Raw genomic sequence first — 72089 nt, 5'->3', positions numbered from 1 at the left:
TGGAAGTTCTCCCATTCATATCCGGGTGTATATATGTGTTTTACTGTTAATATACGCAAAATATTACATACTCGTACATGAACTTATTTTGTAAATCAAACATTATTTCAGGTATGTTTCAGAGACTGATTTTCATTGAAATTTGGTACTTTCGAGTATGGTTTTTTTCAACTCCACATGAACTTAGTTAAATTTTTGTGGTCTATTACAAAAGTCTTGAGCCTAAAAACGTCATTGAAAAGGAGGTACATGCAGTCGGTTCCTCCGTCCCGTTTTTGTCGATTCTATATCTTTCTCATTCATGTCCTGATGTTTTGGCAGAAAAGACCGCCATAGCATGAGGATGTGTTGCGCTCAAGATCCGTGTCCCTAACTTTAAGATCAAGGTCACAGCAACCTTCTAAACTTATAATGTATGTGTCCGTCAGTCTGTCTCGTTTTTGTCAAGTCTATATTTTGATGGTCAGATTTGAAAAACAAAATGTTTGGCAGAAGTGACCAGCATAGTATGAGGAAGTGTCGCCATTAAAACCCTACCTATCTTTTCCAAGGTCACAGCAACCGTCTGAACTTAGTATGCTTTGCTATAAAAGCCTTACTGATATGGTGTATCAGGCAATGAAAATGCTTAATGACAGCTGCATACGAGCTTGTTTGGGTTTAAATGGGCATTGTGGTTGCCAAAATGTGGTCAATGTAGCACTGATAAGGCTTAACAAGAGCAAAGCTACACATGCGTTTGTTTGGCTCTGAATGTGCTTTATTGTAGGCATAATGAAAATAATAGAGCACTGGACTAGCTTACGTTTAGACCTTCTGAAGTTTGTTTATCTATGAACATGCTTGACTGTATCCACAAAAGGAATCGTCAGACCCTGGACGGATTCGTGTAGAAGCCTGTAGTTAAGAATACCAATTGTTGTGCTGCATTGTTGTTTGCTTGACACATGATGGACTTAAATGTAGCTGCATTTGTGATTATTATGCCCCCCTTCGAAGAAGAGGGGTATATTGCTTTGCACAGGCATGTCGGTCGGTCGGTCGGTCGGTCCGTCGGTAGACCAAAGCTTGTCCGAGTGATAACTCAACAATTCCTGGACGTATGGTCATCAAACTTTACATGAAGGTTGGGCCTGATCAGTAGATGACCCCTATTGATTTTGGGGGTCATCGGGTCAAAGGTCAAGGTCACAGTGACCTTTAATGGTAAAATAATTTTAAAGCTTGTCCGAGTGATAACTCAACAATGCCTGCACCCATGGCCCTCAAACTTGACATGGAGGTTGGGCCTGACCAGTAGATGACCCCTATTGTTTTGGGGGGTCATCAGGCCAAAGGTCAAGGTCACAGTGACCTTGAATGGTAAAAGGTCATCCAAGTGATAACTTGACAATGCCTGCACCCATGGCTCTCAAACTTGTTTTGGAGGTTGGGCCTGACCAGTAGCTGACCCCTATTGTTTTTGGGGCTCATCGGGTCAAAGGTCAAGTTCACAGTGACCTTGAATGGTAAAAGGTTGTCCAGGTGATAACTCAACAATGCCGGCACCCATGACCCTCATAATTGAATTGGAGGTTGGGCCTGACCAGTAGATGACCCCTATTGTTTTTGGGGCTCATCGGGCCAAAGGTCAAGGTCACAGTCACCTTGAATGGTAAAAGGTTGTCCGAGTGATAATTCGACAATGCCTGCACCCATGGCCCTCATAATTGAATTGGAGGTTGGGCCAGACCAGTAGAAGACCCCTATTGTTTTTGGGGGTCATCGGGCCAAAGGTCAAGGTCACAGTCACCTTGAATGGTTAAAGGTTTTCCTTGTGATAACTTGACAATGCCTGCACCCATGGCCCTCAAACTTGACTTGGAATTGGGGCTGACCAGTACATGACCCCTTTTGTTTTTGGGGGTCATCTGGCCAAAGGTCAAGGTCACAGTCACCTTGAATGGTAAAAGGTTGTCCGAGTGATAACTCAACAATGCCTGCACCCATGGCCTTCAAACTTGACTTGGAGAATTGGCCTGACCAGTAGATGACCCCTATGGTTTTTGGGGGTCATCTGGCCAAAGGTCAAGGTCACAGTGACCTGGAATGGTAAAAGGTTGTCCGAGTGATAACTCGACAATGCCTGCACCCATGGCCCTCAAACTTGACTTGGAGGTTGGGCCTGGCCAGAAGATGGTCCCTATTGATTTTAGGGGTCATTGGGCTAAAGGTCAAGGTCACAGTGACCTGAAATGGTAAAAGGTTATCCGAGTGATAACTCGACAATGCCTGCACCCATGGCCCTAAAACTTGACTTGGAGGTTGGGCCTGGCCAGAAGATGGTCCCTATTGATTTTAGGAGTCATTGGGCCAAAGGTCAAGGTCACAGTGACCTTGAATGATAAAAGGTTGTCCGAGTGATAACTCAACAATGCCTGCACCCATGGCCCTCAAACTTGACATGGAGGTTTGGCCCGACCAGTAGATGACCCCTATTGATTTTAGGGGTCAAAGGTAAAGGTCACAGTGACCTTAAAAGCGACCTCGACAATTCCTGGACCTATGGTTATCAAACTTGACATGAAGGTTGGGCCTGCCCAGTAGATGACCCCTATCGTCTTTGGGGGTCATCAGGCCAAGGTCAATGTCACAGTAACTTTTAACGCAAAAAAGTTAACAAATCTTCTCCCACTGATATCTCAACAATGCCTGAACCTATGATCATTAAACTTGACATGGATGTTAAGCTTGATCAGTAGATCACCGTTATTGGTTTTAGGATTCATAGAGCCAAAGGTCAAGGTCACAGTGATCTTGAATGGTAAAAGGTTGTCCGAGTGATAACTCAACAATGCCAGAACCCATAGGCTTCAAACTTGACTTGGAGTTGCATCTGACTTGTAGATGACCCCTTATGATTTAAGGGGTCATTGGGTCAAAGGTCAAGGTCATAGTGACCTTGAACGAAAAAAACTTGTCTGTGTGATAACTTGACAATGCCTGCACCCATGGCCCTCGAACTTGACATTTAGGTTTCTGGTGACCTGCTGATGACTCTGGATTTTGAGTTCATAGAGTCAAAGGTCATGGTCATAACACACTCTATCCTCACACTTTAATAGTCATAACGAATCTTAAAACTGCCTTAACGGCAACAAATCAGCTGTCATTTCGGTCCATGCATATTTCATTCAATTGTCCATATAATCCTGATAACATGGCGCTCAGGGGGGGCATAATGTTTGACAAACATCTCTTGTTTTGAACTGAGTTGGATGTAAAAGAGCCTTACTGTGGTATGTTTGACACTAGATAAACTTCATTGCAGCAAAATTTAGATTTACAGGGTACTTCAGTGACTTGATTTCTTTACACTAAATTGTCTCAAGTACTAGTATAACAAAACTGTTGTCAATTGTGCACTTCATATATAGAGCTTTATAGAGCCCCTTTATTATTTGTTTGGCACAAATTGTTTATTGGACACACAGTGGACTTAAGAACAGTCTGTCTGTGGTGACTGTATGGCAGATAGGGTTGATGGTAGCCATAATGAGATTGAATGAGCTTTGGCTTGACTTTTTTAGAGCCCGTCTGGGGCTTGTTTGATCATAAGTCTGCTTGTCTGTGACCACAATAAGGATGCCGAGGGCCGCTGGAGACCTTTTTTGTCTACAATACACAATTTGAAATTCCTAATGGGGTTTGAGGAATTTAGTGGACTTATAGAAACACATTTTTGCTTTCTAAATACTGCTTCGACCTGGGGAATGATGTTTATTGGGTTGTTTGGTACTAGAATATTAACACATTAGGTTGGAAAAACACAAAATGGACCTAAAAGGTCATACTTCCGGCTGAATGGGCTTACATGAGACTCATAAAAACATTTCATATGTAGGTTGTTAGGCACTGGATGCGCTTAAGTAGGGACACTGTATGGTTGACTTGACTTTTAATATGGGAAAAGAGATGAAATATATTTATTAGCTGTTTTGTGATTGTATTTATGTTATGACTTCAAACAAAACGAATATTTCATCAAAACAGCGCTGTCGATATTGATATCATATTTGCATTTTCACATTCAAATGATTTTGACCTTCATTTTGAAATGCGTAGTATTGTATGTCCGTATGAAGTACATTATGAAACAGTTATGTCATCTAATCATTACGATATGTTGCGTTTTTATGTCAAGTATGCAAATTTGCACCTGTGGTAATTTTTGGACGCGTTTATATGGTAATAGATAACATTGACTTTTTAAAAAAATGCAATTAGTTGGTGTTGAAAAGAACATTAGACATAATGATGAAGCTAATTTTATTCACGTAAGATATCAATATCAATATTTACTACAACTCTTATTCACTAAGCGATATTATGTTGCAGTAAATTAAGTGAAATTTTAGTAATCCATGTTTATAGCATATGAGTCTCAAATAAAGTACAAATAGATAAATGAACTTATAAAAAAAAGAATATTGAAAACATTTAAACTGCACATATTCACGATTTGTTTTCATTCTTAAAATAATAAGAATCAAGAATGTGTTAGTATCAGCTGAAATAACAGTGTGAGAGCTTTTCATTTTAATTTAATGTATTTGAAATTTTAGTCAGCCATGTTTATAGCATATGAGTCTCAAAGAAAGTACAAATAGATAAATGAACTTATAAAAAAAAGAATAAATTTTGAAAAAAACCCAACTCTGGCCTTGAAATGATCATTCCATGTGCCTTGAAGTGTTCAATGTTGTATGTAAATTTTAATTGTCTTATTATTTTAATGAAATGCAATAAAATTATTTCTTCCACTTAAATATTTAAAGTATACTAAATCTGTTCTGAAATGTTCTGAACGACAAAAACAAGTGAAAATACAATGTACAGCTCGCTTCTCAGAAACATGTGTTAGAAATGTAATACCAGCTGGGCAGTCAGTATTTATAACTCTGTGCGTTGCTTTAGATCATTATCACATAGGTGTTAATAAACACTGACCCCGAGTAACCTTTATCAAAATGATAAGTTTGGAGGGCAAAAACTCTGGACTGAGACTTCGTTGATCAATATATTTCATGGTCCAAAATATCCACGCTACATTTACTGTTGCTTTTTTATTTTAAATTTATGATTTTATTGTTTTTAATACTTATAGACTTAATGAAATCTGTAGCGTGCTTGTCGAATGGGTATTAAATTACCCGATGGCGAGGGTAAATATACAAAGTGAACAATGTCAAATTATTGGACACCTTTGTTATCAAAAAGCTGCCAGCATTAGACGAGTCTTTCCATACCCCCTAAATAAAATAAGCCATCAACAAGTTCTTGTAGTCGAGTCACTCAAGATTGATACTTTTTAATATTCATAATATGTCTTGGGTGTTAATTCCTACTTTAATTATACAATATTATAAAGGAATAAAGCAAATGATAAAATTGCAAGTTGATTTGTGATTTTGCGAGTTGCCTCAAAATGCACTCGCAAAATTTTCCGAGTGCTCCTCAAAGTTAAATTCGAACCCTGTGATAGCCCGACTGGCAATAAAAATCATCAGGCTGGTGGTAAAAAAAAATGTTGGGTCAATGTTTACTTTGAATTCACTGAATTCCGTATAAGCATTCGGAACATCTCGGCCATTTTCCATAGAAAACAACAGTGTTTTCGGTGGAAAATGGCCAAGGAGTTCCGAATGCTGGATAATTTGTCATAGTTAGATGGATGTTTGCTGATGCAGTGATCTCCCTTGTTAACAATCTTTAACTGCTTGAAAATATTTATTTCGGTGGAAATCATATTTCAATTTCAAACAGTCTTGAACTGATTCTTCAATTAAACCATGTAGTGACCGAAAAAAATGAAAAACATGTTAGTAAAATCCTGTTACTAAAACAACAAGCAGCATATGTTGACAGGACCTCAGACCCAATTCTCCCAACCACCCCCACCACTACATTAACATCCCAACCCCTTGCAATAAAGGTTGATAGAACCCCCCCCCCCACACACACACACATGTACTATATATTCCATATCCAGCCTTCCCCACCCACTAGCGACACAGATTGACATGCAGGGTTCGACACTAACAGTAGTCTGGTAGTCCGAGACTACCAGATTTATGGTCGGACTACAAGACATTTTAAGTCAATAGTTCGTCGGACTACTAGAAGAAAGTAAATATCACATCAGTTAATTGAGCATAAAATCTTTATTACGCTTAAACTTGCGTAAAACGTGATGTCAAGAAGCCGATTATCACCGGTAAACACTCATTGTAAAGCTTGCCGAAGATGGCCGAGCAGTTCCGGACAACATGGACTGTGAACCGAATTTCGCGCGCATTTCGTATAGCCTTTCGATTAATGTTTAAACCAGTCAGTAGAATGTCTTTATTTAGAAAGGGAAAACCATTTTCACACTCTATGGTGTGTTTTAATCGTCAGACATGTCAGGGGCGGATCCAGGATTTTGGGTTAGGGGGGGCGTAACTTTTAATCTCTCTAAAGGTTGCACTAGCAGATCCAGGGGCATACCTATAGTTCTAATATCATAACGAGGTTTCTATTAGGACGACTAAGTGGCTTATATAATTTGTATATTTTCGTTAAGCGGGAAAAACGAGGGAAGATACATGTATAATTGTGAACCCATGTTCAGATACTTTTACTATTCAACATATTCTAAGTGCATAGCTATCTATGTGTATCTATTCGCACAATGGATCTATCAGTAGCATGCGCCTAGGATATTTCCTGGCGTAGATGTTCACAATTTCCTCAATATCCAATTTTATGTCCCTATGAATGAAGAGTAGCATGAGAGCGTTGAACCGGCTCTGGCCCATGGTACTCCTGTGCGGGTTCTTGATGAATTTCAATGACGAGTTGGACCGTTCCACTCCTGCTGATGTCACAGAAGTTAAAAGCAACAGTGTAATTATTACAGTAAGGGAAGGCGGGAACGTTTAAATTGCGTGCACTCTGTGTTGTGTACGAGTACATCTCAAAAGGCAATGTTGTATTTTTCTATGCGAGCGAAGCGAGCGAAGAAAAAATAGGAAAATATAGTATATTTTATTGTTTCCATACCAAAGAACATGTAAGCTCCGGGAATTTTAGGGGGGGTGTGCGCCGGGTGCGCCCCCCCCCCCCTGGATCCGCTAGTGCATGTGCACCTCTGCTTAAATGTCAGCAAGGTAGATTTGGGTCCAAGTGGCAGATTTTCTAAATCCCTTGCATTTTCAGTCAAAAACAATGAAAGATACGATGCAGATAAACACTTGACGGTTGTTACTATTTTTAGATTTTCTGAAAATACGTCATGATTATTATGGTTTAGGGTATTGCCAAATGTCGGTGTTTATTTAAAGCAAACAGAAAGAACATTATGTCTGGCTTATGAAATCTTTTAAACTGGCTTTTAGAAGAACAGCTGATAAATTAATCATACTGCCAAAACAGGTATAATGCAGTGTAAGTGCAGACGATGACAGAGTTGTGTGCTTTAATTTTCGCGCCAAAATGTAACATTTTATACATTGAAGCTAGGCCCAATAACAATTAACACCACGCAGATAGCGATAAGGCTACACCTACAGTGTCCCATGACCTCTTAATTTTTTTAAAGGACCTCCGACAAATACCCAGAAGCAGATGATAATAATACAAAAGTTATAAATGACAATCAGATGGAAAAATGCATGGAACATGGTAAAACATAGCAATAAAACCAAGTATAACATTAAATAAGTTCATTTTTATTAATTGTATGCAATGTATAATTCAGGTAGAAAAATGTCTAGACTTTAAAATAATTTATTTCTAAATAACATCGGAATTTTGTTACAGTACAATAACAGTCTCTATTTTAAAACTCAATTAAAAGGAAACAAAACATGTATTAATTTCCTATCCGAAAATCAACAAAAAAAGATGTTTGTATAGATCCATTGTCAAAACTCAATGGATTTCGCTGTTTTTCTTCCTTTTTCGATTCAGAATCACCTGTTTTATACATGTGTAATGCATTATTATCATTATTTATATAACTACCTTATTGTTTCTCTCAATGAATAACTTTCCATTTTAAATGAAATGCAAAACTGTTCTAACAATCACCATAGAAATTTTGAAACGACCATAGTCATTATACATGCAAATTGACACATAAATTGAGGTGTCTTTTTCACTAATATGTCAAACAAACTTAAATGCAAATGTATATGCCTCGGTTTTAAAACTTTTCGCACAATAAGGAGACAAATTTCAAAATCAAACTAAATCGCAAGATATCATCAATATTGTACACTAATTCTCATAATGATATTTCTTATTTTAAAGCTATTAAAACAGAAATATACGTATATTATGTATGTTTACATTAAGACATTTTGAGAATTGAATTAGTCTACTAAACAGTCCCTTGTTATCAATTATAATTTTAGCAGCATAAAGGGAAAATGTCATTATTTCGGATTTCTTAAACTGTCTTTACTATCTCTCAATTATGAGACATAATTTGTGTTAAATATATATAACAGCGTAATTACCCTACTGTTGATATGTGAGGATTGTCGGAGGTCATGGCGGATAGCAACGGCAACTGATAAGCCCTGCCTAATCTGGACGCTAGTTTGAGTGACAGGCAGCGTCATGTTAATTGTTATCTTACTCCCATACAAAAAATAATTAATAACACTTTCGGAATTTATTTCATCATGTTTTTTTTAAGTATTATATGATATGTTGTTTAGATTAACAAAGAATACTGAATAGTAGGATGCCAATAATCAAATATTGCTTATCAGTAGGATGTCTGTCATTTGTGCCATAACTTAGCAACGATCTCAGTCGAGGTGTTTTTAAGTGTCAAGTGATTTACTGCAACATTTTCCTGAAAGTGACAGATTATGGGGTATTTTAGCATGGTTTTTAGATTTTTAATCTGAGGTATTTTAGCATAGTTTTTAGCATTTTTTTAGTTTTAAAATTAAATTTAAAGGCTTGCATTTTTATGGACTACCAGAGTTTTTGCTGGACTACCCAGATTTGGGATCCAGTAGTCCGAGGGACTACCTTGTGAAAAATGTTAGTGTCTAACCCTGACATGACAACCAAATACTTCTGGCTATAACTGAATAAAATTAGATACTGAACAGTTTTTATTATATAATTATTTCTTGTCTAAAATCATATAAAGTACTCATAAATTTGTCCCACGTTTTTTGTAAACTGTTGGGCTCCAGAAATCTGGATCGGGCTACAGAAATCTCAAAGTCTGTAGCCCAATTGGCTACCAGGATAAAACGGCTAATTTCGCACACTGTATGCTTGATGTATTTATGCGAGAATAATAACACGTTTCTGTTTTTAATTGTACCTGTACAGAAGATAATTGAACTGACAATAAATTGCTATATTTCCAGGCTTTTTGTCTGCCTTTATAGGGTAAAAATATCGGTCCCATTCCCAAGGTATTTCACCAGAAATAAATAAAAATTATTGTTCAGTTATCTTTTCATTTAACCAACCTTAAGCGTGAATACATGTTGAGAGGTATTTTAACAGTTCTAACAGAAACTTAATTATTTTCCTATTTTTTTTACCAAAGTGAAGTTTTTTTGAAATTACAGTTATTTGGCATTGACATTCAATTTTGACAAGAAACGCTGTAATTTTTCCCAATTTTGAGTATTTTTTCCCCCCAAAATAGCTTGAATAGAAAACTGAGCTGTTTACTATCTCCATATAATTGGTGTTATTTCGGCTACTCAAGAATTTTTATTTTCGGGCTTGTTCATTTCTATTCAGGCTTCAGTTGTTCAAGATTTCAATTCCTAAGGGCTTGCTGTTCAAAATGCAAAAATTGATCGCTCTACATACATGTAAATGTTCATTCAACACTGAACTGAAGTGAACATTCAACAACTAATTCAAATTTTCACTACGCACATCTGTGAAAAAAAATTATATTAAGAATTTTTATGAAAATATGTGCGGTAAATCTGACAAAGATATATAAATTTGGTCTGAACTTGGAGAAATTTTACTTTTTTAATTAGACTGAAATCTGTCAGACAATTTTATTTTTTTGTGTACACGTGATGCCGGTTCAGATAAAATATAATGTCTTTAAATTTGAAATTGCTGGTTATCCTCATTATTAGTATTATGTCTGTATGATCTAGATCATCCTACAAAAACATTTTTTTTCTGACTTCAGGAACAGTAGTGTGATTTAGCTGCTTCCAAATTGGTGAATGGTTCCAAATGGCTTCTATAGGAGTAGAAAAGAAGGTTGAAGAATATGAACGCTTTGTGAATGAGAAACTGAGAGAGGATCTCCGAAAGATTATCGAACAGAGAGACCAAGTTTACAGTCAAATAGCAGAATATTTACAGTTGAAAAACACCATTGAACAAATAAAGAAAGCTGGCGTAACAGAAGATTTGAAAACGAAAGTTGACCTTGGGTGTAACTTCTATGTGCAGGCTAATATTGCTGATCCAAGAACTATTTTTGTGTTTGTTGGTTATGGATTCTTTGTAGAAATGAGCTTCGATGAGGCAATCAAGTTCATAGACAAAAGAACAAAGTTTTTGAATGACCATACTGACCATCTTACAAGTGAAGCTAATAAAGTAAAGGCAAATATTAGACTTGTTATTGAAGGTCTGAGGGAGTTACAAAACATACAAAGTGCTGATGAAGAAACTAATAAAAAAGACTTATTTTTGTGAGATTTCATGATAAGTATGTTTACCAAATAAAAGGAAAAGTACAAACAGAAAGACATTGGAATATTGCGATTTACAAAATGAATGAATTATCAAGATTATATAATGTCAATACTGTTCATTTCGAATAAAAAATCTGCTGAAAAATGTGAATATGTGTATGCTGACATTTTCCTAACTCGGATAAACATATATAGAACTTAGAAGGCTCTAATCCTCATGTTTAAAACAAATAACCCTTTCATTGTATTGCGCCATTGATGATCGTGTTAAATGTTGATCCCTGCAGACCCAATTGCATTTTGGTACCGATTGAAAAAGTATAACTATTCTAATATGCAAATAATTCGACGCAAATTCACCATAGATAAAGTTATGACAGGTCATATTTTAGTTCTATAAATACACATGTCAACTGAACTTGGACACGATGAGACCAATTTGCATTTCTTTAAGAAGAAAAATAATTTGTTCGTTATAAAAAATCAGTGCATTTATTACATATTCCTTCTCAACACATAAAGCCCTTTCAACTGTTACCAATATGAATAAGCGACCATGTACACTTGTACATCAGATACCTTAAAGCTGCTCTCTCCGCATGACCTCTGAAACCTTTTTAATTTTTAGCTCGACTATTCGAAGAATAAGGAGAGCTATCCTAGTCACCTGAGCGTCGGCGTCGTCGTAACCACTTATGTTAAAGTTTTTGTAAGAGTTTTTGTACCACCTCAAATATTTTCAAAGTCCATTGACATATGGCTTTGAAACTTTGCACACTTGTTCACCATCATGCCCCCAACCTGTACACTGGTGAAGGTAATTCTATCAAGCATTTTGACAAAATAATGCCCCTTTTTCTACTTTGAACTTACGTTAAAGTTTGCGTACCATCTCAAATATTTTCAAAGTCCATTGACATCTAGCTTTGAAACTTCGCACGCTTCTTCACCATCATGCCCCCAACCTGTACACAGGAGGAGGTAACTCTATCAAGCATTTTAACAGATTTATGCCCCTTTTTCGACTTAGAATTTACGTTAAAGTTTGTGTACCACCTCAAATATTTTCAAAGTCCATTGACATCTGGCTTTGAGACTTCGCACGCTTGTTCACCATCATGCCCCCCAGCCTGTACACAGGAGGAGGTAACTCGATAAACATTTTGACAAAATTATGCCCCTTTTTCGACTTAGAATTTACGTTAAAGTTTGCGTACCACCTCAAATATTTTCAATGTCCATTGACATCTGGCTTTGAAACTTCGCACGCTTGTTCACCATCATGCCCCCCAGCCTGTACACAGGAGGAGGTAACTCGATAAACATTTTGACAAAATTATGCCCCTTTTTCGACTTAGAATTTACGTTAAAGTTTGCGTACCACCTCAAATATTTTCAAAGTCCATTGACATATGGCTTTGAAACTTCGCACGCTTGTTCACCATCATACCCCCAACCTGTACACAGGAGGGGGTAACTCTATCAAGCATTTTGACAAAATTATGCCCCTTTTTCGACTTAGAATTTACGTTAAAGTTTGCGTACCATCTCATATATTATCTCAGCACATCATGTATTGCATTGAAATCTAATCTAACAGTGATGCATGCATGTTTCGCCAAAACTTTTCAATCCATACACCGAAAAGCGGCGGAAAAGTCGAGCACGCTGTCTCTGTGACAGCTCTTGTTTCACTCAGTCTTATTTTTTCCTACTTTTTCTTCAAAATGTCCTACTATTTCCTTCTTATTTATTTCAGAATTCAGGGGGGAAAATGGTTTCATTTGTGAAAGATTTCATAAGTATGATTGCAGAATAAATGTGTAGATGGCTGTGTATATCACAACCGTGACTTCATTCATCTTGAAGAGACTCCTTGGACCCATGCTGTTTGCCTACAGTCACCTTTTTCAATGTGTTAACTGTTGAACGAGTTGCTTGGCTAATTGTACACTGCAAATCTTAATCATCATTTCTGAATGATGCCATACCTGAGGGATCACTTTGTTAATCCCAGTTTAAATTGTGATTTTCAGTTAAAGTGATAGTTTTTTGGTCCTATTATTTTTTGAAGAATACATATTTGATATCTATTTGTATACAATAAATATGATAAAAAATAAATGAAATTGAAACTGATTGCCTGTGTCTTTAAATTCCTGTGCAGTTATTTTGAAATGGTCTAAGCTATTTATCTCTACTGGGATAGACAAAAAATTTGATCAATCAATTGAAGACATCTTAAAAGTTGTCTGTGCTGATTGGCTCAGAATTTCAATCACTTAGTGTTGAGATGCACTGAAAAAAAGTTTTACAGCAATTTTCATTATGTTTGTATAATAACCTCAGAAAAAAGTTTATAATTTAGTTGTAGTATGCTTATATGTTGAATATAATCACCATCTTTATTTATTGTGGCATATTCTAATTGTTTACTCACATTTAGCTAAGCTGCTTCCTATGTTTTCAATTTTTAGCCGGATTTTTCAACGAAAAATTACGGTTATAAAATGGTGAAAACTGGGAAGGTGGGCGGGCGGGTGTTAACAATTCTGTGTTCAAGTTTTTAGCTCGACTATTCGAAGAATAAGGAGAGCTATACTACCCACCCTGGCGTCGGCTTCACACCTTGGTTAAGGTTTTGCATGTAAGCACCTTTAAGTCAATTTCTCAGTAAATACATCATTTATTGCATTGAAACTTTGGATATGTATTCCCAACTATCTAACCTACTAAATTAATGAAATTAGATAACACTTATATGATTATAATGCAAATAATTGGCTTTTATTATTTGACTTAGAAATTCTGGTTAAGGTTTTGCATGTAAGCACACATAGGTTAATATCTCAGCAACTACTTCATGTATTGCATTGAGACTTTATACAATGGTACTCAACCACCCAACCTTCTTAATTAATCATGTTAGATAACTCTATCTTGCATATAATATAAATTTTGCCCCTTTATTATTTGACTTAGAAATTCTGGTCAAGGTTTTGCATGTAAGCACATATAGGTTAAATATAGGTCACCAACTACTTGATTTATTATGCCCCCCTTCGAAGAAGAGGGGTATATTGCTTTGCACAGGCATGTCGGTATGTCGGTCGGTCCGTCGGTAGACCAAAGCTTGTCCGAGTGATAACTGAACAATTCCTGGACGTATGGTCATCAAACTTCACATGAAGGTTGGGCCTGACCAGTAGATGACCCCTATTGATTTTGGGGGTCATCGGGTCAAAGGTCAAGGTCACAGTGACCTTTAATGGTAAAATAATTTTAAAGCTTGTCCGAGTGATAATTCAACAATGCCTGCACCCATGGCCCTCAAACTTGACATGGAGGTTGGGCCTGACTAGTAGATGACCCCTATTGTTTTTGGGGGTCATCAGGCCAAAGGTCAAGGTCACAGTGACCTTGAATGGTAAAAGGTTGTCCTAGTGATAAGGTGACAATGCCTGCACCCATGGCCCTCAAACTTGACTTGGAGGTTGGGCCTGACCAGTAGCTGACCCCTATTGTATTTTGGGCTCAATGGGTCAAAGGTCAAGGTCACAGTGACCTTGAATGGTAAAAGGTTGTTCGAGTGATTACTCAACAATGCCTGCACCCATGGCCCTCAAACTTGACTTGGAGGTTGGGCCTGACCAGTAGATGACCCCTATTGTTTTTGGGGGTCATTGGGCCAAAGGTCAAGGTCACAGTGACCTTGAATGGTAAAAGGTTGTCCGATTGATAACTCAACAATGCCTGCACCCATGGCCCTCAAACCTGACTTGGAGAATTGGCCTGACCAGGAGATGACCCCTATGGTTTTTGGGGGTCATCTGGCCAAAGGTCAAGGTCACAGTGACCTGGAATGATAAAAGGTTGTCCGAGTGATAACTTGACAATGCCTGCACCCATGGCCCTCAAACTTGACTTGGAGGTTGGGCCTGGCCAGAAGAGGGTCCCTATTGATTTAAGGGGTCATTGGGCCAAAGGTCAAGGTCACAGTGACCTGGAATGGTAAAAGGTTATCCGAGTGATAACTTGACAATGGCTGCATCCATGGTCCTCAAACTTGACATGGAGGTTGGGCCTGACCAGTAGATGACCCCTTTTGATTTTAGGGGTCAAAGGTCAAGGTCACAGTGACCTTGAAAGCAAACTTGACAATTCTTGGACCTATGGTCATCAAACTTGATATGAAGGTTGGGCCTGCCCAGTAGATGACCCTTATCGACTTTGGGAGTCATCAGGCCAAGGTCAATGTCACAGTAACCTTTAACGCAAAAAAGTTAACAAATCTTCTCCCACTGATATCTCAACAATGCCTGAACCTATGATCATTAAACTTGACATGGATATGAAGCCTGACCAGTAGGTCACCCTTATTGATTTTAGGATTCATAGAGCCAAAGGTCAAGGTCACAGTGATCTTGAATGGTAAAAGGTTGTCCGAGTGATAACTCAACAATGCCTGAACCCATGGCCTTCAAACTTGACTTGGAGTTGCATCTGACTTGTAGATGACCCCTTATGATTTAAGGGGTCATCGGGTCAAAGGTCAAGGTCACAGTGACCTTGAACGAAAAAAACTTGTCTTGTGATAACTTGACAATGCCTGCACCCATGGCCCTCAAACTTGACATTTAGGTTTCTGGTGACCAGCTGATGACTCTGGATTTTGAGTTCATAGAGTCAAAGGTCATGACGGTCATAACACACTTTATCCTCACACTTTAATGGTCATAATCTTAAAACCAGCTTTAAATTTCAATCCTTACATTGAAAAGCGGCGGAATAGTCGAGCGCCCTGTCTCTGTGACAGCTCTTGTTCGTCTTGGAATGACTAAATTTTAAATGTCTACCAACAAGTGATCTTGGTCCTCTGACAATAGATCGAATCACAGTTTTTATATATTTGTGCTAATAATTTGATGTTTTATGACTAAAAATAATAATAATGCTTTAAAAAAATGTATTTTTTGGCAGTTTGCAACCAATTGAGATCTGTTCTATTGTGGGCTATAATAAGACTGACTTGATGGCATTGATGCCAAATCAGCTGATTTTGAGACGAAATTCTAAAAAAATGTCAATCTGTGTGATTGCAGCTTTAAGTATACCTAACTGCATCTGCATTTCTCACTTAGTCAATTTTAATTTATACCATAGGTAAAGTCAATTTTAATTTATTCCAATCCATAAAGTCAATTTTAATTTATTCCATACCTAAAGCCATTTTTAATTTATTCCATACATAATTAAGATATGTTTTAAATAGCCTAATTGATGAAGGAATACATTTGTTCCTTAATAATATACTTATCAACATAAACTCCATATGTTAATTTTGAACTATCTTACTACATGTAAATGATAACAATTAAAAAAAGCACATTTTTTTTTCCCTTTTGTGACCTCTATGTATAAACGTTTAAGATAAAAGTAGTTATGATTTAGATCTTTTATAGAAACGGGCCCAGGAGGCGTAGCAAAAACTTCATACACGTGTTAACTGGATGGAGCAGTGTTTCAGAGTGGGGTTTCCCCCCTTCCGTAGGCGGAGATTGGGACGGGAAATGCACATGTTGCCCAACGGTAAAAAAAATCAGTAGACCTAACCTTGTCCGATTGAAAACTATAGCGCTTTGGATTAAGTTCCTCAAACTTGGTATGGATGTTGGTAATGGCCAACATATGACTCTGTTTTGAATTTGAGGTCAAAGGTCACTGTCATGACCTTGAACATATAAAGTTTGTCGGATTGGCAACAAGAGTATTATGGTCATACAGTCGTCAAAGTTGTCAGGGAGGTTGGTCATGACCACTCACCAGCAGATGACCTATATTTTATATTGAGGCCAGAAGGTCAAAAGTCATTTCCGCGGTGACCTTGGACGCAAGCGGTTTGTCCGATTGATAACAAGAGTATGCTTGGTCCTACGGTACTCAAATTTGTTAGGCAGGTTGGTCATGACCAGCAGATTACGACCTTCTCATCTCTTCCACATCAAAAATGTCTGACTTGCCAGGGTCAGTTGGTCTGTCTCTTCTAAAAGGACTGTGAAAGGCAGGACTTAAAAACTCAGATGATTCAAGCATGGAAGTCAGCCATGTTTCAGTAAAAGTTATGGTGTCAGAGTTCCGTAGATCAGCATATAACATAGTTTCATTCGTAGAAGCTCTGTACATTGTAGGGCACTATATTTAAGCTTTCATCAACGGCAATAGAAGCAAACTAAAAGTATGGAAGACGGAGATAATTGACATGAATGACACCTCAAAGTTGTAAAAGCATTGCCAACCAGCACAAATGCTTACGCGTACCATTCTCATTCATCAGAGGTTTGATAATGATAAATCTGTGGTACGCATAGAATTATTACTCAGGTGAACGAGAATGACATGTACTGGTTGGTATAAAAATAACATTTGTGTTTGTAAAGCTGCAAAGGTAATGTTGAAATAAAATACGTCGGAGGGAACATAATATCACGGGTGTATATCGCATTTCCAAAACAAGTTTAAGAGCAAGCACTGATTTTTTACTCATAAAGGACCATTTCACCTTGACATTGAGCAGATCACGTTTGTATTTGTTCTTACACTGCAGTTGTTCATCAACAGTGTTGTTTCTGTTAGGTGCAGGACTAAGTGAACCACTTCCGAAGTGAACAACTTTCCAAGTGTACCATTTCAGGACCAAGTAAACCACATATACTGTTACAATATATCATAGTAGTGGCTATTGTGTAATGGCATACTGCATAAAGGTGATAATAACTATAGATAGTATCACATATCGAGGGCTGAACGCAATAGTGTCGTAACTCCATTTTTTTCACAAAATGATGTTTTTGCATTTTTTATATACTTTAACAGTTTTCCATCTGTCATAAAAATATTTTTGAAAAATATTGATTTTTAAGTACTTAAAATGAAAATTTGTCCAAAAGTCGTATCCTAATTTGACTATTTTCATTTATGCAACACTGTCGTAACTTGAGTTACATACAGTGTTGCACTGAAAACTATGCCAAGTTCGATTTAAAAAAATATGCAACACTGTAGTAACTCAATGAATTTCAATAAAACGATGTCATAATAATGATGCCATAGTGCTGTGATTTCACTTTTCTCAGAAAAGAAAACAGCAACAGTAAACATATACATGTACATGTTAAAAATTATGAAATCCAAATAATTTTGAAGATTTATTTGCGCCACATCTGAAGATTACAGTAATTAGGTGTTTTTATTTGTTCTTTTTTTTAAATACTTATGAAATATTCCTTACCCTGAGTTATGTATTGTAACTTGTGCTTGAAGAAGTTAAATGATTACCTTAATATTTGATATTCTGAGGCGATATAAGTTATTGCAGTAGCATCTTAAGTGCATTAATTAAGTCTTATCCTAATAAAACTGACTTTTTCCATAACTTACTTATCAAACTTATAGGATATTTATGGTAGAATTTTGATAAATAAATGAGTCTTACTTACTTCTATACCGTACTAGTTAAAATAGCTTGCATTTTTAATGTGATATTGAAAATCTAATATTTGAGAAAAATAAAGACTTAAGGTCAAATATTGTGATTTGGATAAGAATTTTTGCTCCCTGAAGTTGATAAGTCAAAATGGTTGGGAATCAAATAATGCTGATTCAAATACAGTTCTTGTCAGTTTTTTGTAATCAATCTTTAGATTTCACATCATGTTCCAAGCAAAAGCTACTAGGCATCAAGGAAGCAAAGTGTTTTGTGAGGGAGACAATGTGTAGCAAATAAGTGCGCATTAGTAACATCCTATACAAATCAACCAACAAACTGGAATGAGGAAACGATGGATGTGATTTTATTTAAGGGTGACAAACTTATAGCGATGTCAATTTGAAAAGGCCATACTGGTCAACAGATGGTATTCCTGATGTTCTGGACTTCGTTAACATTAACGGAGTCATGGCTCAGGGAGTGGTCACATGTATCAGACATCAGTAGTGAAGAATGTGGTTGTTTAGATGATGAGGACACAGACAGCTACATTTTTTTTTCTAAATTAGGCAATGGCAGACTTAAATAACATTTCAGAATTCCTTCAAACATTTCATTTGAATACTTTAAGAGATGCTTCTGAAAATAATGTAAATGTTTGTAAAAGCTTGTACAATGATGATGTTGCAGTTTACATCATGAATAACAGCATTGATGGGCATGATATGATGGTGATGTTACTGTTACATCATGAATAACAGCATTGATGGGCATGATATGATGGTGATGTTGAGAGTTATGATGTTGAAGGGAGTGGTATTGATAGCAATGTCGTTGGGGAATAATGTTGGTGGGGATGCTGTTGATGGGGTTGATGGCAATGATGTTGATGGGGGAGGTGTTAATGGTTAAGATGCTGATGTGGTTGGTGGCAATGATGTTGATGGGGGATATGTTAATGGTTATAATGCTGATGTGGTTCGTTGCAATGCTGTTGATGTGGTTGATGTTAATGATTATGGTGCTGATTGGGGTGATAGCAATGATGCTGATGTTGATGATGGTGGTGGTCTTTTTAAGGAAGATGATGATATACCTTTGATTTATCTTGTTGACAAAGGGGAAATTTCATTAGCTTATGAAAGTCAAAGCCCAATTTAAAAACCAACCATTGTAATAAACATATTTATTAAGCTTGTGCATAAAGCAGATCATTCCAGATGCCCACCACTCCTCTTTCCTCCTACTCTCACATGACACTGCAGTTTCAAAGTCCAGGGTAGCCTTCGCAAATAAGACTAGAGATTGCTTTTTTGAAAAAGCGCTTGTCTCTCCCATTGTGTGGTCATAGGTGTAAAAGATCAATGATGGAATTGAAATTTTTACTTATGGAATGGATAAGAACAAACATAGGGGTCATCTACTGGGCATGACCAACCTGCATACCAAGTATTAATTTCCTGGGTCCAAGTGTTCTTAAGTTACCGAGCAGATAGAAGTGTGACAGACGGACTGGTGACCAACAAATTGTTTTTCATCTGAAGGTGACTGTGACCTTGACCTGACCTCAAAATCAAAATCATACCAAGTATGAAGCTCCTGGGCCCAAGTGTTCATTAGTTATTCTGCGAAAACCGTTATTTTACCTCAAGGTCACCATGACTTTTGACCTACTGGCCTGAAAATCAATAGGGGTCTTCTACTAGTCATTACCAACTGACATACCAAGTATGAATGTCTTATGTGCAAGCATTCTTCAGTAATTAATCAGATTTTTTTCACCTGACAGTCACTGCGGTCTTTACCAGGACCTTTGACCTATTGATCCCAATTCCAATAGGAGCCATCTACTAGTCATGACCAACTAGCATAACAAATATGAAGTTCCTGGGTGCAAATTTTCTTTAGTAATTATTGGAAAATGTTTTTCCCCGCAGGGTCACTGCAACCATGACCTCTGACCAATTGACCTTAAATCTATAGGGGTTATCTACTAGTCATGACCAATTGGCATATCAAGTATGAAGTTCTTTAATTATTGAGCGGAGAATGTTTTTTCACCAAAACCTTGACAATTGACCACCTGATCCCAGAACTAGCATACCAAGTATGAAGTTCCTTGGTGCAAGCGTTCTTCAGTTATTGAGCGGAAACCGTTTCTTCACCTCAAGGTCACGGTGACCTTGACCTTTGACCTACTGATCTCAAAATCAATAGGAGTCATGACCAACAAGCATACCAAGTATGAAGTTCCTCAGGGTCTAAGCGTTCTATAGTTATTGAGCGGAAACAGAGTGTGACACAGACTGACGGACAGGGCAAAAACAATATGTCTCCCCATGAATGGGGGAGACACAAAAACTTGATTGTTTTGTATTGATGCTTGAAACACATGCATTCAACACATTGTAGTCTAAAAATAGTTTTCCAAAGTCATCCGAAAAAAATGTTTCACTTGTTTTACTTGTTTTACTTGGTGTTATGCTGCTTTGACTAAAACATATTATCTGGCAATGACCTTAAGTGTTTTTGTATCAGTTGAGTAGAGCTCATAGGACATGTGAACTTGTGTATATTAATAAGAACTTCCCCTTTATGGAAACAAACCAAATATTTGAAAACAATGGTCAATAGTATCATTAAAAGATTCCTTTGAAGGTCATATTTTTTATATTTTCAAAAACATTTTTGCTGATTTTTTAAAGAAATTTTATCAGGCAGTCAGATGGAATTATCAAGACATTTGCCATTTTTTGTCAGTTATATGGGAATGATTGTTATAAAGTAAAGCATATAAAATGAAAGTATTTTAGAATTGAATGACATTATTGAGTGTGCTTAGCTTTGCGAAAATGATCTGTTTTTGAATTTATGTTTAAATCATGTATCTATTCTTTGTTAAAGTTTTAAATAAACACTGTTGTTAAATTTGAGATACAGGATGAACAAAATCTTGTTGTGAAAATTAAATACTTGAGTGATTAAATGTTCAAAAGTAATACAGTCATGTTTTGTTATGTTCTGATTTATGCTTCATTGTTTTAAGGATCATAGAGCCTGACCCTTTCCCATTATTTAGGTGTAAAGTTAGACCTCTATTCAACTCAAATAACGAGCATTTTCAAACATGATGCACTATGGGTTGTAATAATAATTATCATAATTATATAAAATTTGTCCATTAGAGTTTAGTAATTAACCATATTTCTCATTGATAATGACAAAAATAAAAAGTGCAACAGTGTTGCATAAATATATTTTCTCAAATTGAAATAATATCAGGTGGAAAACTGTCGTAAGTCAAGTTACGACACTGTTGCATAAATATATACTTTGATGAAATCTGACTTTTGAGGTGGAAAACTGTAGTCAGTCAAATTTTCAGCAAATTCATCTTTTGTGTTCAATGTTTGAAGATAATATATTTTTTGGTTTAAAACTATCATACAGTACAAAATTGTTATGTTCAAATACTTTAAATATTTCCAACACATATAAATTAAGAAAGTTTTTTCCTTCTCCTGAACAGTTTTGAAAAATGGAGTTACGACAGTATTGCGTTGAGCCCTCGATATATGGTTCACTACGTCTGATCAAGTGGTTCACTTAGTCCTGGTTCACTTGGTAAGTTTCTATTTATGGACGGTTGAATGCAAATACTGCCGAAAAGCAATATATCTTTTGAAATACTTCTATCCAGTTCATGTTAATGCGTAATGACAAATTTGCAACTTCTTTTTTTGTAAAATGGATTAGTTGAAATATAAAGATATATATCTATATAATTGTGAAACATGAGCAGAAAAAGTGTTTGGTTAAAATCTTCTCATTGTATGTTTTACTATTCTCTATGTATTATGCTCTATACGATCGAAACATTATGGTGTCCACACTTGGTGGACCTACATGTACTTAGCTTGTATCACGTGGTTTTGTTCAACAACGGCTGTTGTTCTCTTTTATTTCTTAACCCGGCATATTCAAACTCATACCCTATGATAATGTTTTTAAAATTGCTTATACATTACCTAAAAGTACTTATCAAATTATGGTAACTCGCGAACTAGTTTACCTGGGGCATAACACTATGCATGAACACACACTAAAATGACTATTTTATGAATGTGTCGACGCCTTATTTGAAATTGATAGTGTATGTAAACAAACGTATTTATAACGGGTTTGTGCAGAAATCCGCTTCGAGCACCATGTAACGCATTTAGTACACTATTATCTGTTTAATTTTTATTATCGCCAAATTACAATGTCAATAGAACCATTACACCATGTTATACAATCTGTACATGTTAGTCTTATAGCAGCTTGCCTCAAATCAGGTGGCTTCAATGTTTTCATTTCTCTGTACATGTTAGTCTTATAGCAGCTTGCCTCAAATCAGGTGGCTTCAATGTTTTCATTTCTTTCCGAATTTCTCTTCTGCAATTGCACTAAGCTTTCGTCTTGATACCTTTCCCGAAGATGTTTCTGGAAAAGCATCCATGAAGATATAAAACTTTGGAAGGACCGTAAAAAGTCCCGGCTTGTCGTTATGGAAATCCGTGCAAAACGTGTGAAGATCTTCTTCGCTGAGCGTACTTCCTGGTTGTTTTATGACGCATGCGCACAGAACCTGGTAGTATACTTCGTCAGACACCGGAACAACTAGTGCAATGTGTATTCCAATGCATGTGTTCAGAACTCGTTCTAGGATTTCTGGTGTAACTTTCATCCCGCCAGAAATTATCATGTTTGATTTTCGACCAAGTACAAACAGTTCGCCGTCTTCTGTTAATTTCCCAAAGTCATCAGTCTTGAACCAACCGTCGGGTGTTTTGGCTGCAATGGTTTTCGCCTCGTCATTGAAATAACACTTTACCAGGAAATGCGATTTCAGGTAAATTTCTCCCATCGTACCAATAGGTACAGTAATGCCCTCGTCGTCGACAATCTTAAGCACAACTCCGGAAACTATTTTCCCACTGGAAAATTCAGTGAAGTTGTTTTTGTCTTCAATGATTCCCATTGCTACAACGCCAAAGTCAGTACCACCGTAGACACATACAAGGTTTTTACAAATTCCACCTACACATTCGGCGACATGCTTCGTAAGAGGCTGCCCTCCTGTCAGCAAATTCTTTAGCAGCCATTCTGCTGGTAACTTTTCCTGAAAGTGAATGCAAATATTATTTAAAGGACTTTTGATACTAATTCGATCGCCCCTAGTTAGTCATTAGTGTTTTATGTTATTTTTTTTGAGATCATTGGATATAATAATGTAATAATGAAATACATTATTGTAAGTTAATAAAGTAAAACCCCGTTGGCTAGACTGCACAACTTTCTTATTTCTATTGAGAAAAAAGTTCGAACATCATTTGAGGATTTGGAGTTAGATAGAAGTTGCGCCTTTATTGATTCAGTGAAATATTTTGACCAGAAGTGAACAAAAATAACTTTTCTATTGATACGTCTGAAAAGGCTACCGAGTAAACGGACCATGCAAGTGATACAGTGGTGGTGTTAGTAGTTTATACTCCGGGACCGGCGTGAGCACATTGAAGGGTCCCTGAGTGACAGTTCAACCACCGCACACCTATTCTGGGCGGTGAACCAGTACTAGGTGCCTTCACTACTGCAAGGAACTGCCAGCTTCTGTACATGCCAGGGGCAGTGGTACAGTGCGAATGGTCGTAGAAAGGATTTCATAACCAATCACAACAGAAGTGACCTGGTCCGCCCGGGAATCGAACCGGGTTGTCCGATTAACAGTCCAACGCTCTACCGACTGAGCTAACCGGGCGGACGCAAAGTGATACACGTGTTGATATACCATTTTATAGAGCTCTCTTCATAACGTAGAGCGCAACAGTTTATGCCAAAATGACAATGATTCTAAATGAGAAAATGAAAATAAGGCGTCGTTTTACCGAAAATGTAATTTTTACAATGAGGTGGGATTTTTTGTTTTTTTTGTTTTTGTTTTATGTTTTGGCCTTGGTTATTCCAAATTATTGTCAGTGCTAGTTTTAGCAAGTGTTCTTATGTTTCTTACAGCGTATAAAAACAATGGAAGATATTCAAACTTAATTTTAAATCTATTTTTGTGCAAAGGATAAGTCACCTTCACTGATAATAATAAATACAATCCAGTGTGTAGAAAAAAAAGAAAGTTAAAACGTAATTTTGCTTGTACCTTTTTCAAAACCATTTCGTGCACAAACGGTGGAAGAGAAAACATCACCGTACATCCTTCTGTTTTAATTGCAGTGGTTATAACAGCAAAACGATCAGATGGCATCTGCGCGAACTCGGGAAGGGTTACACGTTTTTGACCATAAACACAATTAAAAGGAAATCCGCCTCCCCAAGTGAAAGGTCGATCGTTATAAACAGTCTCTTTTTCATCTGTGAATAACGTTGGAAAATGCCTGTACCTGACTACAGCCTTTTGCGTCTGTGCGACAAGTTTTGGCTCACCAGTGCTGCCAGACGTCTGCGAAAGAAATGCTAAAGCATCTTCTGTAACGTCGGTTATTTCAACATCGCAGTTAGTGCTCAGTAAATCTGTCATTTTCTTTACGCCAGTCATGACAGACGTTCCAACTTCATGGCCCAGAAGGTAGCGTAAATATGGCATTTTTGAGCTGATAACGGAACCATCGTCAGAATACGACTCGACAAGCTGTTGAATGACATTCCACTTTTCGTTGTCAACACCTGGGTCAATGCACAAAAGCGCGCATGTTTGCAATCGTTTCATCATGGCGATGACGTCACTTCCGTCTTTATATGTAAAAGCAATGCCGACAGGAACAAGACCGGCAATCATACATCCGTATACGAAATAGAGCCATTCTGGACAGCTGCGAAGATTGATTCCAACCACTTCTCCTTGTTTAAGACCTGGTAAAATTATGTTAATTAACATAATATCGTACAAACGTGTATTTCTTAACGCCATTCTACTTCATTGTGAAAATTAAATATGTCTATGCATATGTAGTCAGGGCCGTAGCTAGCCCTCTTTTTACGTGGATTCATAATTGTGCTAGGGGGGTTCGGGGGCATGACCCCTCAGAAAATTTTGTAAACCCTGGTGTAATCCGGGGCATTCTGAGTTGCTTTGTTTAGTACTGTAAAATAGACAGTTTAAGGATCATGAAGTCAAGAACGCTAAGTGCAACCTTGGCTGTTTTTTTGTCAGAATCATGTGGATTCAGCCGCGTACTCGCGTATAAGCAGCTAGGCACATGAGATTAATTTATAATAAAATATATCAAAATACAATAAAATCATCTAGCATGACGCATGCAAATCGTGACTTACCAAGGTGAATCAATGAACGGGCTACCTTGCAGACATTTTCGTACAGTCTATCAAATGTAACAGTCTTCCTTTCCGTATCTCCAACAGCGGCAAAAACTACGGCTTCTTGTCCTTGCTTAGCGTTGGCATAGAACTCAAGTAAGTCCTTTACGTTTCTTATACCATCATCATCATCATCTTGCAATTCATACGAATTGTCGATGTAGCTTTCACTCAGCTGTCCTGCCATGTTTGATTACATATAGGTTAAGTCTAAAGAACATCCAGTGTCTGGCGAAGGCGGGTCGTAGGCGTGGCTTATTAGGGCGATACTATTTCCCGGTCTCTCCTCGTAAAATCCGGTCTCAACCGGTCTCATAATTCCCGGTTCATAACTTATGGCCCCGGGCAACGGATGGTGTTGCCGATGTTTGTTTTTATATGTAACAAAATGGAATAAAATATATAAACATTATGTCTTAATTTGTTATAGGTCTAAACTGTTTATGCAATTTGTGTTAAAGGTGTAGAGAAAGATAAGATGCGATTGCAATAAAAATGCTCATGTGTTTTTCCATAAAAGGTTGAGGACGGCTAGAGTATGTAGTAACGCAGAATTGCACCTTTTAAATTATGTTATGTCAAAGTTGGTTTATTGTTTACCCCCCCCCCCCCCCGAAACATTATATTTTTGAAGCATTAATGATTACATTGAAAAATACTATGTTTGTATATCCATTTGATACGATATGTTTATTGCGTAAAACATTATACAATGTTCATAGCCGCATAATGTAAACAAGTAAATCAATGAATGGAGAAAAAGTACACAAACACATTTTCTGGAGCTAATAGTTGCAATGTTATAACATCCTATGATAGTAAGTATGCGTGTGCTAAGACATTAAAGCTAATATAGGTGAAGAGTGCTTATTTGAAGTTCGCCATTCTTAAGTAATCAACACATTTCTTCTCCATTTTTCGTTTGTAATGTTTGTGCTATTCGCTAACATTGAATAAATTTGAATACCTTCGCCATTATTACACAACTTTAGCAGAATATATTTTATTTGTCAACTTGAACTTTGCAATAAATCTCTATAGCTGTTTAAGAAATCTGATGCTGATTATTTTATTTATTTTTGAATTTGGTTATATGTTGTTATCGTATTATTTCTAAACTTTATTAGAGCCTTTGCATAACAATCATTTATTCTATAAAATTGCTTTTATAATAAATAACAATATTTTAGGGTATGAACCGAACAGTAGCCGTGCGTGTGTAATAAAACTGGCTAATCCGTTTATAATGTCCTTAACGAGGGACATTCGCTAATCTCTGACACGCGTTGTATAACGCATTTACACCTTTCATGGTATGACATTTTTGTGTATTGTCATAAACCTGTTATGAAGAGTTCCTTGACAAAATAAAATAATAATTAATAAACTTCTGAAATATTCGGAAGGCTATTTTACAAATGAAATATAACTTACACAATACAAGAATCTTTATTTAAAGTCGTCATGATCGGTGGAACTACAATGCTACTAATTTATAAAAAGTAACAAATCTCAGCTTATGATTAAAGTTCCACGAGTTCTATAACAACCAATTGTACAAGCCTGTGGTGTCTTTGCAATTGCTAATGCTGTGGAATTTTGTTTTAAGAATGGCTATGTAAATACAAATGTCAATTTCGTTGTAAGTGAAATGAGGGAATATCTAGTCAGCTGTCTAGAAAATAAAAAAATCCGTTTCATAAAGAAAATGAAAAGTCGCGATCCCTAAGACTGAGTTAACTTACAAATTTGATTTACATGTATTCATGCATTGTTTCTTATTGTATTACTATTATCAATAGTATACTTATAACTGAATTTAATATGAAAAAAACACACAATGTGTATGTTATTCACGACATTAATTTTAGTACATGTGCATATTTTATGTTTTTATCTTTGCCTTGATTTATTATTTGTTTTATTTATATAAAATATGAAATAAATGGTGACATAATTATCATCAAATATCTAATATTTTAATCAACTGTAATCTTTTGTAATCCTATTACCTCCCGCGGACATTAACACCTTCTCTATTTTGGAAAACAGAGACCGGAGGAGACCGGGACCGGATGAGACCGGGTCCGGGAAATAGTATCGCCCGGCTTATTATTTACGTCACTCGGGTTACTAAGAGTGAGTTCCCTTGATAACTCTTCAAATCGCGGAAAGCTCAATTCGTGGGTTTGTAAGCACAGAGACTTGAATGTATGATGCAGATCCCAACTGCTGCCCCTGGCTTACTTTTAATAGTTGCCTGTGGCCTCAGTTGGGTAAAATCAGTCTTGACCCTGAAAATAAAGAAAATACAACCATTAATGGGCTGCTTAACACGTCATGGAACACAATTCAACTATTAAACATGATTTGTCGACGATATTTCAACTTTCTATAAAACCTAAAAATCCACTAGGGTAATATAATTGACAAGAGAAGAAATTCTTCAAAACACAGTTCGTCACGAAACAGGTACATGTCCAGTTCAGACATGAATTTTATTGTAAATATACGAATCCTACCTAAGCGAATCACTGCGTTCTTCGCAAAGATTAATCATTTTTACATCGAAATGACACAACAATCTTACCGAATATTCCAAATTGAAGCAGAAATCCGATTTAAAATATACACACTATCGTCAAACGTTTGCCATACACAGGTCCTTTCGACTAATTCGACTACCGTTATGAGCATTTGAATTGATCCCGACAATACGATGATGCCATCGGGATCACTCAGGCGCTCATAAAAGCAGCAGAATTAGTCGAAAGGACCTGTGTATTGCGAACTTTTGGGGATAGTGTGTATATTGTTTACCTTTCCAATAAAACGAAAGTTGACTGACACAGACAACATTTAATGCCAAGGGGAACAACTCGATTAAATCGTAATAACTCGGCCACCTTCGACAAGCTTTGAGATAAACCTTGTTAATACAATCGTAAGAACTCGGCCATGGCCGAAATGTTCCAATTGTTTTAAAATTGTGCCCGGAAGCCTTGCAGGTGCCCTTCATGTATATATCAATATGTTTTGACAGAATTAAATGAAGAAAACCCGTCAAACTCATAATAAGAAGTTGGATATTTATTTTTTGTGTACGGAACTAATATAAAAAAACATTATCTGGTAATATTTCTTGTTTTTATGATATTTTATAGATGCAATATGCTTTAACCCGGAATCCCGATCGAAATAACTACCCACTTTTGATACTAAACAATTTGTACGTGAAGGATTCTAAAAAAATCAATCAACATACAATTATTTGGACTAGGGGGTGCCGGGACATTTAGCAGTTATTTTACCATCAGTTTGTCTCGGAAGAGTGGGGATTTTACTAGGGCTTGTGTGAAGCGAAAGTCGAAGTCCACACTCTTCCCCCGGCCTGCGAGCATGGGTGTGGTTACAATTGACTGGTGCATTATTTGGTCCTCTTAAACATGATTTTAATCAATTGGGCTTTCCTTATAAAATGTCCATTTTTTATGTAACATAAACTCAAGTTAAAATACAGATTCCTTATGCACTTGGCAATTGTATCCCCTCCCCCCCCTCAGTTCAGGGGAATAGCAGGATCTTTTGGTCCATCTAAATCTAGGTAAAATACCTGCCGTTCAGGTACAAACTGCTGTTAAAATGCCCCTCTACTCCTGGGACATCCTGTAATTTTAAACTGACCTTTCAATTTTGGCGAGAATCAGGATGAGGCGTCATCATTTTTAAATATCTCGTGAGATCTCATCAATCTCTGGAAAAGCTTGGCTGAAACGTGTATAAATTCAGTTAAAGGAAAAGATATTTCCTGGCACAAAGCCATGGTGCATTTCCCACTTTATTTTGGTTCGAAATTAAACCACTGCATTAACTTGGCACTTCTAAAAACATAAAACATTTACCCCGGTTTATCCTGGATCTGTTTGGGACGTGGTCACAATTGACTGTTGCATTTTGCATGCCATGGTGTACTAGATCTGTTACGACATAAATTGTTATAGGTAAATGGCCATATTTGGAAGTAAAAAAAATATTATTCATCCTTAAAGAATGAAATTAGGGTTGTAGGATATGCTTACAGGGGCCAAATTGCTGACAGTCTTTACTTTTGATATTCAGCTGGATCCATCAAGCATTCATTTTTTTGGAGGGAGCATTCTTGTGACTCGAACCCAATTTCCTACGATGGAGTTCCATTTATAACATTTTTATGCCCCCACAAAGTGGCGGCATATAGGGTTGCCCTTGTCCGTACGTACGTCTGTCTGTCTGTCTGTCTGTACGTACGTACGTCCCGAAGATTGTTTCCGATCTAATTCTTGAAAACTGTTTGTCCAATCCTCACCAAACTTTAAACACATGTTTGTGACCATAATATCTTGATCAAGTTCGATAGTCATGGAAATCGCTTTAGTCATTTAGGAGTTACGGCCCTTTTTTGCCAAAAAATACTTCAAAAATATATGTTTCCAATCTAATTCTTGAAAAGTATGTGTCCAATCCTCACCAAACTTTACATACATGATTGTGACCATAATATCTTGATCAAGTTCGATAGCCATGGAAATCGCTTTTGTCATTTAGGAGTTACGGCCCTTTATTTGCAAAAAAAGACTTGAGATTATCCTGAATAATCATTATGGCTTATTTTCTGTGACAAAAAATCGAAGTGGGGGCATCCGTGTCCTATGGACACATTTCTAGTTTATTCACATTTTTCTGTCAGGGCATAGGTTGTTTTTCCATGTGAGACTGACATGCATATGATCAGTGTTTTGGAGGCTGATTAAAAGTTAATAAAGTAACAACTGTTTTCATCTTTAAGGTTGATCACCCTTACGAAGAAAAGGGAAGGAAGCTTATCCAGCCTACCCACAAACGGAATTGCCCTGCGTTCATCATGCTGCGATATATCATCAAGTTTCCTGAATATAAGGTGAACACCTCTCTAGAGTCTGAGTGTATGAAATTGTCGCAAGAAAGAGCATTTACAACTGTGGGTTTTGTAGCTCTCTGAAAAAAATCACTGTCAACTGGTGCTCTTTTTTTTTAATGTTAAGCATTAGTCCAGATCTCTTCCATTGTGATGTCATGTAGCCAATCTTGAATCAGACATTAACGTTTTGATATGCTATAAGACATTAATACATTGCTATATGCATGATTGCGGGTTCAGGTTGCTATAAAGCATCTGCTAAATGCACTACTATGTATCGCAATCTTCTTTTTAAAAGTGAGGGTTTTTTTGTTAAATTATCTGGGAGGCATGTATTTCATTTTTATACGCCCATCTTACGATGGCCATATTATGGGAACACCCATGGCGGGCGGGCGGGCGGCTCCACAATGTTGTCCGCTCTCTAACTTGAACATTTCTCATCCAATTTCCACCAAACTTCATGAAAGTGTTTGTTGGTGAAATATCTAGGTCAAGTTCGATAACCAGCCAAATCGCTTTAGGCACTCCAGAGTTATGGCCCCCTGAATTTGTCAAAATTGGCCATTTTAGCTTTGTCCGCTCTCTAACTTAATCATTTCTCATCCAATTTCCACTTAACGTCATGAAAGTGTTTGTTGGTGAAATATCTCGGTCAAGTTCACTAACCAGCCAAATCGCTTTAGGCACTCCAGAGTTATGGCCCCCTGAATTTATCAAAATTGGCCATTTTAGCTTTGTCTACTCTCAAACTTGAACAGTTTTTATCCGAATTTCACCAAACTTGCTACTATAAATGTTTGTTGGTATATATTCTTGGCAAAGTTCTATAACCAGCCAGGCTCTTCAGGATTATGGCCCTTGAATTGGTCAAAATTTGCCATTTTTGCTTTGTCCACTCTAATTTGAACAATTCTCATCTGACCTTCACCAAACTTGCTGAAAATGTTTGTAGCTATAAAATCTTTACCAAGAATGTTTGCTTAGAATCCAAGAAATTATTGATGGGCGTATTTTGTGAGTGTCACTCTTGTTCATCTTAAAATTGTGTCGCTACACAAAAGCTTGGTCTGCATACATGTATATATAGATGTATATATATATACTTTGTCTTTCAAGAGTTATGGTGATGATTGTTGAAATTTTACTACTCCTGTGTCCAGGCCTTGTCTGGGGAATTCATCACTTTTGTGATAGCTTAAGTTTACGGAATGATTTCAGATACACTCTTGATTCCAACTACCAACGTAGAACACAAATTTATCGGCTGAAAAGTGACCTACAGAACAAAGTCATGCCTGTGTTGGAACATCGGGTGTATTGCTCTACCCCAGAAAGTGCTGAACACAAATACCATGTGAGGGGAGAGGTATGATCATTTTTAAAAAGTTTTTTTCAATTTGTTGACAATTTTAAGTTAACTTGAGATTAAGAAAAAAACACTAGGAACAGAATGAAAATGAAAATACAGTTACTTCTTTTATTAAAAATGACTTCCTTTTTCACATGTACCCTTTTTTTTCCATTTTTTTGATAGGAAATGCAGCTAGTGTTAAGATAATCCACCTTCTCTTATTTTTTAAGCTTGTTTTCTCTGTAGCCATCGTCTGATGTCTTACCTAATAGGGTTTAAAAGTCACTGATAATTATTTACAGTTTGATGATGGTTTCAGCCGTTATAGGAATCACCTTAAAGCAGTGTACATAAATTTAAAAAAAGGTTATTTTGTCATTGATCATTTTTAGATATTTAAATCATTATATGGACCAAATAAGTATTGTTTGGTAATTTTTAACTAGTTTTGTTTAATCTCTGTTGACATGTTATGATGATGGTGACATTCATTGAGTGGAGCCAAGGGAATTACATGATGAACTCTGAATTGACTTTTTCTTTTTGATTCCTTCTTTTTTCAGTTTGGATCGACATTTCAGCCATTGGACAAAGTCATTATCAACAGAATCAAAGCTCTTGTTGCAGAAGGAATTCGAAGCGTGTCAGAGATGAAGAGACATCTTCGAATTTTCGCCAAGCAAAATTTTCCTGGGGTATCAGAGCTGAGCAATCGGTATTTCCTTTCAAACAAGGACATCAGGAACCATATGTCAGCAACTTTGAGACTTGACAAGTGAGTAACAGGTTACCGTATTTTCTCGACTATAAGGCGATTCGCTTATAAGACGGCCCCCTAACTTTGCCCATGAAATCTGGTGCTTTTTGTTTCGACTCGCTTATAAGACGGGGTCAATTTTTAAGCAAATCTAAAATGCTAAAATTCTTCCTAATGTGTAAAAATGTTCAAGCTCAACGGACAATTATCGACTTTCGCGGTAACTGTTTTTGTTTTACTCAAAGAAAATGGCGGTCAACTGTGAGCTCTCTATTTGGAGGTACATGTAGGTTAAAAATGAGTACATAAGTTTGCAGGACAGGTCGTTACTTATCGAAATTGTAATAATTAATCATTAACAACATATGTTTGTTTTAGTTTATTTTTTTATTGAAGACACCAATGAAGTTCTTCGGCAAAATTAATGGCTTCAATAACATAACTGCGAAAAGCCGAGTCATGAATAGGTGTTTGTTTAGCAATAATGCTTTAGGCAATATTGTCCCTTGATTGGCGACGAACATAAAGGATTCATATTCGCATTGTCATTTGTTTGCTTAATCAAATTGACAGTTAGGTACCTACATCATATTAAGATTCCAATTTATTGATTTGATATATCTGTGAAACTAATTACTAGTATACTGACACGCGCCATGAGAAAAAATGCAGATATAACGGTACACTGTGTGACGTCAGAGCACGCGCGGTGAAGAGATTTCGTGTTGTTGTTTACTTAATTGCCCCATACTTATATCAGCAGACGATATACTGGATAGACGAATACCCTATGTAAAATTTTACTGATTTTGACTTGAATCTTTTTTTAATATTTTATCGACTCGCTTATAAGACGGGTCCCCTACTTTGGGGGTAAAAATCGGGACCCAATTTCCCCGTCTTATAGTCGAGAAAATACGGTATACCAATTTATCAGATATTAATATTATAAAAAGCATAGCAACTTGAGTGATGCTCCATTTTAAGCCTTTGAATTTTGCTTTTGAATACTGATTTAGGATTTATATAATTGTATTTCAATTACAGTATGGTAATATTTACAGACAATACTGGGAGTGTGATAAATGTGGTTTGAGGTTACATCCTGGGTGCATTGGCCGTGATCCAGATGAAACACCTGCAGATAGCTCCACCACCTTCTGGTGTGAAGCATGTCTGGTAATGATACACAGTGGAATTATTTGTGTTTCAGCTTTGAATTTAAAATAAGTTCATAAAACACATAGTGTTGCATCTTCACAGAGGTTGATAGTTCTATTTTAAGAAGGAATTACTGTTCTTCTTCAGACTGCAGTCGTCAAGGTCTGGCCTGTGGACAACTTTAAGGAGTTTATCGAATCAGGTGGAGTCAGTGATGATGTAAGTACTATATCTTTGCCTATTACTGAATTGTTGAGCACAACTATAAGTGTATATTATCTGTAAAGTCTTTTGAAAAAGATGTTGCGAATTTGAGAACTGAGAGTTGTCAATGGTAAGGGTGTTTGCCTCTCACTAAAAGGGTTGTGGGTTTGAGCCCTCACCATTGTAACTTTCCTAACTCACAGATCTGCCTGAGAAACATACCTTAGTAGAATTGTATCAGCTTTGAGCGGTCTTTTTAATGCAGCAATAATGAATTAGTAAAAAACAAAAAACAGACTAATGGTTTCTGTTTAATGCTGTCTTAACAATTGAGAAAAATAAGTATAAACCAACACTGCTTCAATGTTGAAGAAATTCAGGCAGATGTATGTTGAATTGCCAGGCTTTTAATAAGTTAATGTTTATGGTGTGTATCTTTAACCTTTCACTGTTAAATTACTCTTTGTACACTTGTTTTTAACAATGTATCCACTGTGTAAAGTGCAACCTGAATCTTTCTACAAAGGAGAAGTTGCCTCAAAGTAGAGCCATATTGGACCATCTTAGCCCTATTGTTATCTTTCAGGAGGGGTACATCATAGATGCAACTGTTATTCTGTCACTGGTAAGGTTTTTTTGGTAAAACAGTGAAAGAAGTGGAAAATAATGTTGGTTTGATTGGGTGTTTTATGATGGGCCTGATTATTGTCTTTATAAACCATGAGTATGTATTATAAGTAAACAACTACCAAAATGACTCACCAATTAACTATTGTTAATATATTATTTTTAAGATTAATATACTTAAGTTAAAAAGTGTGTTTTGTTTCACTAATATTTCACGGAAATGTCATGCAGGGAGACAACATGAGGTTTGCGCTGTATATAACAATAAATATTAATAAGGCATTATACCAGTAGAGTATCTATGTACATGTTTGCATATGTAATGCTCAATCATTTGTTATATTTCAGATGCATGCTGGGTACAGTCGTTGTTGGCTGATAATCCATGCACAGGGGAAAAAAGGTTAATTTAAACAATTGAGTAGCAGTAGCTTTGGTTTGGCAAATAGTTTGTCCAAGGATAGATCAGTAAAATACAAGGATCAATGGTTGTCTGTAATTACATAACAAAAATATGATAAGACTAATAGGCAGCTTAAGAGTCATTATGATAATGGAGAATGCGTCAACAAAATTATTAAGATTAATGGTAGTTAGCCATAATTATCTTACAAAATAAGGCAAGTTTAACTAAATTGGTTTTTATCTTTACAGTTCATAAGTTATATAAGTTTTAACACATTTGGATGAATATAATAATATTGTGGTGCAGAGTTTGCATACAGTCTGATCATCAATGCTACAATGTTTTTTTTTATCACATAGCAGTAGCTGTCAAGTTTTTATATAATCAGTCATGGATATGCAGACATATTTCTTTACCTTTCTTAATACATAGATATTTCATTTATAGTCAAACTCGATGGCTGCAAAGACATGAGGCATTCCTGAGGTGTAGAAATCTTCCTTACAGTCGATATTATGGAGCAAATGTGTTCTCAGGTGATGTAAGTAGTAAACCATGTTTTTTCTTTAAATATCCTTATTGCCTCTATAAAAGGTGCACACAAAACAATTTCATTGTAAGTCGCTTCTTAAAATCTTGCAGTCATGTCTTCAGAAATGATTCACATTTTGAGCACATGGGCAAAAGAAGAATAAATATTTACTAAATATTTGTCCTTTTGATTTTTCTGTGTTTTTGTATTTAACAATTGTATGACATATTATACAAAGTTGATTATAGTAACAGCATTATTTTACCAAGATTTACAGTTGAAGGTCACTGTGACAATGAACAATGAACAAGTCAAAAGTCAGAACAGGATATAATTATGTTTTGCAAAGGTTTTCTTATGAACCAGAGACTATGTTATAAGTTTCAATCTCTGAATTATATATGTCCGATAAATCGATGTCAATTTCTTTACAGGCACAGATAATTTTAAGAAGAAACCTTGACAGAATTTTCCTGAAGAAAAAGTAGTAAGCAAGATTTTTTTTTCAAACAGCTTAGTAGTAAAGTCACTGTTGAGCCATCTTATTTTTAGCTCGACTATTCGAAAAATATGAAGAGCTATACTACTCACCCAAGCGTCGGCATCACACCTTGATTAAGGTTTTGCTCACACACATAGGTTAATATCTCAGCAACTACTTGAGGTATTGCATTGAGACTTGATACAATGTAGCTCAACAATCCAACCTACTGAATTAACCAAGAAAGATAACTCTAGTTTACATTTAATGTAAATAATTGCCCTTTATTATATAGTCGACTAAGATATACTAATCTATATTCTGATTGACTGACAATACATTTGTTAAAGTATGAAAACTTGTCAAAGTTGAATTGAAATTACTTTTATCAAACCTTATCTGGTGACTGATGGTTTTGTCTATTAAACACATCAATTTATGTCACTGTCATTGCAAACAAGGAGTTTGCAAACTTGTTTAATGAGGAGTTTGGGTAAGCTTACTCAAATATGATATACTTTTGTAAATGAGAGGTTAATTAAGCTCATAGAAACTTGGTTTGAGATGTTAGATAAACAAATTGTGAAATCGGCTATAAGATCAAATGATCAAAAATGCAAGTTAGTCCTCCTCTTTCAAATGATTTGTCTGGCTGAAATTAATGTTGATTACACTTCCTGACAGATTGGCAGAGTGTTAGGTGTCAAAGGTGTTGCAGAAGGAAGCAATGATTGCCATTCTGCAAATGGTAAGAGTAATGTTGTTTAGTTATTCAAAAACTGCATAGGAATTACCATAATGATTTGTTGCTTGGAGCGTTTGTGATGTGTTCTGGGATCACAAATGATGGTCCGAATAAAAAGTAGTTTTTACTTGTTTATTGACACCATAATTCTGTTAAGATTAATAACCAGCCAAATTGCAACATGCACCTTTTTACTTCTTTCGCTTTGTCTTCGATCCAACTCAAATACTCATTAATTTTTTAAAAATGTCTTTGGTTATAAAGGATCCAAAGGAATGATCTCTATGAATATTCTAGATCATTTAGGTCTGACGTATGTTAAATGTTTAGTAAGGTTGTGTCTATATAACATCCAATATCATATGTTATAGTATTGGTGTGAAGAAGTCAGACATTTCCATTCATCAATGTTAAGCACTTCTCAATTTCAGCACTCTGCTGTCGGTTATCAGGAGGCGGATTCAAGACTGAAGGAGGCAGAGAGTACCAGTAACAGGGCAATGTTGGCTGGGTTAGTTCCAAGACATTGTAAATGAGGCCATGGAGTGTGATGGCAATACTTAATATTTTATCACAATCTTAAGTGATTATATTGTTGACAACAGACAGCCATTAAGATATAATTCATTGTAATTGTGCACAACTATGTACCAAGTATTTTATATCAGGATAAACGACGGGGAAATACCGGATTAAATTTTAGCATTTGAACACATGTGTCATAGCAAAACTTCTCAGTTATATGGCATTTTCTGATTTGTCATTGTATAGTTGATGAGACCATAAGTAATAAAATACACTGTTAAATTTCCCACTGAAAGTAAGGTATGAATGTGTCTATTAATGTGTCACCAGTAAAACTTGCTTTGTAGACATCCACATCACCTGTGATAGTTTGTTCACTTATGACTCATGTACAGGTATTCAAGTATATATGCTTGGATGAAAAAGATGAATAAATACATGCTTTTAATATTTTGTCTGTGTGTGCTATTTTTTCTATGGCAATGAACTTCTATATAACTTTACTAGTCCAATCTAAAATTTGCTTATTTCATTTTTCGTGGTAACTGCTGAAATAAGGTTTAATTTTACCTAATGATTGGTCAAAAGTACATGCTCAATTAAACAGACATTTACTGAAAAAACAACTTTCATGAAGTATGCTTTTTAAGCTGCTGTGTTCATATTTTGGCAATTATTCAAGTAAGGAACACTTTTAAATTATACTGATTAGTAAGAACATGATAGATTAATTATGTTGTACATGCAAAGTTAAAAGAATATTTGTAAAATTTGCTAGGATAACCTGGCCTTCATGTCATATGTTAGAACTCCATTGTATTTAAAATCTCTATTTTATTCATACTGTTGTGAATACATTATCAGATTGTGTCTTGTGTAAATCATTAGAGAATGACGGCAAAAAAGATATTAAGTTCAACTTAAAATATTTGAGAACCTTTGATAATTAAATGAGTAACTGAGATATCAGTAATGTGCCTGAAAATATTACAGATGTTTATTGACTCTGCGGCCTTCACACTTGTATCCATGATTGTATTGCTTCTATACAAACGTGTATGGTAGGTATAATCAATTCACGTCTGTTTAAAATTTCCACTCAATTTCAATGGAAGCAGTACTATTTTCCCATATCGATTTTTTGTTTACATTGTTATATGGAGCTTGTAATCAAATGCGATACATTGATATGTAAGAAAACGTTTATTTACATGTATTTGTAAGGATAACTCTTGTGAAGATTATATTGAACTCGTTAAGGTTGTGAATTATTTCCTCTTCATAAGAGTGCATATTTTAACATGCATGTCTAAGAATATATTTTATTGCAATATGAATGTATGTAAATGGTCATTCAGTATGTGTACCAAGAAGAAGAACTATTTTATATTCTATACTTGTTTCTAAACGTTATAGAAATGCTTATTGATAAATAAACATGTTCACTCGTTTTTATTTCTTTCTGATGCAAGGAGGAGACTGATTGGGTCACTAATCACCAACGTTCTAGTACTTGTCAGTAAGCAAGCGCAGCTGTGCTCTGGATAGGGGTTGAGGGATCCCTATGTGCTAGGTATACAGTTTGACAGAGACCGTGTTTTACTAGATGCCTAGTATATGGGTTTACAGGGAGACGCGGGAAGTATTCTTAAGGAGCATCCGCTATATTGCCATTCCTATAGGCCTAGTATATGCGTTTACAGAGAGACGCGGGCAGTATTCCTAAGGAACATCCAGTATATTGCGATTCCTAGATGCCTAGTATATGGGTTTACAGGGAGACGCGGGAAGTATTCCTAAGGAACATCCGATATACTGTGATTCCTAGATGCCTAGTATATGGGTTGACAGAGAGACGCGGGGAGTATTCTTAGGGAACAGTCGATATATTGCGATCCTTATATGCCTAGTATATGGGTTGACAGTAAGATGCGGTAAGTATTCCTAAGGAACATCCAGTATATTGCGATTCCTAGATGCCTAGTATATGGGTTTACAGGGAGACGCGGGAAGTATTCCTAAGGAACATCCAGTATATTGCGATCCTTATATGCCTAGTATATGGGTTGACAGAGAGATGCGGGGAGTATTGCGATCCCTATATGCCTAGTATATGGGTTGACAGAGAGACGCGGGAAGTATTCCTAAGGAACATCCAGTATATTGCGATCCTTGTATGCCTAGTATATGGGTTGACAGAGAGATGCGGGAAATATTCTTAGGGAACATCCGGTATATTGCGATCCCTATATACTCAGTGTATTGGTTTGTGGGGAGTATTCTTAAGGAACATCCAGTATATTGCGATCCTTATATGCCTAGTTTATGGGTTGACAGAGAGACGCGGGGAGTATTCTTAGGGAACATCCGATATATTGCGATTCCTATATGCCTAGTATATGGGTTTACAGAGAGATGCGGGGAGTATTCTTAAGGAACATCCGGTATATTGCGATTCCTATATGCCTAGTATATGGGATTACAGAGAGACGCGGGGAGTATTCTTAGGGAACATCCGATATATTGCGATTACTATATGCCTAGTATATGTGTTTACATGGAGACGCGGGGAGTATTCCTAAGGAACATCCGATATATTGCGATTCCTATATGCCTAGTATATGGGTTTACAGAAAGACGCGGGGAGTATTCTTAAGGAACATCCGATATATTGTGATTCCTATATGCCTAGTATATGGGTTTACAGAGATATGCGGGGACTATTCTTAGGGAACATCCGATATATTGTGATTCCGATATGCCTAGTATATGGGTTTACAGGGAGACGCGGGAAGTATTCCTAAGGAACATCCGATATTTTGCCATTACGATATGCCTAGTATATGGGTTTACAGAGAGACGCGGGAAGTATTCTTAAGGAACATCCGATATATTGCCATTACGATATGCCTAGTATATGGGTTTACAGGGAGACGCGGGAAGTATTCTTAAGGAACATCCGATATATTGCCATTACGATATGCCTAGTATATGCGTTTAAAGAGAGACGCGGGAAGTATTCCTAAGGAACATCCGGTATATTGCGATCCTTATATGCCTAGTATATGGGTTTACAGGGAGACGCGGGAAGTATTCCTAAGGAACATCCGGTAAATCGCGATCCCTATATGCCTAGTATATGGGTTGACAGAGAGACGCGGGAAGTATTCTTAAGGAACATCCGATATATTGCGATCCCTATATGCTCAGTGTATTGGTTTACAGGGAGATGCGGGGAGTATTCTTAGGGAACATCCGATATATTGCGATCCCTATATGCTAAGTGTATGGGTTTACAGAGAGATGCGGGGAGTTCTTAAGGAACAACCGGTATATTGCGATCCCTATATGCCTAGTATATGGGTTGACATAGACGCGGGGAGTATTCTTAGAGAACATCCGATATATTGCGATCCTTATATGCCTAGTATATGGGTTTACAGAGAGACGCGCGAAGTATTCTTAGAAAACATCTGATATATTGCGATCCCTATATGCTCAGTGTATTGGTTTACAGGGAGATAGTATTACTCTATCCAATTTAAGTTTGTATTTTCTGATGTCGATTTGCTAACCTAGATATTTGTGACATAAACTCCCGTTTTAAAGTGTACTCTCTATGTATCGGTCAGCACTTATTGCTTTAATTTTCTGTGTGTATAAGTTACGTAAGGGAGATTATGCATGAAAACATGACTTAATAAATTTAACCGACTTAGTGTTATCAGCTTTGAAATTCACCCGAGCGCATATCGAAACGACCTGTCAATCACTACAAGGCGGGACAATGCGATAGCGTTGACACTGAAATTACTGTCTGCATATGCAAACAGTAGGCGTGGCTATTTGCGCATGCGCAGATAGAGCAATTGACTTAATCATGAATAGTCGTCTTGTGCAATAATTAATTATTCCGGAGAAGAAACTAAACATTTTAAAAATCTAGCGCCCCTGATTGGCTGAACACGTAGGGCAAACACTAAATGAACATAGAACAAGCAGTTTAATAAACTTATTTTGCATAATGTTCACACTACGTTATATTCATTAGGTTGATAGGTAACCCCTTTCATGGCAATATTTGCAAACTCCTGAATTTATGGCCAAAATTAGGAGTAGGCTATTACAACAAAAGAATGAGGCATGATGAATGAATGTTAGAGACACTCAATATCGAATGACTTACAAAGGACATCGAAATCCAAAACAAATTTGTTATTAATCAACACCATTGATTCGTTTTAGCTTTTTATATTTAATGCATTACATATTTTTCATATTTTTTGTGTTTGTCTATAATTAATTATCACAAAATGACCCAAAACAGTATTATGCTCACATGTATGCCTCATAATCATATGACTTTACCTAAAAGACGTGCCGTCATTAAATTGTTAATGACGACTTTGGCATAACTTGCTATTCATATTGTTTATAATATGTACTGATGAAGGCATTATGCCGAACCTTTTAAAATGAATAAACTTTAAGTGTTAGTGCGATTTCATTATTAGCAATAGTAAGCAAATTCACATTTAAAACGGACATTAAACTGCACAAACACAACCTACTTGCTATGAATGTTTTTTAAGAACCATTACAGTTCTAGTGATACAAGAACCATCATAACCAATATGCTATAATAAGTAGCGTAAGTGGTTTAATCTACCTCATATTAAGTTGGAAAATGTATTCAAGTTCTATGACTTAGAGTGCATAGCTTGATTTGCTTATTTCATTACGGTAAATTTAATATAATATTTGATTTTACTAAATAAAGAATAGTATATCGTGATTATCATAATACTGTCCTTCTAAAATAAACAACTCATTATAATACATAACTACTACACAAATAATACCATGACAAAAATAATGAGCATATCTAAAAGAGATTAGCTCATATTTTTGCACGTTTGTTTGTATGACGAAAAAGCGTGGCATGTTAAAACGCGCAATTTTACTCATATGCAACACGTTTATTTGGTTTCAATTAAAATAAAGCAATTTAAAATCCTGTCTTCCTACTATTGAAAAAGTCAATACTCTGAGATAACTAGCGCTAAGATGAGCTATACTTGATATCATAAAGATTAGAAGGTTCATTTACGACAATAATTATTTATCCAGTAAACACTTCCAAGTAAACATCGTCCAGTAAACACTGTGTCCCTGTGAACACTTCCAAGTAAACATTGCCCAGTAAACACTGTGTCCCTGTGAACAGTTCCAAGTAAACATTACCCAGTAAATACTGATTTCCAGGATTTATTCTACCTTTATTAGCTCCTTATTTATTAAATGTTTGGTTAAAAATTGAGTTTTGTTATTTGGAAGTCAAAAAAGCCAACCGGCGTTATAAGGCTGACCATCAAGAGAATCAATTAGTTTATTCTATAGACATGATAGGAGGAACTGATAGTATGTAAATCATTGCATATCCTAAGAAATACTCATTTCCGATATATCGAAAAAACATCGTGCGTATAATTTCGAAGTGATTTCGCACTAAGATGATGAAAAGTATTCTGTTTTTAATAGGGTTCGATCCACGCCGGTAATGTCAAGAAAAAAATAGAAATCAGCCAGCTAGTCCACATGGCCACCGAGACTTTAACATAAGTTGTTGATTTATTGACATTTTAAGGATACATTGATGACATCACGTGCTAATGTCAATCAACCAATCACTCAACACCAAGGCCGTAATTAATTTGCAATCGCGTTATAAACGCAAATGAAATTTGTGGTCTTTAAAGACGATATTTGAGCAAATATCAACATTTGCTGAAGGATTCCAGCTTTTTGTATTTTTGGTTTAACACTCCTTATGATTTGTCACACTTTAATTCGTAATTCAAAAAGAGCATTTACAAACCATGAGCGAGTCATTTTAAAAATAAAAGGTCAGGTGAACTATTTTACTTGGGACATAACGCAATGCATGGACATTCACAAAAACGACTACTTGTATATGTGTCGACGCCATTTTTGTCCATGATAACATATTTTTAAAGGGCAGAAATCCTTTCCGAGCACCTTGTAACGCATCTAGAACACAATTATCTGTTTATTCTTTATTATTGCCAAATTACAACAGCTCAGCTTATAACAGCTCAAGACTAATTGTTGATTTTCATAGAAAACTTAGTTTCAATCAAAATGCTTAAATTAAACCATTACACCATGTTATACAATAATTTCAGGTTAGTCTCATAGCAGCTTGCCTCAAATGAGATGGCTTCACTGTTTTCAGTTCTTTCCGAATTTCTCCTCTGCAAATGCACTTAGCTCTCGTCTTGATACCTTTCCCGAAGATGTTTCTGGAAAAGTATCCATGAAGACATAAAATTTTGGAAGGACCGTAAAAAGTCCCGGCTTGTCGTTATGGAAGTCCGTGCAAAACGTTCGAAGATCATCTTCGCTGAGCGTACTTCCTGGTTGTTTTATGACGCATGCGCACAGAACTTGGTAGTAAACTTCGTCAGACACCGGAACAACTATTGCAATGTCTACTCCAATGCATGTGTTAAGAACTCTTTCGAGGATTTCTGGTGTAACATTCATCCCGCCAGAAATTATCATGTTTGATTTTCGACCAAGTACAAACAGTTCGCCGTCTTCTGTTAATTTTCCAAAGTCATCAGTCTTGAACCAACCGTCGGGTGTTTTGGCTGCAATCGTTTTCGCCTCGTCGTTGAAATAACACTTGAACAGGAAATGCGATTTCAAGTAAATTTCTCCCATCGTACCAATAGGCACAGTAACGCCCTCGTCGTCGACAATCTTAAGCGCAACTCCGGAAACTATTTTCCCACTGGAAAATTCAGTGAAGTTGTTTTTGTCTTCAATGATTCCCATTGCTACAAGGCCAAAGTCAGTACCACCGTAGACACATACAAGGTTTTTACAAATTACACCTACACATTCGGCGACATGCTTCGTAAGAGGCTGCCCTCCTGTCAGCAAATTCTTTATCGGCCATTCTGCTGGTAACCTTTCCTGAAAGTGAATGCAAATATTATTTAAAGGACTTTTGATACTCATTCGGTCGCCCCCCGTTCGCCATTAGTGTTTTATGTTAGTTTTTTTTCGAGAGCATTGAATAAAGTAATGTAATAATGAACTACATTCTTGTTAGTTAATAAAGTAGAACCCCGTTGGCTCGTAATCGCTTGGCTCGATTTCTTCATTGGCTTGAAATGGATGTAAAGGATCAATTTCATTAAACTGAAGGTAAGCATTTCCTCTTGACTCGACCTTTCTGAGACTCGATGTATTTTCAACGGTCCCTGTGCATTCGAGCCAAAGGGGTTGAAGTTTTATTTAAAGTTTGCCATTTTTGCATAAACTCAAACATATTGACCAAACTTGAATAATTAATTTAATACGTGAACTATAAATTGCCTAAAATGTTATTCGTATTGCAGTCGAAACCCGTTTGCTCGATTTCCCAGGGACCGGTCAGAATACTACGAACCTTGATACTAGCGAGACAAGCGGGAATGCTTACATAGAGTGAAATAACATCGGTCATTTACATCCGATTCGAGGCAAAGAGGAATTCGAGCCAAGCGATATTTTGATCTGACCCATATTAGGACATGTACTTGACTGCATAAATACAACTTCCCTATTTCTATTGAGGAAAAGTTCGAACATCATTTTGGATTGAGAGTTGGATAAAAGTTGCGCCTTTATTAATTCAGTGAAATATTTTGATAAGTAGTCAACAAAAACAACATTTTTATTGATAAGTCTGAAAATCTACCGAGTAAACGGACAATGCAAAGTAATGCACTGTTTTATAGAACTCTCTATAAAACGTGGAGCGCAACAGTTAATGCCAAAATGACAATGATTCTAAATGAGAAAATTAAAATAAGGCCTCGTTTTCCCGAAAATGTAATTTTTGAAATGAGGTGGGATTTTTTATAATTTTGCCTAGGTTATTCGAAAGTAGTGTCAGTGGTAGTTTAAGACAGTTTTCTTTCGATTTTTACAGCGTATTAAAACAATGGCAGATATTCAAACTGAATTTTAAATCTATATCTGTGCATTTTCAATGATTCTTTTAAGTAAAATCCAGTGTGTAGAAAACCTAAATAATTTAAGCAGGCTGATACGTATAAAAAGTTAAAACGCAATTTTTCTTGTACCTTTTTCAAAACCATTTCGTGCACAAACGGTGGAAGAGAAATCATCACCGTACATCCTTCTGTTTTAATTGCAGTGGTTATAACAGCAAAACGATCAGATGGCATCTGTGCGAACTCGGGAAGGGTTACACGTTTTTGACCAAAAAGACAATTAAAAGGAAATCCGCCTCCCCAAGTGAAAGGTCGATCATTATAAGCAGTCTCTTTATCATCTGTGGCTAACGTTGGAAAATGCCTGTACCTTACTACAGCCTTTTGTGTCTGTGCGACAAGTTTTGGCACACCAGTGCTGCCAGACGTTTGGAAAAGAAATGCTAAAGCATCTTCTGTAACGTCGGTAATTTCAACATCGCAGTCAGTACTCAGTAAATCTGTTATTTTCTTTACGCCAGTCATGACAGACGTTCCAACTTCATGTCCCAGAAGGTAACGTAAATATGGCATATTTGAACAGATAACGGAACCATCGTCAGAATACGACTCGACTAGCTGTTGGATGACATTCCACTTTTCGTTGTCAACACCTGGGTCAATGCACAAAAGCGCGCATGTTTGCAATCGTTTCATCATGGCGATGACGTCACTTCCGTCTTTATATGTGAAAGCAATGCCGACTGGAACAAGGCCGGCAATCATACATCCGTAAACGAAATAAAGCCATTCTGGACAGCTGCGAAGATTGATTCCAACCACTTCTCCTTGTTTTAGACCTGGTAAAACTATGTTAATTAATACAATTTCGTACATTCATGTTTTACTAAACCCCATTATACTTTTTATACTACAGTTTGAAAATAAAATATATCTATGCATTTATAGACTTAGTTTAGAGTAAAATACATCAAAGTTCAACAAAATCATCGAACATGACGCATACATATCTTGACTTACCTAGGTGAATCAATGAACGAGCGACCTTGAAGGCATTTTCGTACAGTCCATCAAATGTAACAGCCTGCCTTTCCGTATCTCCAACAGCGGCAAAAACCACGGCTTCCTGTCCATGCTTAGCTTTGGCATAGAACTCAAGTAAGTCCTTTACATTTCTTATATCATGGTCTTCATCATCTTTTAATTCATTCGAATTGTCAATGTAGCTTTCCCTTAGCTGTCCTGCCATGTTTGACTACAGATGACACAAACCTAATACTCTTATATTTATCTATATATGTGAAGGTATAACGTATCGCAACCCCGAGACGCCGACTACACTTTATGCATAGCCACGGCCTTATCACACCTACTTATTAAACATATCACGCCATCACAGCCATGTTTTCATTGCCAAACCTAACGCAACGACCTTTCTGGCAATAAATGTGGGATGTTTGTAACACATTAGCTATAGCTAATCAGTGTAGGGAGTATAATGTTGTTATTTCATGATTATTTAAGGAGTTTAAAAAGGTTTTGAGATTGTAATAATCCTAAAACTGAATGAAGAACATCATTGGTGTGATGATTATTTACTATTCGGAACTCCTCGGCCATTTTTATCGAAAACAACCTCGGATGTATGCCGGTGCATCATAAAAAGTAGTTCGTAAAATTCTGAATTATATCATTAATTGAATGTAGTGTTTTGGCTTGTATGTGTAGATCTAAGTTTAAAGTGAAGTGTTTTATTGCAAACATAATTAAGATTCCAAAGAGTTAAGTCAAAAAGTTTAACTGCTAAATTGAAATTACTACGTGATCTACTTGCAGCGAAGTTAAAGTGTACCAATTTTTGACATTGTAAACTGTCCATATACATCCGAGGTTGTTTTCGATAAAATTGGCCATTGATATATTTACATTACCTTGTTCGTGAAATGGATTAAGTAGTGAACAGTCACGGCCAGTCCTACGTCATATCTACTTTTTTGTGCATGTTAATATTTAATCTTGGTAAGTAAGAAATTTAGGCACGTCTGAAGGTCCATGGGCAATCGAAACAATATCGACTCATAAAAGCCTAATCATGATTGTCACAAACTGCCAAATGTAGGGCGTCGAACGACAATTAGTTTTGTGGGACGACGTATGTACGTCAGGAAGATACATGTAGGATGATGAACGAAAATTAACTCACCAGGGGAGAAATTAGTATATTGATTAAATAATAATTGCATAAATAATACTGGTACGTGCAATAATTTTTACAAACTAAATTACATTTGGTCTTATTCAAAAACATTCTTAAATCACTAACATTCTAACAAGAAGTGAAATTCATCTTTAAGAACATGACATATCTGCCATCTTTCTTTCATTAATATACATAGAGTCAGGTTAATGCAATCCATTTGCTGTGAATTCTAATATATTTGGTGGGAGTCTAAGCCTCGTTAATGATGCTCTAAATTTTACAATATAATGTTCATACAAGTAGGTATGTAACTTAAAATCTGCAAAAAGTAGATATGTTTAGCTCTGGAATAAATATTTTATTCTGTTACCAAATTATGTACATAAGCAACTTGGGGTCTCTGTTTAAGTTCACATATAGATATACGTACGAACTCACCACTTGACAATTCACAAATGCGATCAGCACAAACTCAGTAATGAGACCACCCCGCTATTTTAGACCATTTTCCCAAAGTTTCATACGTGGTCTGAACTAGAGGTTTTACTGTATAACCAACACATATTGAAAGAAACAAACACCATAAAATCATATTGACTGTAATATATCTCTAACACTTTTGCCCATGATTGATAACACTTTGAAAATCTCTCCAAATCGCTATACATTATTTTTAAAAACTGTATTAACACATTCGTTATCATTGTAAATAAAACAAATACTTCGTTTATCTCATTTACAACTCTCCTATTGATTACTGGTGGTCTACCTAGTTCTCCAGAAACATAGCGTGATTCTTTTTACACTTTTCCCGTCTAAACGCAATATTGTTAATCTTAAACTTCACGGCCATAATATAATACGGGACATATTGATCAAACAAGGACATGTGATGACTGATTGAACTACCAAGAAATTTAAGTAAGCTTGACTTAATCTCTTTTATACAATCTTTATAACTTGTGCAAATTCCCCAATGTATTTGTTTTCACGTGTGATCTACTGTTTTAATTTGAATATTGCCATAAAAGAATGACCGAGTATGAAAACTAATATAAGTTTTATGTAACATGATAAGAGGGTTTTAACAAAAACAAACACATCGCCTTATTTCTATAATCCCGTGAATCCATATTTATCGTGATATTTCCAATGGCGCAATTAGTTTTTTAATTGCAAGGTTAATAAATGGTTAATTTGCAATTCCAAAACACCTTTAATGAGCTATTGTACTGAAATTAAACTATTGATACTTAATATAATGTTATTAGAACATTAAAAAAGCGTCATGGAAATATCGCGACAAAATATGAGACGATTACTGACGGATAACGACCAATCGATCACCGACGCTGACCAAGAGCACTTCATGTTCTGATGCGCTTAATGATAAGCAAGTTATATTTCTGCGGATCAAATGTCCGTTAATATGCATACATTCAGCTAACGACCTTTCACTACAGTCAAACTATGACAAACTATAGATTTTAAACACCTACGCTATACCGATGACATTTCAGTTAAGTTGTCATTTCTCCCCGCATGAAAGAAGTGCGGCTTTCCTGTTATGAATATAAGTATCTATCATGTGTTTCCAGTACGGATAGAAAAATCCGACCCGAGGGCACGTGCGTAAGCCGGTAACGAGGCTTGCCGACCGGAAAAACATATTTTTTCTTGCATATCTAAATTTATCAATTTGTGGAAAAAATGACGTTGAAAACGAACTTTTGTACAATTACACCAAAAAGCGCATGCGACGTTGTTTACTGACGTCATAGAGCGCAGTAATTTTAAATAACTAAAAATAGCGTTTTTTACGATTATTTATTTTCAATTTTAATTGAAAGTCTTGCAAACATATATATTTGATTGCGCTTTATTGAAATGGCATAATGTATTTTTCATAAATCATACAACATATGAAATAAGAAGTGGCGCGTTGTTGCGCGTGACTCATCTTACATAGGGTATGTACGATGTTTTTTTCCAGCACTGGTCACATGACCGGAAACACACGTCCGGTATACAAGAAAAAAAAATCCGCCCTGCCAGCATTTTCTAAATCACTCCGCAGCCACTGGATAAGGCATTTGAGAGGAACGAATACAAACCGTCGAGTAATAAAACATAAATATAACCGGGCAAATTAATACTTTATATTCAATGTGTTTTTTGTAGATTAGTTTTAAGAGTGCCTGTATCACGAGCTACTGATTCCCAGTTTGCCAGTGTTACAATTCAATAATGATACATTTTGGTTGAAATTGCTAAGGGCAAGATGGAAACCATATACTAGTATATATTTTACTTGACACCGCTTGTAGAAAATCCAAGCAAACAGTAACATGTTTAGTCTCCAATTCAGATGTACATTGCTAATGTTGGTTCTTGTAACGGTATTCGTACACAGATTCGGCATTGTATAATAGTTTTAGTAATGTTATGGTGGACATTTGCTGTAGTAAGATGTCAATGAAAACGTTTTTAAATTGACAAGACTGGGGACGAAACAAAAGTTGTAAACTAATGTAGTATTAACCAAAGTTATAACTGATTCCTCGTTTAAGCCTTCTTTATTGAGCCCATTAAGTTGATATTCCCATTAAATAAATGCAGTGATGATATCCCTATTGTGCGAAAATACTAACATGACGATCTACGAAAATTCAGTTGCCAACTAATGTTGCACTTCACCAAAATTGGATTAACTGATTTTTCGGTTGATCTTTATTTACTCTACCACGACAGCATAATGATTTAGACCTGATAAACGCTTGTGGAGGCAGCCCCGCTCAAGAAAATCCCTCTTAGCTACCTAGGTCCCTTTCGCTACTTGCATATTCTGCTTGATTTCTAAAAGGCGCCGAGCGCGTGTCTACCAAGGTTGGGCATTAGAGGTATTCCACTAACAAGAAAACCTAGACAAGCGCTACCAAATCCAAACAATTGTACCGCCGTTATAGTTACTATGATAAAATGTTATTTAACGCATTATTATGTTATAACAAATGGAATAACAACCTTTATCCTTCGTGTTTGTTACATGGTATCAGACCAAAACATGCTTTATTAAATGTCCATAATAGACGTCTACAACTTTGACAACTGTATTTACTTATAGACATATTGCATCATAAAGGGAATCACTAGCACACATATAACCTACAAAAATATGCAATTGTGAAAAAATAAACACTTAAAATTATACAACTTAGCTGATATCAATTTCTGCTTCATCCAATTAATACGCCAAAACTGCTGGAAATTAATAATTCAAAAGTGTGTATTATGTAAACTTTTAAATACCTAAGACTGGCTCATCCGTAATTCATGGTGCAACATCAAGTTATACTATACACCAAAGTAAAAAAACACATACACCACATTATGTTTTACTAGGTTGAAAGAAATAAGTAACTGATTCGCACATTGTTTAAAATCGCTCACAAGAGGAAAGTCATGAACAATGATTTCTAACAGACCCAAGTGGCCGAATTTCATTGTTACTTTCCTTCTAGTTGGAAATTGATGATGAATTTTGCTGAATTTTATTTCTCTTTAAATGACAGAAAATAATTATTGACAGTTAATTGTGTACATCGAAATGAATATGGATGAATTTTCAAATTCTAATAAGTTTAACAGTCTTTGGATAGACTCATGATTAAGTTTGTTTGTAATCATGGGTCCAGATTTGCTTTAATTGAATTACAGAAAATGCAATGAAAAAAATGTCCCTATATTAATGGTACTCGCCCACGCCGGTAAAATGAAAAAAAAAGAGAAAACCGAGGCATAATTCACAAGGCCACCGGGACTTGCCCAAAGGTGATATATATTTTGACATCAAAACAATACATTGATAGCATCACGTGCCAATATCAATCACGCAGCATCAAAGCCGGAATTAATTGATCATTAACGTTGTTTACGCTGAAAAAATTGTGGTCTTCAAAGACGACATTTGAGCAAATATCAACATTTGCAGAAGGGTTCCAGCTTTTGATATCTTAGTTTTTATAATTCCTAATGATTTGCCCCACTATATAACGTCATACAAAAAGTGCATTATACAAAGCACATGAGCAAGTACCTTTTACAATATCTTTAGATATTTACCCTTGTAATTGTAATGTAAATAATAATATCACATGACAGTCTTGTATTGACTGTTGACTTAACTCATTAACGAATTTTATGAATAACCATGTAACTTTTTTTAAACAGTTAAAATTGCAAGAATATTAGTATGTTAGCTCTCTTCACCAACCAGAGGTTCTAAATTTTAGATACCACATCGGATTTGAAACCAGCAGGGGCCATATTAAATATTAAATTATTCCTTTTCCTTAAATTCAACAATTTTCTCAAATGTTTCATTTTACACCAAAGAATGCTACGCTTAGTGTGTATAATGCAATAAAAAATATGGACAATGAAGTTTTTAAAAATGAAAACTCCATTTTAAACATTTGTTTTTGAAAGAAATATGACAATTACAAATTTTACACTTAAATTTAAATATGTTAAAATTTCTTAAGAAGCTTCTGTAATACAGACCCAGATCACCCAACCCATAATACAAGCCGAGTTTAATGCTATATTAAATGTTTACCAGTTCTAAGAAACTTCTTAGATATAAGCTTGTATAATCATTTTTAAAAATGAAAACTCCCTTTTAAACAATTTTTTTTTTGAAAGATATATAACAATTACAAATTTTTCACTTAAATTAAAATATGTTAAAAATTTCTTAAGAAACTTCTGTAATACAGACCCAGATCACCCAACCAATAATACAAGCAGAGTTTAATGCTATATTAAATGTTTAGTTCTATTAAACCTCTTAGATATAAGTTTGTATATTATCAATTCATATTGATAAAAAAACATAATCTGAGCTATCTTCCCTAGTTAAAGGAACATTGTTTTATTAGGTTAAGATTATATTTATAGTACTCTCGAGGTATATTTAATCTTGTCTCATGAATGAATGTTACTGATATACTTTAGGGTGTCAATATACGTCTCAGTTCTACCTTTTGGCATCTTGCTAATCGTTCCCGTAGCCAACACGTATAAAGGTTCCAGATATGTAAAACATGCGAACAATTCAATGAATTAACGTATGTGTACATTCTGAAAGTGAATGGGGTTGTGTCGCTTTTTGAGACGGAAATTTTCAATGGATGCGTTACATTCATGTTTTTGTTTCAACTGTATGATAGATTGTCGTAGAGTTCACTATAGTTGATGTGTCAGCCATATAGTACAATAACTAAAATTTCCCGAAATGCAATGGCCTTAATCTTAAGTTGACTATAAATGCATCGAATCAAGAAAAAACTATTTTTTCAACCGACGGACTATAAAAACGGTATGATGGATGCCTATGTCGTAGGAAGCATGGCTTAACCCGAATCAGAACTTTTGTTTTGTTTCCATCTTATGACAAACGAACAAAAACTGCAATCCGAAATTCAAACCATTTACTACATATTCTTCATCGGCAAGGTATTTTTCACATAATTGAATAAAGCAAACCTATCTCTTTACGCTGGTCAATGTTCAGAACATTAAGAAAATCTTTCATTTATTAATACGTCGATATGAAATTTTTACGGCCTTTAAAACATAATGGCAAAATGTAAAATGATCGTAACGCCAAAAATGAACTCCGATACAATACTGTAACAACAACTGTATATGCTCACATTGACCTTGAGTTGGTAACAATTAAAATTGAATGTATACCTCCAACATGATGTTTATTTTTCTGACCTATGCTTGATTTAACCAACATACACTGCGTGATAAATATTATATACATATGGAGAGAGAGACTAATGTGTTGTAACGAGGTTTGTTTTCAACTACTTTTTTATACTCGCAAAATAATGAAGACAGCTGCAAGGGATGGTATTTATCTATCAAATTCAATTTTATATCAACCTAAGATGGACATATTTTATATAATTTGCTCCACGTTTGTCCGTTAGACTCGCTTATTGCTCTCGTGTGATTGATCAAGAATCACGAAACTGCACTTAAAAGGTCTATTCGGTGAGTTTACTATGAACATTATCATTTCAAAGATTATTATCCGCCTTGTAAATATTTCTCAAACATGATAAGTCCCTTCAAGTACATGTGTATTTTCTTCGACTCATATATCTCACTCATTCCAGTAACAAGATTGTAGTCTTGGCCACACACGATTTGTATGACATGACAATCGAATCCCAATTCATAGCCCAGACGGACAATTTAAACGAGCGTGATTACCATCATAAAAAAAAGGATTTGATAGGACATCACAAAACACATTATTAAATAAACAGGACTGAACGTACGCAAACTATAATCAGCATCTTTGTAGAACTTAACAAATCATTGAGAGATAACTGCTCTTGTAGTATGTTTTTTTCTATATAAACAACCGGCGTCAGCCAAAGATTAACACCGGCGTTTGTGTCTTCACATTTCGCTTATTGCATATTGAGAAATATTATGAACTTTTGAAAGGCTGATTCAGAGGAAATATAAAACGTCATGAAATATATGTTTTGGAGAAAATGGGACTTTTTCCAAATGCAAATTTGATAATCGTAGTTGTAGCAGAAAACTCCTATTTATGTTCAAATCTGGTCTTTGAAACCGTCAGAAACGCCTTAAAGCTGCACTCTCACAGATTGAACGTTTTGACAACTGTTTTAGTTTTAGTCTTGGAACGAGCCAATTTTTGCGAAAATCCATGGAAACCAGTGATAGAAGACTGCTGACAAAAAATAAATCGCAGATTTTCATATTTAAGTTCAAAAAATGATGTTTTATACACTTTTCTTATAAACATTATATTTTCGAACGGAAATATGAAAATCTGCGCTATGATCTTTTGTCAGCAATCTTTTATCATTGATTTGCAGATTTTTACGCACAAATTTGCTCTTTCCAAGACAAAGAATTTTTTTTTTGTAAAGACGGTAAATCTGTGAGGGTGCAGCTTTAAAATTGCTGATTCATTGGCATATAAAGCCTTCTTGAAATATTATCATCAAAATACTGACTTACAGATGTTTTGATTGATTAAGGATATTCAGCATTCAATAGAAAGCCTAAAGTCGTTTGAGACAAAAACTGTGCCAGATATTTATGTTCACAGCTTCTAGGGTTTCAACACTTATCCCATATTAGAAGTTCGGATAATCTTGGACTAAATTAAACAATAGGATTTGTTTATGGGAATCAACTCAACAAACGTGTTTAGCGCAGGTGTATAACAACTTTTGATTTTAGGCTTTCCCAAGAATAACATTAAGACCCTTAATTTCACGCATATTCTCTGTGGGCCTTAGTTAAGAACAATTGCCGGTTAGTAAAGAATAATATAAACCAGAAAAAAACTTAAACTGGATTGGACATTAAGATGCCCAGCGGGCTTTTAGGCGGAATTTCTCCCCGACCTACAAATACTGAGAAACAAAGTTTGCACATATCCGCTTAATGCAATACAGTGAACACAATTATATTCTGATTCTGTGTCTATATTGAAACTTAAGATGAGCTTTCTGGTAAAAATATTACATATTGAAGACAAAACATCATTTTAATTTAACGATTACTGTAAAATGCTCGACAACAAGAAACAAATAGCACAACACACATTCAACAAACATATTTGTTATAAAATTGAAAATCGAGGTACTAGAAGAATGACCGTGAGGCGATTTCTATGGCTAACGAATAGTTGAAGAACGTTAGTAGAGATATCTTGGATAGTTTACAAAATTATCAGCATAATTGAACTGATAATTCAGTTTAGTTTTTATTGTTCATTTATATAAATTGAATTAGCCCGAATGGCAGACAATATACATGCATAAAAAATCCCAAGATATTTGTTGACATATTTTTCTCAGTGCTATCGGTTTATTTTACTATTTTAAGAAAAAAGAAAACATATAATTCTCGCATGCACCCTTTATATAGAGTGTAAACATTAAAAACGATGAGAGTATTCTGTACGTGTTTTATGCATTACTGCCGTGATAAAACACCTAGGAACATTACAATACTCCAGTGGTTTAAAGCCATTTGCTATTTTCTTCTTTATTATTCCTGCATAATATATTCCCTCTTGCTTACAACGTCAGGGTTATGTTTATTGTAATGATAATTGACTTTGAAACTCCTTGAAAATGATAATGAAAGGAGTTTGAATCGAACACAATACCCCCGTTCCAATCAACATTAGATCATATCTACTTGGGATTGCTTTATTCAATTACAGCACATTATTCTTATCTACAAGTATTGTGTCATAAGTTTGTCCCAGTTTTCTGAACAATGACCAAAATCCAATCCCAATTTGCGTTTAAACACTTAGCTTCATCACAAAACATCATAAAACTCAGACAATTGAGCTGAAACTAATTTACTATTTTAGCAACAGCGACATCGATTCCACCAACCTACATCTGATTATGAGATCGTTAAATAAAACATGTTATAATGACACGCCATTCCGATTTATTGATTAAATCTATGTAATTTATGTTCATTTCCTTGTGACGATATATGTAACTATCATTTTTAGCCTCAAAAGATATCATAATTCTTATTTTGGTTAAAAGCACCCTTGGAAAATAATTTTATTCTTCAAACCCTGACCTTGATATCAGTAATTGGAACCATGGGCGCTGAGTTTATTTTGAGAATAATGATTATGGATATGTGCTTTAACGGTTGAACAATGTACACATGAAACATATTTGATTTGAATTAAAACTCCGTCGTTTCAATAAAAAATGAAATTGAATAAAATGGCTAAACAACATTCAATTAAGAAATAAAGTTGAAAGTTTTACTTAATTTTAAAAGAATATACTACAGATCAGTGATATTTTGAGTGTCAATCTGTGATCTAAGGCGTCAATTATATTCTCACTTCGTTAAACTTCAGAGGAACAATTTTTATTAGTTTTAACGATACGCTTAAGCGCCATTTGACTTGAATAAGTGACAAGAACAAATTGATTTTTTTCCACCACTTGTTTTTACAAACTAAGGATGCCGAACATGCTTTTACATGCGTAACAGTCACACTAGACAATGTGAAGCGTAACCTTTTTTCTTTTCCGTCAGAATTTGCCTACCTGAAATGATAAATGCAATCATTGAGCAATTTTGTTTTCATCCACTCTCGTTTATCACTGCCTACTAACATGGATTCGGAAAAACACAAGTTCACCATAAGCTATTCTCAATCAAGGATATTAAAGTTTATTCCTAAATGGAGCGAATTATAGCCAACAATTAAGGTTAAGTTTGTCAGTTCATAAAACGTCTTTTTTATGACGTCATATTGACATTGAGAGAAACAAAGCACTGCAACAGCCTCGTATATATTGTGAGACGTTTTGCAATATCATTGCATATCCACAGAGTTGACAAGTTATCACTATGTCTTGCATTGCCACTTTGGTGTTGGGTGTTTTGGACTGTGGTTCAGCCAAATTCGGCTATCATCAAAATTGTTATGATTAAATTGGGTGGAGCGTTGAAACAATATTTACAAAAAAGGATTATATTGATTTATGTAATAAAATGCTTACGGCAGGAGGGAAACAAAATTATGACGTTATTTCTTTAAAATACCCTGTAAAACTGCCAAGTCTTAATGATTAAGCGTACTTTTTGGAGGCCGATAGGTGATTTCGTTGGCTAGAGATGTAGGTTACAACCAAAAAATATGGTGCTTTCTTGTCGCTACAGAAACCGTTTGTTTGATACATACTCACTCCTATTGATCAAGTTTTTATTCCAAACAGTCTAAATACAAGAGAAAACTGCGTTTGCAATTATACCCTATTTCATGCAACGCGAATACGGATGGGCATCATACGAAATTCTTTGTTATCCCCGTATTAGAAGCATTACTAATCGATGAGCTAAGTAAGTATGTCGCGTGGAGGGAGCGCTAGTGGTGAGTGCCACTTCCGTTGATGCGAACTACTTAATCAGAAACCTTCATTTTATGATCTGGTTGGTATTGGACACGGCATTAGTACAGCCCTAGTGGCCCGATTGATCCGGTTTTCGTTACTCAAATTTTGGAGTCCCTCTTGGCACAGAAAAGCGAGCCTGCTACGTGCTGTACACAAGCGGCACAAGGATAACGAAATACTAAAGACAACGGCGCTTCTACACCTATGAAAAAAAGCTGACATTTAATGACCTAAAGGCAATGACCTTCAACACTAACACTCCCTGTGTATGTTATATTTCATTTCCAATTTTATAACCAACAATATAACAAACATAAGGGCATGTTTATATTTGCATCATTTTTTTTTTTAAATAAATGCGGTTAAAATCATTTTTAACCGATGGAATGGCTGTAGTTTTCAATATATTCCCCTTTTAAATTCCATCTTGATATAATTTTTATTGTCCGAAAATGTTAACTTGACCCTGACCTGTATGCATTATTTATTGCATTAGCGATGATAGCAATTCGGAGAAGTTCGTACATTCTAAATGACTTTTGAAATGATGGTTGCCTCTATCCATTTATTTGATAATCAGTTCATACGCAACTTGTATTGTACAACAGTATATTATACTGCTGTTTAACGGATACGAAAGTTTTATTTTGAGCGCACATATTTAGCCTGAGGTTCGAAACAAGGTTACACCACCCTTTTTAGTTTCAATAACTATTAACTGCAGACCAAATTAATTTAACCTCCATAGTAGCTTCGCCAAATTCTTATATGTCTTGTTCTATTTCTTAATGTAGAAATACAGGGAATATAAAGTGATATTTCATCCAGATAAAACTAAAAAAAATACATGGAAACGGTTAAAATAAACCATGACAAGAACTCATCAGTCAGTCCTCTAAAACTTACAATACACAACACATATAATAGAAGTTCAATTGGACAACTTTATTGGTTCACCTTCCCCTTGATTCGCAGGTTTGTCATTGAACTCTGGATGAAAACCAATGACACGAATTCATTTATAGTGTCAACCCATTGTTGAAAACGACGCAGTTAAAAAAAATGTGGTATTAAACTGACATTCCCATAGAACTTGAAATTATTTAATGGAATCATCTTTAAGCGACCTACAACTTAAATGCTTAATCTGCAGTTGTCAATAAGATTGCCTAATGGAGTGCGATTAATTTCCCCAATACGGCTATTGCATTTTCTTCTACAATCAGACAACATATGGCACGTAACGAAAGGCCCATGACATATTCTGGAAGTTTATTGACATTACAAATAATCAAAGTCCTTATTCCTATGTGCTGACGGTTTCATAAGCCATTACTTGGTGATAATGTGGCAGATGAATGACCTTTTGCTTAAGCGGTCAAAGGCATAATATACCTTAAGAAGATGAAAGCACGACCAAATAACTGATCTTCAAAGTATTAGGTCAGTATGATTTTAATGCACTTAAACCACTTCGGAAAGAGGTTATTTGTAATTTGAAGTGAACAAAGTAATAAGTAGTGATTTTTAAAAGGAATTAAACCATTTTGGAAGCACATTATGTGAAATTTGAAGAGGGCAAAACAATAAGTCATGCAGATTTGTAAAGATATTTGTTCAAAAGCTCAAAAGATCCGGTCACACAGAATGATATTAGAAGCAAGACATTGTTAAACATCATCATATTTCACCAATGTTACTGTATATTTTTATAATAACACAAATAAGTTCAGTGGTACTGAATTGGCCCTGTGGATACTTATATGTCACATTCTTTCGGGAGCAATTAACACTAATGTATCACATTATAATTAGGTGCTTAATAAAGGACTGAAATTCATTTCGGGCCTGTTACGTGATCGTGAATGCCTTGGCATTTTGCATAAAGTGCGTTAATGAATTTCAGTCGACACATTAACATTATTTCAATGCTTCTAGTTAGGAAATAAATTAAGAATTAAAACTCAGAATATCTATGTTTGTTTTGGTAAACTTAATAAAAGCAAATATTTTTTTGTGTTTTAATTTTGGTTCAATATCGTTTGCAATGATGGCACAATTACAGCGAAAAAACCTCATGAATTTAAAATCCATCATTTGATTCACATTGAATTTGGAAATTAGGCAAAATAGAATGTTTTTTAAACGGCACTCTAAGTCCCAAATTATAGTCTATCACATAAATAAATATTTGATATTCGAATGCTTTTCTATGATACCATTGTTGTTCCGCTGTCTACGTGCTTTATATAGAATGGAAAGAAAAATAAAGGGAAGCCTTAAGACATAACAGATCAAAGAGTGTCATCATGTATGGGAATTATATAACAAATACTTATTTGAAAAACTACAGAAACAAGCCAAGTAGCTCAAAGTTTAAACATAAACCATGTCAAATGGCACAGGGTAAACGCCAAAGAAAAAGAATACAAAAAAAAATCACAAACAAGAAACATGAAAGAACAACACGAAACTCCACAAAAAGCACAGTGCATATATACTATATAAAAATAGGTATGTTTATAAAGCATTTTAGGTACCGCCTTGGAATGGTCAGTTATACCTCTTATACCATGAACTGTATAGCTAAAAATACTGCGATTTCTACATTTTACATTTTTTGCCGTATTTTCCAAATAAGCCTTGCTTAAATCATCCAAGTTCATCCTGAAGTGTACCCCCCTTGCCTTACTCCCCAATACATAAACATGATTAACAACAGAAAAAAGTCAGTACTGACCATTTGCCAAATTGTATAACCTCTGTACAATTGGACGATTGGTCAGTAGCGTCAGATTAATTTCAGTCGATTGTGAGGCATCAGTTGACTATTTGTTGATCCAGAGTTAATCTTGCTTCATATTTGCATATTGTCATTGGTAATATGTGTTTAACGTTTCATGTGAATATCTTGAACGGTTTTTCAAACTATAAACTGGTTATATTTTTCGCATTAACAACAACATACAAGCTGTTATGCAAACCGAAATAGTGAGCTACTCACATACTCATATATTTTTGTAATTGTCTGTACGTTTCGTCATTAATCTGTTAATTGCGTTCTGTAATGTAGTGTTGTCGTTTTTGATGTGTTAAATTGTCTGTGATTTTTCAAGTACAAGCCTAGTAGCCCAAAACTTCATATGGCGCTCTTTGTAATTTAAAACTGTATGCAATTTATTCAGATACTCGTTTGCATCAACGGACAATTCTAAATGAAGACGCTGTTGGATCAAGACAACAGTTACCTTCCACTCGCTGAAGAATACATTTTCTAGATAGTTATAGGATTGTCTATTCAATAAAATATTTAAAGTCGTAGTATTTGGACAGTTAACCGCAACATTTTAACTAGTGAAAGGTTTTGTTTATTTAACTTAAAGAAAAAGTCGATATGGACAGTCAATATGGTGGTTTTGGAAGTTTTATTTTTATCTGAAAATGTTCTTTATTTCTTTTATCGGGACTGTATTTATAGTTTTATGAAAGTATATATTTATATGTACCACGTAATGGAAGTTGTGATCTTAGGCATGTTTATCAAATGATAACTTATATTGGTAGATTGTAAACATACACTATATCAATTTAATACAATTCAATATTCTTGCCTTATCCCATTGCTTTTTGTTTCTATTTAACGCATTTGCAATAAGGTGGCCGTCTTGTGAAAGATATCTTCAACACTCTCGTTGAACAAACTAGGAAAGAATGTTTCCCTAGTAGGATCTGCATTTTAAGGGCGGGCTGTCTGCAGTTTTATGTATCAACATCAACATTTATGGTATAAAATTAGTTTGTTATACGCCATAAACAACGTCTATCAGCAGGCGAGACATTTAAAATATCAAACAATAAAGTGGTTTGCGTGACCGCAATCATTTGTTTAGCTTTAAGATCGCAGACAATATATATCCGTCTTGGGATATAGTGTAAAACATGTCATAAAACTTACATAAAAGCTTGTTGGTGAAACAAATAATTAGGGCAATCGTGCTCACAGTTTCCTATATATATTTTCGAGGTGAAGTGTTATGTACTCGACAAGATATTAAGTCAGCTTTTAATGAATGAAATAGTTAAGGATGAATACAGATATGAAATACAAAGAAGACTGTTTCTTTATTCAAAACACTACGAAGAGCACAGGGCCGGTCCACTAAATGGCAATCTGTTGATTTATTATCTGAAATACATACATATTTATCGGAACTTTCAATTGTGTCCCCTAGTTGTCTGCATACTTTTGTGATATCGTTTCTGCATTTTATCTGCAACTGTTTTATTTTTTGAACATTTGTTGGATTCTAAATACTTTGCGAGTGACCAGCTTCCCATTATACATACAATTAATAACACCGTTATACCTTATGCAAGAAGATGTTATATAGTTTACTATTTATGATAATGACATTGTACTCAAGCTATATCAATAAACATGGCGCCAGATACGATCGAAAACAAAAGTGGTCCTATTGATCCAATAGAATAGGGAAATGACTGGCTTACGATGGTGCGTGTCGCTAAAGTAACTGTACTACATGCTAGTATTAAAGGACATTCCTTGGGTGATCTGTAAGCAAATATTTTAAACTGCTTTGATCCAAAAGCTGTTGTCACAGTCGCTATATCACAGTCGCCAGATAGCGACAGGTGCTTTAAACGGATACATTAAATATAATATATCAATCTTAATCGAACTTTATCGCAAACGAGTCTTAGGTGATCTGTAAGCAAATATTATAAACTGCTTTGATCCAAAAACTGTTGACACAGTCGCCAGATAGAGACAGGTGCTTTAAACCGATACAGTAAAAATAATATATCAATCTTAATCAAACTTTATCGCAAACGAGTCTTTTCATTTTTTCAGCTATTGACAACTTATTTTTTTCCCCGTTTATTTTCATATAAATTAATGCTAACGCCATTGATCAGAGACGACAACATCAGACAAGTTTGCCCTTATAAACAAATTGAAAAAGTTAAGATAAATTCTGAAAACATATTAGGAAACACCATGTACTAATGAGAGCTAACAGTTCATACGACCCGCCAAAAAAAAACCTACACAAGACAACAAATACGCTTGGAATATGCATAAGAATGACAAAGTCAGACGAAGTGAAAAGCTGTAAAGTACATTTCGCAATGTGGAAATTGAGTGTCTTCTCTTTTTCTAGCTTAAATAATTGTTGTCTTTTTACTCTATTACATTACTATTTCGAGCATTTATATAATTTCTTTTCTATACCCTACAGTGTTTGCTTCTAAGAAGGTCTTATTTAGGAAAACATGTTACCCATGCTAGAAATCAATAACATTGTGAGGATGTATCTCTGTTTAATACATGGTTTCCGTGTTAAGTCACATTGTGTTTTGCACTTTAACCAGATTTAAGGCAAATATAAATACAGGGACTACAATTTTTAAAACCATAAAGCCGCACACTCACATATTGACTGTTTAGACCTGTGTTTTGTTTCAGAATCAGCTATTTTTTGGTAGATTTAAACTATTTCGAAAACCGCCAAATATTTAGTTTTTCTTAAAGGGCTAGTTAAGCTTTTAACTATAAAACTTAAAGATGCACTCTTACTCCCAATTAAGATTTACCACAATTAATAGTATTGTTTAATATTCCAAAAAGGATGAATACATGTCGAAAACAATGGTTCTTATGAGGGATACCGAGTTTAAAAAAGTTTGAAAGAAATGAACATAACACACAGCATTTCTACCGTATGAGACTATAGTAGACCACAGTAAATCTTTTACCATTCACCAATCATTTAATAGTTTTGCGCTTTCTGGTATTAAATTCTCGGTTACAATCTTGTTATCAGTAATTAATATTTTCCATAAATGCATTATTTAGTAAGGTGCTAAAGGTTTATCAGTCAAAATTGATGTTTGTTATACATGTGTATGTATTCATTTTGAATAAGGTGTCACTTTAAATTATCGAAAGTAGATATAAAGATCTGCGATCTGATCTTTTGTCAGCAGTCTTGTTTTACTGGTTTGCGTACATTTTCGCAAAATTGGGCTCTTTTCAAGACAAAAAATAAAACAGAAGTTGTCAAAACGGTCGATCTGTGAGAGTGAAGCTTTAATTGTGCCGACTTAGAATAGTATTGAACGTTCAAAGGCGGTTATCCCATCAATTAACGGTAAGGCAATTTTGATAAGGGTATGGTTTATTTGTGATGTTTGTATTTGTGTATATGGTGTAAGATTGTAATTGGTTTTTGTAATTGAATATGTAATGTTAGTTTCTTTGTGTCTATAGTTTATTGCCGTTTTGTGCCCTTTCCTTGTGCCCTTAAACATGGTTTTTTTTCGACTAATCGGCTAACAATAACCCACGAAATTAAAAAAAGATGATGAACTCACAGGTCGTTGACCACATTTGGACACAAGTAAGCGCTTCTGTCAATATGTGTCCAGATTACCAAACAGCCTCTGGCTTAAGTCGTTTTCTTATTTTAATCTTTGCGATCAAGCTTTATTTGATCAAAATCAACCGAAACGTGCTTTTATATGGAGAGTCGTGTCCAATCAGGTGACACTACATCTTTAGAGACAGATTTAGAGGGAAAATATGCTTAACGATCTCTATTAATGTGTGTGGGCTATGTGTAGGGATTATATAAATGTATTAACTGTATGCGAAAAACTACAGAAACAAGCTCAGTAGCAAACTATTTAAACATAAAACCCGGTTTGATGGCACTGGGTGAACGCCAAAGACATAGAACATAAAAAACAAAAAATCACAAACAAGAAACATGGAAGAACAGTACAAAACTCCACAAACCGCACAGTGAATACATACTATATATACAAATTTAGGTATTTATTATCAAGGATTGTTAGGTACCGCCTTGGAACGGTCAGTAAACCCTGTGCATCTTGAACGTTTAGAAAACTATAATTAAATGTTACCAATACTGTTTTAGATTAATTCATTTAATCAATTAAATACACATGCAAACTCTCAGTGCCTTGGTCAACTTGGTAAAATTGCGGCATGCTCGAATTCAAATGCAAAATAAGGTTTACGAACAAAAATAAATGTTTTTTGTAGTTATAAATATTTGAAACAGGTTAAATGATGTTACTGCAATATCTCATACTGCGACAAGCACGAATTCAAATGGAAAAAGCAGCAATTTAATGTTGTCAAAACTGTTTGTTGAAATTACAAGTCAAAATTAATTTTATGACTTCAATTTCATAAACACCATTAAATACGGCTTTGATCATGGCCGTCATTTAAAATATCATGTAATGAAGAACTAAGCACGATCGCCATGATTTATTTTGCACTTGGCAAATTGCAGACAGTCTAAACGATTTTGAATTCAAAGCGAACATGTCGTAGAATTAACAGATACAATTGCTAGCGTTGCAAATAATTCTTGCTGTCGCGTTCACAATAACCACGACGAAATAAAGATGGTGAAATGTGGTTGGAACCATCAAAGGGTGCATACAACTCATTAGCCCAAAAGGAACAAAACCTACAAAAATAGTTGACACAGAAGAAGTAAAGACGCCACAAGCAAAAGATAAGCATGGTGACACGATCACACATGAACCACGTGTGTAATAATTATGTTAAGGGTGCCGTAAGGACATGTACTTTAAACACTCAGGAATGGATAATGACACAATCATATAGTATTAGACTAGTCGTGTCTTCATGTCATTATAAATTGGTACTGTGAATATGTATAGTCAATGATTTGCATTGATAGTGTTAACCGCGTATTGATATTCCGTCTTATATAGTGTATTAGGTTTTGTATATATTTGTATATAAACGATGTACTTAATTGGCTGTCTCGGGTATTCAGAGAACTCAATGTTCCAAGCAGGATTACGTAGATATGCAATTGTACAATTAAAATTCACAGTTTTATTGAAGAACGAAAACAGCACGAACTATTATTATTGTTTTTATTACGTAACATTCTTCACATAAATTCAATGTACATTAACAGATGATTTACAACTACCCTTAATTACGTTGGGACAGGGTGCGTTGTTATGACACACCCCTATTGCCACGCCCCCTCCCCCACCATCAACATAAGAGTAAATATACAGTTTTAATAGTTGACTTATTTTTAAATGAATGTACTGATGGATGAAACATTTTGAATAAAGCTGATAAAAGAGAGCAATGCTAAGCAGACCATGTTTAAAACTAACACCACAGTTATGTCGTTGTGGAAAACGAGCGTTCAACTGCCTTGATAACAGTCACATGATCTCTACACTTATATACAACTTTCAGACGTGGCAATTTTTAAAGCCAACGATATTCTCTAATTATCTGCTGATTTATAGAAGATAATTACAAAAGACAGCCTTATAATGGTTATTTAAATAAATGGGCAATTATGCTATCATATATCACTTATAGATGCTCATTAAATAAAAGGCCTATTTCCGCTTCCCGGATGTTTTGTCTGGACAGCAGGAAACCGCTGTGCTTCTTGTAAATGGATCCTTTTTAAAACTTGTTATACGTTAATAAACAGGATACTTTGGGAAAATGGCAAAACTCTTTTACTTTTCTTTGCACGCCCTTGTAGTTCGTAAAAGTATGATACGCTTTATAGTTGATACGTATATCAATACATAAATCTTTGATTTACAAACGAGAATGAACTAGAGACACAAACGTATAAACACCACATGCACAAATACAAACACAACAAAAAGAAAACACAAGCATCAAAATAACTTTAGCACATGTAAAATATATGCATCTTATCAATACAATTAAAAGCTACACCTTGTGAATTGTGTCCGTCGTAATTTACCTATGTTTATTCCCTATTTTAGTTCTAGCTGCAATTTTATGTGTGTTTTTTTGTATTTTTCTGTAGCCTATGTCGACATTGATTTCATACTACATACATAGTCATTTCTAAGGAAAGTAAATTAATTTTATTAAATTAAACAACCCAACCTTAAAATATCAGTAATAGGTTATAATTATATATAATATAAATATTTCTACCAACGATCTTAAACTATTTCAACTAATTTTGACTTTATAACGTACATTTTAAGACAATCAAATTGCCCCTCGGCCTTCAATTATTACCCCGAATAGCCGTTTTACAACACAGATATTTCTAGATTTTTTAATGCTTTGTAAATTGTAGCTATATGATTTTGCTGCCTTTGACCTTATATCTGTTAAATAATAAACCACTTTGCTTGTCCCTGCAATTACCATTGTTTCATAATCTCTAAATGAAAAACACCAAAAACGAGCTCAGTAGCCGAATGTTTAAACATAAACCCCGTTTAATGGCACAGGGAAAACGCCAAAGGCATAGAACACAAACATAAACAATCACAAACCAGAACAATTTAACAACAGCACAAAACTCCACAAACATCACAGTATATATATACTATGTAAAAATAGGTTCGTTTATCAAGGTACCTTGGAACGGTCAATAAAATGTAAATAAACTGACATGCATTTTTACTACTTTCCTCGTCTTCTTTAAACAAGTTATAATCTTTAGCAATTACACAAATAGTTTATGACATCTTTGTTCACTCTGCCTTTTAAAACATGATAAAAGTATGTCAAATTATTTCTGAAATCAACAACTTGTGATATTAAAAAAAAAACCTTTGTCCTTTCGTAAGCAAACGGAATAACCGTTATATCTATCGGATTGTACTCATTATGACGTGACAGCTAGTATCGCCCACATAGAAACATAAACCAAAATTATTATAATGGTAGAGATGTATTCGTCTGCGTTCTTAACGATTTTGCCTAATCTGTATACAACCTACCGTGATCCTGGTCTAGAAAAGCTTGGATAATATACACAACTATATTTACATCAGGAACCTTTCGTGGAATCGGACTACAGTACTACAGATAAATTCCGATAGGACATGCAAACAAGGGTCAGCAGTATGTCGCTGAAAAATCAACCTTACCATATTCATTGTTTCGTATGACGTACATTTATGTATCAAATGTTACACAATGTAAAACAAAAGAGAACTATTTGTCTAGATGTGAGTCGTCGTTCTAAAACACAGTTGCGAAGTTGTAAAATTACATATCTAAGAATGTCTGAACAAATGCGTTCTCCGAAGACCGTCGATAGCTACATCCCACAATTGTAAAGCAGCCAATTAAGAACGTCGTAAAAAGTGAATAATTCAAGATTGAATATAAATACACGATTTACAGTATCAATGCATTTCATTGAAAACAAATTGACAGTAGCATCTTATGATAACAAGAACATAGTAACGAGTATGTAATAAGAAAGTTAAAAAGTAACTTTATGTGACATTTTCCCCTTAAAACAATGCTAATACAATCTACGGCTATACGGTATCATATACAGAATGCTTACAGTGGTTGCTATGATCATGTCAGATGGGTTTCCTATGTTTGTTATGTATTCGGGTCTCATGTGTTTGAGTATTCCTTGATATTTAGTTAGGTAACTTTTGTATGCAATTCCATTGTTTCCAAACACATCAAACAAATAACATGATCTACAGTATCTTAAGTGAAACGCATCTGAAAAAGGACATACACCGTTTTATTAGTATAAATTGGCGAACTGGTTTGTTTTTCATTTGTTTATCTTTCAATATGTTTTTGATAATTGTACAAAAAAACGATGAACTGGCTATTTGACTACCTTGCGGTTGCTTGGCTGTATTTTCGGAAGCAGGTTCGAATTAAAAAAAACTTCTCTGGTCGAATGCAATACAATATGTCCTTTTCAATTTGCCTTGGTTACTGTTTAAACGACGGCCATTAATATTCGCCATACAAACAATCATATTTATTAAGTAAAAGTAATTACAGGTACCTCTTGAGAAACCGAAATGGTTCTAAATTGTCTGCATTTTGAAATCTGCAAAACAAAAGATAGCGGTCACACAAAGCTCTTCATTACTTTATATTTTGATTGACACGCATGCTCAAAGTCGGGTTGTTGTTATATTCAAAATTGAGGTCATAACATTATTTTTGACTTGTCAAGTTGTAGACAGACAATCGCTTGAAATCAAACTAAAATAAAAATCACATGGAAGAATATTTTACAGGTCTGTCTCACGAGAAAAAGACAACGTCGTCTCCCTTCCTACAAAATGCACCGAAGTTAGACATGTGTATTAAATTAAACCCCATACCGTAGAAGTTTATTGATAAACAGCATGTAGTCCCCCCCATTCCGTCTTTTATGTTATTACTGTCTGTAGTAGCAAACGAATTTAGCGAGAAACAAACACGATTGGATGGTCAACAGATTTATTGTCATGAACTCTATATAGTTATGTTTCGTCTGTTATGTTTAATTTATACTGTCGAATTGTGTACATTACCCGTACACCCTGCGCTACTCACAATATCTTACCGACTTTCCTGTATATACTCCAGACACTTCCGCGCTTAGCCATATTCTTGCCATTAAAACTAGGTACCATCTAACCCACAATGGCATGGGAGTGTGATTATGAGGGTAATTCATTTTACTAGGAAGTTCTTTTATCTACAGCACTGAATATAACACATTTGTACAGCTTTGATACTATGCATCTGTTTATATGATGGCCAGGTTTGTATGTTCTCCAGCAGTATACCATGTAGACTTTATGGCAATTTACCTTAGAATTCTAAAAAACGTTATTAACTTTCTGCAAGTTGATGATGACAAGACAGGGGACAATTTGCACTGACTTGATATTGTCGTCTGCGAGTAGGTCTAATTGTTAGTCCAAGATGCCGTGCAGGGTCAAATATTTCAATCATTACATATAGCAAACTGATCGCATAATAAATGTTATATATACTTTGACTGGTAAAATCGTAAACATGTACATAAAACGAGATAAAAAAAATCATGAAATGAAATAATTTTCTTGCCTTGTCTGTGCAACGATATAAAATTCTTATAAATTGCTTTATAAAGGACACTGCCAGTCTAGGAACACTGGCACAGTTTTTACATTAATTATCTACATTTTTTCTTAATGTTCAAAAGGCACTGAGTTTAACTATTTGATACCGTCTCCACACATTACATCAACAAAAGCATTATTTAGAGTAAGTTAAGAAAAGCTATCAGTAACATAATCTGTGTTTTGAATATGAATGTGTTTTCCTTTTTGGACACGACTCTTCAGAATGAAACACTTGGTAAATGACCGAATAGCCTGCGTTATATGGTGTTCAGTATTTAACTATAATACGGTTTGTAAACATCATTTTTTTTGGAATTTGTTAAAATGAAACTAAATCGGAAGAGCAAAAAAGGATAAACAAGAAGAAAAAAGAACAAAACGCAGCGACTAACAAGCACAATACCTATAACGATATAGGCCATAGCGTGATGGTAGCCTCAACGCATGTTGACATAAGCGCTACTTGTGTTCGAATTTTGTTAACGTTCTTTTATTTCTTTCGCGGGTTTATAAGTACCTTTGACAGGCCGGAAAATAAATTAGACATCGTATGACATGAACTGACTGAGGGAGTGGCAGTCACATTTAGTCCTACACAAAAATGCGCTTAATGTGAAATGCCAATTTGACCTGGCGCATTCACGATTATATGACTCTCCCGAAATGAATTTCAATTCTTAAACACTTCCGCAATTAAAATAACGTGACACGTTTGCGTACATTGCCACCGGACGTTTTGTGACATACATTCAAATGACCTACAGCTGTGTAAACTTGAAATTCCACATCGTATGCCACTGTAATGTTTTAATTGCATTTTAAAATAATACTGACCCAACACTGTGAAGTGCAGCTTTTTGGTCGTATTTTCATCTTCTACAGGTATCAAATGCCTTAGCCCCATTTTTGTATTTTAAAGTATCCCCTCAGATGCAAAATCGGTTTCATTTAGTACACAAAGTGCTTTGACCTCATTGCCAGAAGGATTATTTATATGCCAAAATTAATCATAAATTATAGCTTATGAAACCGACCGCACATATGGCACAACGACACTTGATTACTTGTAAGGTCAATAACCTTCTTTATTACGCCATTGGCACCGCGTTTTATGCAATTTTTTGTCTGCTTTCAGAAAAGAAGAGGCAATAGCCTCATCGGGGAAATCACGTTTTCTGAGGCAATGTTATTGACAAATGCAGATAAAGCATTTAAGTAAGAGATCGCATTAAGATTTATTTCAATAAATCATTACCAGCTCTATGGGAATACCAGAGTATTATGACATTACGTTTTTGAACTGCGTCGGTTTCAACAATTGGTTGATACTTTACATTTGTTCTTTTATTGCCATTGGTTTCCATGCAGAAGCTCAGAGTTCGGTGTCGACGACCCACCAACTAATCTAGGGGGCAATAAACTTATAGGTGTCCATCTAAATTTCTAAAATGTGTCGTGTATTGTCAGTTTTAATCGGGTACTAAGTTATCATCATGGTATTTTTAAACCTAATCCATTCAATGTTAATATTTATGATATGGCTGACTTGTTAATGTATATTCCCTGTATTTCCATACCAAGTAATAAAACACGACATATATGTATTTGGCGAAACTATTATGTGCTCAGGAAATTTGGCCTTCAGACAATATCTATAAATTTTTACCTGCATTCGAACCACAGACTAGATATTTAAAAAAAATATGGAAAAATATATGGATTCTTGCCCCTTTAACACCAGTTGAATATACTGCTGTACACTAAAATTAACACTGATAATTTTTACTAAATAAATGGATAGAGGCAACCATCGTCACGAAAGTGATCGTGAATGCACGAACACCTCCGGAAACTGCTATCATCTCCATAATTACAATATAATATATAATGCATATAGGTCAGGTTGAGGTTAATATTGTGGGACAAAACTAACACGATCAGTATGGTTTTTACAAGTAGAATATATATAAAAAGAGTCATTCTATTGGTTAAGAATTGATTTCAACCACTATTAGCCTTTATTTTTAAAGCAATTCTTAAAAACAAAGTTAGATGCAAAACATGAACATGCCCCTATATTTATTAGATTAATGTCGATCAAATTTCGAGTGTCTTGCATGTCATTTCATTCAGGTAGAGTAGTTTCAGGTCAGGTTTTCTCATAAATATAGAAGCGCCCTTGTTGTCCAATTGCCGCTTGGGTTCAGCATGTAGCAGATTTCCTGTCCGATACTAAGAGGGACTCCATAATTTGTGTTCCGAAAACTGGAGCCATCAGTCCAATAATTTTCATTGAATTTTAAAATAAAGCCATTCATTAAAAATCACATTATTTATGAGCAAAACATCTTTGTTGCTTTGATGAATCGGGCCCTAAAGTTTGTAAACCAAGCTTTTAAAAAAACAGCAGCTGACTTGTTATAGGACAAGTTAATTATTACCCATTAGATGTGGACAAAACTTTGTAATATCGGTATAAGACATACGTGTTTTCTTTATTTTGATGTTTCTATTTTCCTTTATCAGTTTAATCAATTGTTTTCATGAAGGTTGTT

At 35.3% G+C, this 72089-nt stretch overlaps 4 protein-coding genes across 5 annotated transcripts in view; 2 read left to right on the top strand and 2 right to left on the bottom strand.

Annotated features, from left to right (window-relative positions):
- The window catches only part of LOC128236840 (protein UXT-like), a 13061-nt gene extending 2177 nt beyond the window's left edge, over positions 1 to 10884 (top strand). Inside the window, exon 2 of the mRNA XM_052951964.1 lies at positions 10217 to 10884. Coding sequence (XP_052807924.1) covers positions 10264 to 10734 — 471 coding nt within the window. The 5' untranslated portion in view covers positions 10217 to 10263 and the 3' untranslated portion in view covers positions 10735 to 10884. The remainder of the gene's footprint in view (positions 1 to 10216) is intronic.
- An 11565-nt stretch (positions 10885 to 22449) lies between these two features.
- On the bottom strand, positions 22450 to 25845 carry LOC128236955 (2-succinylbenzoate--CoA ligase-like). Its single transcript, XM_052952097.1, has 3 exons — positions 25546 to 25845; positions 24413 to 25122; positions 22450 to 23383 (listed from the first exon to the last, which is right to left on the bottom strand). Exons 1-3 carry the CDS (start codon positions 25772 to 25774, stop codon positions 22634 to 22636), a joined length of 1689 nt encoding a protein of 562 aa, XP_052808057.1. The 5' UTR covers positions 25775 to 25845; the 3' UTR covers positions 22450 to 22633.
- Positions 25846 to 27751: 1906 nt separating this feature from the next.
- LOC128236971 (uncharacterized) lies at positions 27752 to 38755 on the top strand. 2 transcript variants are annotated; one of them, XM_052952130.1, is made up of 12 exons: positions 27752 to 28059; positions 30413 to 30523; positions 31745 to 31892; positions 32441 to 32652; positions 33699 to 33813; positions 33943 to 34014; positions 34586 to 34624; positions 34975 to 35029; positions 35480 to 35568; positions 35999 to 36051; positions 36730 to 36793; positions 37222 to 38755. In XM_052952130.1, the coding sequence occupies exons 3-9, from the start codon at positions 31818 to 31820 to the stop codon at positions 35515 to 35517; spliced, it is 606 nt and encodes a 201-aa protein (XP_052808090.1). In that variant the 5' UTR covers positions 27752 to 28059; positions 30413 to 30523; positions 31745 to 31817; the 3' UTR covers positions 35518 to 35568; positions 35999 to 36051; positions 36730 to 36793; positions 37222 to 38755. The 2 variants fall into 2 exon arrangements, with proteins under 2 accessions (XP_052808090.1, XP_052808089.1); XM_052952129.1 differs by having other exon boundaries at positions 35480 to 35573.
- A 4634-nt stretch (positions 38756 to 43389) lies between these two features.
- On the bottom strand, positions 43390 to 46610 carry LOC128239207 (2-succinylbenzoate--CoA ligase-like). Its single transcript, XM_052955740.1, has 3 exons — positions 46366 to 46610; positions 45475 to 46184; positions 43390 to 44317 (listed from the first exon to the last, which is right to left on the bottom strand). Exons 1-3 carry the CDS (start codon positions 46592 to 46594, stop codon positions 43568 to 43570), a joined length of 1689 nt encoding a protein of 562 aa, XP_052811700.1. The 5' UTR covers positions 46595 to 46610; the 3' UTR covers positions 43390 to 43567.
- Between the last annotated feature and the right edge of the window lie 25479 nt (positions 46611 to 72089).

This window comes from Mya arenaria, chromosome 6 (genome assembly GCF_026914265.1).
Source record: "Mya arenaria isolate MELC-2E11 chromosome 6, ASM2691426v1".
Taxonomy (NCBI): Eukaryota; Metazoa; Mollusca; class Bivalvia; order Myida; family Myidae; genus Mya; species Mya arenaria.
This window is presented reverse-complemented; position numbering and strand designations above follow the sequence as displayed.

Coding starts and splice junctions, on each gene's coding strand:
- LOC128236955 (XM_052952097.1), bottom strand. CDS start 25,774: ATGGCAGGACAGCTGAGTGAAAGCTACATCGACAATTCGTATGAATTG. Junction 25,123..25,545: donor CCGTTCATTGATTCACCTTG/GTAAGTCACGAT, acceptor TAATTTTACCAG/GTCTTAAACAAGGAGAAGTG. Junction 23,384..24,412: donor ACGAAATGGTTTTGAAAAAG/GTACAAGCAAAA, acceptor ATTCACTTTCAG/GAAAAGTTACCAGCAGAATG.
- LOC128236971 (XM_052952130.1), top strand. CDS start 31,818: ATGCCTGTGTTGGAACATCGGGTGTATTGCTCTACCCCAGAAAGTGCT. Junction 31,893..32,440: donor AATACCATGTGAGGGGAGAG/GTATGATCATTT, acceptor TTCTTTTTTCAG/TTTGGATCGACATTTCAGCC. Junction 34,625..34,974: donor CAACTGTTATTCTGTCACTG/GTAAGGTTTTTT, acceptor GTTATATTTCAG/ATGCATGCTGGGTACAGTCG.
- LOC128239207 (XM_052955740.1), bottom strand. CDS start 46,594: ATGGCAGGACAGCTAAGGGAAAGCTACATTGACAATTCGAATGAATTA. Junction 46,185..46,365: donor TCGTTCATTGATTCACCTAG/GTAAGTCAAGAT, acceptor TAGTTTTACCAG/GTCTAAAACAAGGAGAAGTG. Junction 44,318..45,474: donor ACGAAATGGTTTTGAAAAAG/GTACAAGAAAAA, acceptor ATTCACTTTCAG/GAAAGGTTACCAGCAGAATG.